The following is a 72,089-nucleotide window of genomic DNA, read 5'->3' on the forward strand; positions in this document are numbered from 1 at the left end:
GGGCCTGGGGGAATCAGGGAATGGAATACTTATCCTTAACATGAATGGGGATGCGGAGCTGACTCAGCAAATTGAATATCCAGTTTTGGATTAGTATTTTCTTGTTGCAAGCTGAACAAGTAACACATTTTTAAATCAAAACATATGCGATTGTGATGTTTAAGCATTCACTAATCATAAAAACAATATGATTCATGTTAACGTGTATTAATTAGGGTTGAACAAACATCCTTCTGAGCTATTAAAATTAAATGATCTGAATCAATCTGTTACAGAATAAACGATTTTAATGATCTCGAAAGATTGACGTAGTTACATTTTTTTGAATTTACCTAAATTCCGATAAATGGCAGATGAGAGTCTATTTGATCCAACTCAATATGTGAGCACCAATGAAAATGATATTATATTTTTATACTTTGTGTGCTAAAAAAAATTCATTTATTTATGAAATTTAAAATTTGAGCCTTTATTTTTATTATAGAAAATGGCAAATTAAAAATTTTAAACTCAAATAAGACTAAAAATAGTAAAGTATTATTGAAAATAGTTTGAAAGATGTTCAAAATAGTAAAGCTCAAACCATCCAATCAAACCGCAGTCACTTATCAACTCGCACAACCCATTAAATTCATATTTACTAACACGTGTATAAATTTATTTTTTCAAGACGTCCAATTTGAGAGAAATAGCAAATGAAAGACCAATCAACCTAACTCAGCGTATCTATATTATATATATTAAGTAAAATGAAATTTTTAACCTTAAGGTCTATGGAAGGTTCAATCTCTTAATTTTAATTTTTTAATTTTTTGATTTAAAAAAGAAAATTTTCAATATTTATTGACTTCTTCCAATCTAACCTCAGCATTTATTGACTTCTCCCAACCCACAATCTCTTTGGACTTTTCTCATAATTATTGCAATACCCTTTTCAATTTCTCTCATATACTATGGTTACACACAAAAATAAAAAATAAAAAGATAAGAATTTAGCTATAGATCTCAAAAAGATATAACATCTAAATTTAAATTATGATTTGATAATATAATTATGTATTTTTTTTATGTATGTCTATCAAAATTTTAAATCACTTAATGGGACAAATTAATCAATTTTCTAAAATTATTGATTTTTAATTTACAAAATAGATTAAAAAAAAGGAAAATTTATCAGAAAATCCTATATGGCGAAATTGTATTCCATTTGGTCCCACGAATATTTTGTTTGATTGGGTGGTCCATAATAGTAGAAATATCTTACTGATAATTCCTTTTTTGAATTACATTGTTATGTGGGGGACAAATATGCCCTCACATCAATTATGAGCTGTTATGTTTTCATTTTTTTATATGTAATCCCACGTTTGGTGGGGGTGGGGGTGGGTGTAGGTGTGATAGTAGAGATATCTCTGCAAATTTTGAATCCACACTCGCACTGAGCCTTCCAAGTACCATCCTGAGCTTTCTCATAACAACCCTTCATTCCACAAACCAATTTTGATTTCACTGCCTTGGGTTCATCCACCGAGTTCTCGATTACATGGGCTCGAGTCACAGAATTGAATCCTCCAGTGTAAATAGTATCCTTAATGTAAGAACCCCTCATTAGGTGCCCTGATTTCTTGCTGTCTTCGAAGGGGCTAGTCTGGGACTCAGACATGTCTCGCCGATCTGGTGTTGCAGAGATGTGAACTGTGTAAGCAACACACTCCTCTGTGTTTTCTTTGGACATTGAAAGAAATTTTCTTTCGCCCGAAGATCGGCGATTTCCTCCGCTTGAACCCTTCAATCCTCTGTTACTGAAAGGTGAATTATGATTGTTTGATGTCGAGAAACGTCGTATGGAACTTGTCAAGCCCATGCTCTGAAACACACCTGAAGAAGAGACTGTGACGGTCATCGGAGACGAAGATAGGGGAAGAAGAAGAGTGGGCACAAGATGATCGTCGTGAACATTAGGCACAAGATCGACGTGAACAGTACTAAATCCGTTTTTCACAGGGCCTCTTCTGAAGCGATCATGACCGGCTTGAGTTCGATCAAGAAACCGCAGATCGACGTGAACAATGGGCACAAGATGATCGTCAAACCGGCAGGTCGGCGTGCCACGTCGCATCGTCAAATTGACCCAAAAACAGAGTACAAGACGTTGATGACGGAATCGGGCAGATCGATTATTGATTGCCTAAATTTAAGAATTTGTGTGTATATATATGTCTTTTATCGATTCTTTTCTAAACTTCTCATTAATTGAATGGTTTGATCACCTGATGGGTTCTATGAATAATGTTTTCATGTATTATATGTGGTATATATATGTATATGTATATAACTGATATAAAAGAAGATTTTGTAGGTTGTTTACATAATCATAATTGGAGAAAGAATTATGTATTGGGATTGACCAAAATTGTTTCTCTCTCAAATCTCTTTCCTGGTTTTCAATGTCAACCAATGCATGCATGCTCTGCACCCTGTGCGGAACTCGCTGAAGAACATGACGTTGCAACATGTTTCGACATTGAATTCGCAATCCTGGGCTTGCTTTGGTAATTCGGATCCATGTTTTTGGGTTATGTCGTGAACCCAACCAATGGTAAGGTTCACGTCGAAACGTCACAAATGGCAATTGGAAAACAAAGGGTCAAACTGTGGGAAAGCCGAAACGTGACACAACCCATGTCACAAAAAAAAAAAAAAAAAAAAAAAAAAAAAAAAAAACTAAAAAAAAATATGTCAAATTACTTGTGTTCACGTCACAACCCACGTCTCATGTTTTGAGTGTTACACACTTACTAAATTAAAAAAAGCATCAATGTACTTTTTCGATCAACGTGACATACAAACACTCATTCACCTTATCCAATACAAACCCACACCAAATGTCAATCAATAATACTAGTAGTGGCAAAACTGTCAACAAACAAATTAAGGGACCACCTAGTCAGTAAGAAAACATTCAGGACCTTATGGATTACAAGTCCACAAAATGGGATTTACTGGTCAATTCCCCTAAAAAAAACTATTGACTAATTTATTTATTTAATAACAAAAATATTTCATAATCTCTCCCTCCTAATCTCTCTCACAAATTTTTAAAAAAAAATATTAAAACTTGCATTTATTTTCTCTTCCCCAAAAAATCAGATAATATTTTCTATTAAAGTTGTAGATATCTACCTATATTTTATATATTATATTATAATATAACCAAAAAAACTTAAAAACTAAAAAAAAAATCTTTAAAGTTTATCTAAATAAACTTTAAATCAATAAAACTCACATATCTATCACATATCTAACTCACATCATAACTTACCTAAATAATAATAATTAAAAACAAATAGAAATCACAGATAAATTAAATTTTAAAAAAAAGATACCCACAACTCCATCTTAAATAAATTAAAGAAAAAAAAAATCGAATAGAAACCACACAAAAATAAAAATAAAAAGAAAAAGATATATCTATTTATCTATCTATATATTAAGCAAAATGAAGTTTTTAACCCCCAAGACCTATGGAGCTTCAATATCCCAATCTGAATTTTTTAATTATTTTATTTAAAAAAAAAATCAACATTTATTAATTTGGTCAAAATCCCCTGATTAGTATTTATTAACTTTTTTCAATCCACATATATTTCCACATGTCTGCAATTATTGATTTGGTGAAAATCTCCTGATCAGTATTTAAAATCCCCTCATACAAATAATTATAGATACAATTCGTGTATAGTTACTGCAATATCCTTTTCAACTCCTCCCATACATTATGGTTAGTGATAAGAAAAAAAATCTTAAAAAATATAATTTATATATTAAAAAAAATTTAAAACAAATATAAATATGTATAATTATTCCGTGCGTAGCACGGGTGATAGGTTAGTTAATAATAAGTGAATTGACACGCCACTTAAATGCTTGACCACTGAATAACAAGCCTCATCTTGTGGGCTCTCTTCTATTAATTCTTGAGACTTATATATTTTCCTTTTTTTCTTTTTAATTTGGAGTCACTACAACTCCTTACATTATAAGATTCTACTGGGCCTCCGTGGGAGAGTAGTTTATAAGCCTGTTTATTAATTTTTTGATTTATTTTAGTCATGTTATCTCTTTATTTTTAACACATTATTTCATAATAGGTAAGGTAGCGTTTGGTAACGTTTACGTTTTCAGTTTATATTTACAAAAATTTTATAAACTGGTTTTTGTTTATTTTTTGAAAAACATAAATAATAAACTCGTTTGGTTTGGACAAAATGTTTAAAAATTTTTGAAAACATAAACTAAAAAACATATTTGTTAAGGCCTAATTTTTTTTTTTTTTAATTTTTTTTTAATTTTTTTAATTTTTAAATTTTTTTTTTAAATTTTTTTTTGACAATAGGATCATACACATTATCCATAATAATCATATTGATACAATACCAACCATAGATAAATTTAATAACCATAATAAACCATAATGTTCATAACAACTTACAAACCATAATAATAACATCTCAATTCTTCCACAAACCATAAAAAAAACATCTTCCACAATCTATTATATGCATAAATAATATTTCAATTGTTTCCGAGAGATTCCCAAATTTGACCAGCAATTTGATTCCTTACATCAGACATGTGACGTAATTGAGGTTGACTAATGTCTAAGTCAATTGGTTGCTGAGAACTACTTCCTGCATGTGTCGAGCTGCTACTATCACCTCCACTAGGCCCATTATCTTCAACGATACGATCTGGATTGGCCCATTCAGCGAACAATGTGTCATTTTGAGAATGTGTCCTTATCCAGTTGTGTATTGTACAGCATGCAATGGGGATGTACTCTGCGTCTTAGTTGAATACGGAGGCATGTCTCTCAAAATTGGAAAACGAGCCTTCAAGACACCGAAGCATCTCTCAATCACATTGCGCAGTGAGGAGTGTCGGTAATTGAACATTTGCTTCTTGTTTCTTGGTTGTCGACGTTGATTACGAAACTCATTTAGATGGTACCTCTCACCACGGTATGGCGATAAAAAGCCAGGCATATTTGTATAACCCGAGTCGACAACATAGTATTTATCTGTTCAACATGTATGTATCTATTATTATGGGTTGACAAAAGAATATTCATTATAAATTAACAAAATGCCATATAATACGTACCTGTTGGTGGCATTGGAAATAAATTTGTTGGATCATGTACGGTTTCAATGAACACTCTTGAATCATTTGCAGTGCCCTCCCAACCGGCCAATACATACGTAAATCGCATATCAAATGAGCAAACACACATTACATTTTGTGTTGTAACTGTATGCTTACCCCGATATGGTATTTGCTCTGATGCTGGCACCCTTGCAGATATGTGGGTACCATCAATTGCTCCAACACAATCCTATTTGACAAATGACTTTAATAATGCAGGATATTTTACTAAAATTTATATTTCAAATATTCTGTTAGTGATTACCTTAAAAAAAGGATAGAAGCGTGGATTATGTCGAATTTCTGCAGGCACCTCATCAAAATCTGGAGGCCTTATAACTTGTTTACCAAGCCTACACACTGCCTTCAAGACTCGGTTGAAGTATTTGGAGATGGTTTGGCCAGAATGTTGGAATCGCTCTTGGACAACACTATTTCGTTCGTTGTGACCAATTGTTAGCAAAAATATACAAACTTGCTCTTGGACAGTCAGATAACGTGAGTGTTCCAGTTTACCATATACCTTAAGTGCCTCGCACAAATTAATAAATACATCTGGTTCCATTCTGAAATTTTCCTTGGACCTTCTTTCATGGCCATTCAATATTTCTAATACGTAGTCATGTCCTTGTAATATGGACGTTCGGCATGGTCTAGGTTGAAGGTAAGTATTACAATACTCATGTAGTGCTACACACACCAGAAATTGTATATTTTCATCGTCACTGTCTGAGTCAAAACTCAAATCAAGAGCATGCATCGGCTCCATATATATCACTGTGATATAGTGCTGACCCCTTAAAAACAAAAGTATTAGTGATAATGAAAATACATGACATAATGGTCACACAATAATTTTTTCTTTCATTGAATTTTTTTCGGTTTGGTAACCATTTTGTTTGGTCCAATTCAAATGTTGGCTCCATATATTTTAATTTCATATCACTTTAAAATAATTAAAATAGCCCACATCTAGTGATGTCCAATTCAAATGTTGGCTCCAATTTATTATTACAACAAGTATTAGTGATAAAAAAATAAATCAAGATCAATTTACATTATAATCAAACATATGATATACACCTTTTAAAAAATGTCTCATAGAATTGGCGATCATGCGTATGGTAAGATTATTTTAAATCATAACAAAACAAATAGTGGAGACTTTTAAAGCCAAAGTTTCTAGTCTCTTTCTTTATTGTATGACTGTACCACATTTTCTTTATTTATGCTGTAGACCGAAATAAAGAGAAACATTAAATTTAGTCATCCCCATGCACACATACTCCATATAGTCATCGTTTTTGCAAATTGTTTTTCAATCTATGAAGTGGGTATCTCATCTCTATGTTAATTGGGTAAGCCATCTAATACTACGCTGTTATTTATAGTATTCTTTGTTTGGCTGTGAAGGCAACATTTATCATGTTCACAAAACTGCTGGGTACTCTATCAAAGACCCTCATGGATTTAGATAAATATTTAAAAAAGAAGAAGGGAAATATGAGAATAATGTAAATGAAATGACAAGCCAAACTTTTTTTTTTTTTTTTTTCCAATTCCTCTGTTCCTTTCCTTTTTAAAATTTCTATTCAAATTCGTAATTTAAACACAATGTTAAAAAAAAATAGTTTTTTTTATTTTTTTTTATTTATATTTTTTGTACGTTCATCAAAAAATAAAAACAAAAATCAGAAAATAAAACATAACTGAAGTACCCTGTAATTATACTTACAATGACATAATGTTCATAAAAATAAAAGGATGTTGCTAGCACGATAATCCTGCGAACCATCTTGAAAGTGAAATAATGTCAAATAATTAAATTTTAAATGCATTTTAAATATAGTTCTATATATCTTAATACATGCTTTTTTAACATATATTGAGGTTATTAAAGACTACTCATTAATCAACTATCATTAGCAAAAAAAACTTTTTATAAAAACATGTGAATGATGTTAATAATCCACATCTAGTGATGTTTCATATGACTTCAAAATTGGACCAGATGTTTCATATGACTTCAAAATAATTCATGCCAGAAACCCACATCTAGTGATGTTTCATATGACTTCAAAATTTAGTGAATAATCTAGACACATTGACACATTTCATCGAACAGGTAATGGAAAAAACAATGTTGACAATACAATGACATAAGAATTTTATATAGAAGAAGATCATACATACCTTGCAATGCAGTGTTGAGAATGCAGTGATACAATGTTGACAATGCTTCCTATGTAATGTTGACAATGCAGTAAAAAGAGCATACTACTAACAAACATTATATAGGAGAAAGAGCATTCAATACTTTAACCAACCATAAACTACCATAATAAAAATAGCCTGCATACTAGTACAATATTGTAGCAATAATGGAAAGCCTGCATACCATTTACTCAATTTGATATCTACTCATCTACCCATCTCTTTGCAGTACAATATTAAAAACACCAATAGAATACACCTAACTCTGTTTCCATAATAAATTATTCTGAAAAAAATAAAATAAAAACTACAATACATCAGTTATCCAACAATACAAGCTTGTTCACAGAATACACTAAGTCTGTTACAGCACAAAAGATTATCCAACAATTCAACAGTTACAGTACCAAATATAAACTTCCATAATAAGTCTGTTTCCATAATAAACTACCAAATAAATTAAACAACACAAACACATACCACACTAAATCTGCATTCTCTCAAAGATTAAGGACCCAATCCCTCATCCTACTAGCAGGCATATCAAAAAATACCTCCCTCATTATGGGATCCGATGCAAGCTTGTTCACAGCTTTGGTGTAAGCAGCAGCAGGAATTTCCTCCATACCATGCAATAGTGCCATGCACTCTTTCAGTAATGAACGTGATGGAGTAGAGCCACCTTCAATTGAACCACTGTCATCGCCAACATTAGTAACTGAAGCACTTGTGAAACGCTTTTCCATTAGGTCCACCTTCCTCTTGCTATTTTCACTCATTTCTTTGAGTGCTTCAGAAATATTAGCTTGAAAAGAGCTCCTCTTCTTACTCTTTTTACCTCCCATTTTGCTCTTGCCTTTGCCCTTGCCCTTGCCCTTGCCCTTGCCTTGGCCATCTCCATTTTCATTATCACTATCAATTTGCAATGCATCTAACTCCTCATTCTTTACCTTAAATTCAGGATCAGAACTGGCACTACTTTCAGAAGGTGATTTGGTGGAAGGAAAAGCTAGTTTACCAGTTGCGGATGTGTCTCCTAAGATACGAGACAACTCATGGTAGTAAACCATCCCTTTCTTCCTAAACCTCTTTGCATGGGTATTAACCTACAAATCAATGAATTTGAAGTTAACATGAAGAATTCTCTAATTACATGTAGTAAAGAAAATGCAAAAAGTTAATTAAACCTTGTAAAGGGCTTCCCAAACGTCATCCGGTGCAGTGATAGTAAGTCGCTGGCTATCCCAACCAACACCAGTATGCTTCAGTAATGATGTAAATTTGTTGAACATAATACGCAGCTGATTGTATTTGTTCCGAAGCTGGTCTGTGTTATACTTGTATTGGGTTTTCGCGTTCATTTGATCTCTCAACCTATTCCAAGCTTGTTTCGTGAATGTTCCAGTTATTTTACTCTTCTTGGTTTTCACCTCCTCATCCATAAGGGTAACGAAAAGAGCCTCATTTGCCTGAGGCCATGGACTACTGTTTTCTCTACCAACTTCAACAACATCATCATCATCAATGGGGAGATCATAATGTATTGTTGATGCCATTACCTAAATATTTATATTTATTCATAGATAAACAAATTTCAAAAAAATATGAGTCAAATAAAATGAAGACACATTGAAGAATAAACAGCAGTTTAAACAAATTTCAAAAAAATATAAGTCAAATAAAATGAAGAGACATTGAAGAATAAATAGCAGTTTAAATATCCTGTGGGTTGGTATATTTACTGAGAAATGAATTATGGATCTGTTTTCTTCAATCACAAAAATTTCTGACAACTTTGTTGGTAAAAAGTTCAAGAAAGTGTCCAGTTTGAGGAAGGTAAGTAAAAATCCAAACATCCATTTTTAGTTTTAACGTAGTTGGTCCCAAGGAAGAAAAGTTTTGAGCATCCCATTTGGAGAAAAAGTTAATTTATGAACTCAATGGAGTCCACTCAACTCAACAAAGCCTCATTCAACTACTACGTGTTGGCTACATACGTCCAGTTTTGCCAACCTGTTCAATTAGTTGTCAACATAATGTTGAAAACAAGAAATATGGAAAAGAAATATATGAAACAGAGAGATGCAAGCTCATGCAATCCCATAAGCATTCTTTTGACACCACATTTATTTTCATCATGCATAAAAGGTTATTTTCATGCATGTATCACAATATAACATATGAGAGGAAAACATTCTTCCAATGGCTATTACCTTTAAAGCCACGATGGACAATTGGAATATCATGACCCGGCCAACAAAAAAAAAAAAAAAAAAAGAAGAAGAATAGACATACGAAAAATATTAACAAATGCCAATGTCAAAACAAGATATATGCAAGCATTTACCAAATTTGCATGCATATGTAGCCTATTTCTGCAGGTCTCTGGAGAGAATTAAACAGAAAACAATAGAAATATTACTACATCCACAAAAGATAAACAAAATGTGAATAGAACAGTATAAAAAAATAATAAATAAATAAATAAATAAAACGTAGTAAGACTGGAACTATAGAGAATATGATTCAACATAGGGCAGATGGAGAAAATGGATTCCTACAAGGCTTTTTGAAGTTTGCAAACAAGCTAATAAATGCACTAGTTTCTGCTTTGAAACCAAGACTAATTATCTCCATTATATTTAGGATTGATTTGCAACCTTCAACCCAAAGAAAAAAGTGATTCAGAAGGCACATGCCAACTAATTGCTACAGCATTCTTAATATCAAATGTTACTTTGGCTAACTCAAATACCAAAGAGTGTTACAGCATTCTGACAATTCTACATTTTACTCTCCATCAATTGAACTAAATATTGTTAATATAATTCTTAATTATTCATAATTTCACAAAAATGCAGGGTTATTAGAAGTCACTAGGTTGCTTGCTGCATAGTTGATGTATATCCTTTTCCGGGAAAAAGAAGTGACTTTTTCGAGCATCAGTTTTCTTATTGGTTCCTTTCATTTTCTTCTATTGGGGTTTGGCTTTGTATATGTGTTCTAATGTATATTATTATTCTCTTTAGATTTAAATAACCGAAATATGTACTATGGGAATCCTTATGGCTTTCCTTTTGAGACACTTTACAGACAGCTGTGAGAATGTAGAGGCAACCTTATTAACTTTGATTTTAATTATAATTAAATTAATCCGGATGTGATCTTGAATCACATATGAATTTCGGATATCATACATGTGGGCATATGATTGTTAAGAAGCATAAAGTTTTGAAAGGCCTAATCCTGATTACAACAACATAAACAAAGTCTAGGATGGGCGATAGGGATGATGCTGTAGGTTGGCTTAACCTAGCGTAGTCTCATTTCAAAGCTCAAGATCTAAACTCTCATTTCAAAGCTCATGATTTCAAAGCTCATCATAGGGATGATGCAAAGCTCAAGATCTAAACTCTCATTTCAAAAAAAAAAAAAAATTAAGATCTAAACTTGGATACTAGATTGTATCAGTGCATGTGTGCATGGGTACACGTACGTCCAGGGAATTGGGCAACCTGTATTGAATGGATCTTTGTGTAATGACATACGCTGCAGTTAAAGAAGAGGAAGAACCAAGATCGATCATTGATGCTACTGTCAACTGATACATGCCACTTCTTGGACCTTGAAGCTGGCAGTAGTGGTAACTCCTTTTATAAAATTTCATATTACATCCTTCTCTGCTTCAACTTCATTCCCTGTTTTCACCATAGTTTACTTGTTTGTGTTCTTATGGCTTGGAACTCTATTCAAAGAGACCGGAGTCCATTTTATCATCAATAATTCCCCCAGGATCACCAATTTTATACTTCATTGAGTTGTCATCTTCATCGTCGTAGTCACCATAATGGTCTTCTTTCTCCTAGGGCAAAGCATCAAGGACATTGATTTGGTATAAATTACCAATGGTTTCATAAATTTGAATTTCTTGCCCACAGAACAAACCACTTTGTGACAAAGCAAAGCAAAATCCATATTTGCCAATAATCCATATCCACATATTATATAAGGAAAATGGGGTTTTTAATTTTGAGAACTCTAGAAATATATTTTCAGTTCTAATGCTCAAGTCTTGACAACAATCTGATTTCATGTCTATGGCACAGGTTAATCAGGGCTCCTTCCAAGGTCCTACAGATTAGGTTTTCCCAAAGCAGAATAGATTTCTAGTTCAGAAAAAAAAAAAAAAAAGATTTGTAGCACAGATCTACAACCAACAAAAAAAAAGAGATTTCTGCAGAACATATTTCTGGTTCGGGAAAAAAATTGCAGAACAAATTATAGTACAGATCTACGAAATGTACCACAGATCTACAACCAACCATGAAAGAGAAACTGACCTGAGAGTGAGATCGATGTGGTTCGGAGATTTTGCAAAAAATCTGCAAAATAAATTTGTCGTTTCAGAAAAAAAAAAAAAAAAAAAACCACCATGGTAGCTCTACAAAAATCTGAGATCATTTTGTTGCCATCGAAGCTGCCATCAAATCGATTTCATGACAGATCTATTAACCTACAAACCATAGCAAGAGAGAGAGAAGAAACATACCTAAGATCAATTTGTTGACAGATCTACAAAGATCTGCATGTTTGCAACATAATGTTTTAGAAAAGAAAACAAAAATCGAAGAGAAGAGAGGGGAGACAGAGAGAGAAGAGAGGAGAGGGGAGACAGACAAAGCTCGGTGAACACAGAGAAGAGAGGGGAGACAGAGAGAGAAGAGAGAGAGAAGAGAGGGGAGAGAGACAAACCTGATCTGTGAAGTTCGTGAACATAAATGAGGTGGATGAAGATGAGATATTACCGTTGGACAAAATAAATGAATGAGGTGGAGGAAGATGATATATTTTAACGTTGGTGCTGCGGAGATTTGAACCGAGATCAAGACGCCCACAATTAAGTTACTGTAGCTCCGCTACAGTAACTTCCGCTACAGTGCCAGTTTATTAAATTAGCCAAAACAGGTTTTTTCTGTTTCCGTTTTTTGGGTAAGATTTATAAACTGGAAGCCGAATTATAAATCAATTTTTTTACCAAACGAGTTTTTATCATAATTTTTTAAATTTTTGTAAATATAAACTGTAAACTGAAAATAAAATGGTTACCAAACATACCCTAAAAAATCAATTTATTTAACAATTTCTAAACAATCCTTAATATTAAAAATGAGCAATACTAGTAACAATCTTAATAAAAACATACATGGCCAAATATCAATGAATATTTAAATATCATTATGCCCCCTTTTGTTTTGAGAGATAGAGGTGAGATTGAGATTGAGATGAATGTGGGATTTACTATATGTTGTGTTTGTTTTGAAAGATGGAGAGAGGATTTGTAATCCCATGAAATTAGGATGGACTTTGGTGTTGGAACTGAGATGAAGGAGGTAGAGATGGTATTAAAAAATTAGTCACATGGGATTAGATTTTTTTATTTTTTATTTTTTTATTTACATGTTGGGCCTTTTTTTTTAACATTAATGTTTAATATTTTTTTATTTTTTGTTAAGTAAAAATCATAATTTTATTTGTTTTAATATTTTATATTTCTTTCATAGGGTAATAATTTAACAATCTCCACATTAACAACTACCATCAAAATAAACACAATTTTACTTAATTACCTCACTATCAATCCCCTCCATTCTACCCATAAAAACAAACGGGGCCTATTTGTTTACTACCAATTAAATTTGTGCTCTTGTATTTTTAATAAATTTTTTGATAAAATTGATAGTATTATAGAATTATACATTAAAAATTATGTTTCCAAACTCAAGTACTCTAAAATTTTGGAGATCATTTTCATATCACAGTGCATTTTATCACGTTAGCATGTTTTGTTTCAATATATTTTTTACTCATCGAAATTTATCAACAAAACTACGGCCCCGTTTAGTAAAGCTGTAGGAAAATAATTATACCTTATACCTTAACAGCTCATAACTTATAACTGTGAATATAAACTGATTTTTGATTTATAAATTAAGCTTCTCCTCCCCCACTCAAAGAATAAGTTGATTTTTGACTTACAAAAAGTTATAAGCTGTATTGTTAAGCTGAACCAAACACATCAAAATAGCTTATATTAAACTAAAAATTAAAATAAGCTGGAAATAAGCCCTACCAAACGGGGCTTACGTATTGAGATGAGCTCAGAATACGCCCACAACTCTCTCAACTAATCCTCCAATCCGATTAATAAACTAAAGAAAAGAATTAGCCTTAGCCCTCGATTGGCATAAATTAAACAGGACTTTTTGGTTAAAATAATCACAAAAGACAAAATAAGTTTTTTAATTTAATAAAATAAAATATCACATTCAAATTATAATTATTCACAAAAGTCAAAAAAGTCAAAAAATCTATCTCAAACGAGATTTTTTAACCCCAGACTAAAATAGTCAAAAAGTCAACACACATTCCAAATGAACCTTACTCTTTTTTTTCTTTTTCTTTTTTCTTTCTTCCAACACAAATCTTGGACTTAGAGCATCCTCATCAGACTCCTTATAATAGTTTTTTTTGCTAAATTAAGGGGTTGATTCTACAAAAATCCTTCCTCACCAGGTCCCTTATACAATCCCTTAAATTTAGGATTGCTACAGCCACTTCCTATTTCTAGGGAGCCATTGTAGCTCTCTCATATATAATAGTAATCGTCCACCCTGATGTCCCAGATGAAGTGATATGGGCAAAACTTGCTTCACTGGTCATCCCATCGGTCGATCGCGCCCCTGCTTTTGTAGCTCTTTCTTCTTCTGCTTTCTTCTGTGTCTGTTTAATTATTTTATTATTAAAAAAAATATTCATATTTAAAAACAATTAAAAAGATTAATTTAATAGAATAAAAAAAAATAGGGAGTTTGTTGGGAGAAGTAGTTGAAAAAATAATTCCTAAAATATAGAATGAATTTTTTAATAACATTTTAAGATAAAATATAAGTAAGCTGTTGAGGATGCTCTTAGGCAAATAGTTATACTACTTATCACCTAATAAACTGAGAGCTTGTTCTTTTTTTCTTTTTTTTTTGGCTTGGACAAACAGAAAGTTTATGACACTAAAAAATTATCATAAATTTTATATCAATGATTTATATTGAAAATTAATAATGTTAACATAAATTTCAGAACATAAACCTTACACTTTGGATCATTTACCATGTGTATTATCAAGAAATCAAGACAAAATGACATACCTGAATCCATTGATGAACGGTTAAACGGAAGCGTGATTATCAATGAACTCTTTGTTATTGATTATGTTATTGCCTTCTAATCCTTTCCCCTTTGGTGCCTTATGTTTCTTCTTGAGAGGATTTAAGAAAAAAATGGCAGTGTTCTTATTTTTCACCTTGGGAAGGAATAGGGACCATAACCTTTTAAAGGTTGTAATTGGTTTTCAAAACTGAAAAGTTGTGGAAGTTCAAAAGGTATGAAAACCAACTTTAACCATTATTGGTTTTAATTTCTATTTATTGGTTTTCAAAACTGAAAGGTTGTGGAAGTTCAAAAGGAATGAAAACCAACTTTAACCAATATGTTTTAATTTCTATTTCTGCCCCTCATAGAAATAGAAATTATACAATTAGTATCTACACATTAGGTCCATAACACATATACCCTTAAGCCTATTAACTAAATTGAATCACTTAAATTGTAGGCTTCTTATAAATGATAACACCACATTTAATTATGTGGTCCCATTGAGACATTATCTAACAATCTCCCACTGGACCATATATGTATCCTGAAAAATGTGCTTAACTTTAATGAGCTCAGAAATTTGTTATCATAACTTGAGGGTATCCAAACAATCTTGTCCATTAACTATATTAATATAGGATCAAAGCGGTCTTCGTTACATCAATTGTAACTCGACCCACCAATGGTCACGTATACTAATACAGCTAAATGACATAGATCAATCATGGATCCGTAGCATGGAAATTACATGTGATGTGATCCATACATGCCTATTTCCAACTGGTCCTACTTAACTTTATTGAGATCAATTCTTCACAATACGTAACAGAGCGTAATAAACTGAATATTTCATTTCTGCAGAAATTAATCTAATTACATAGATAAAACTTAAGGCTAACATAAAGCAGTAATATAAATACAAACTCCCACTAAACCAGAATGTTCTCAAATAGAACAACACCCATCTGAGCAATGTGCTCATGAAAGACCTTGGGTGATAGTCCCTTCGTAAGTGGATCCGCTATCATGGAGTTTGTCCCAATGTGCTCTATGGAAATCTGTCCACTCTCCACTTATGAGAGTTGGAACTTTCCATGGCTTGACGAAAGTTGATTGAATCATCTTTTGACATTCCATTTTCTACCTCATGTTCTTGGAGATATACAATATAATCATCTGAAAATGCAAATCTCCTTTCTCTGGTGGATCGCCTTAATGGCACAGATTCTTGAGGTTGAGGTTGTAGAGTTTGTTCCTCAGGAACAATTACCTCATCTTGAATGGGGGTTTGACCTATATTATCTTGAACAACATTGTCTGGTTGAGGATCCGAAATTACTTCTCGAGCAATGACAGGTATAGGAACCTGTGATTGGTCAAAAGTAGTAGTAGGAAGTGGGATTACTCCTGCTTCCTCCTCAAACACAATGTCTCTAACTGGATTTCTCCCCCCAAACTCAACATCCTCAAAAAATGTTGCAATTCTCGTCTCAAATATTGACCTATTTGTGGGATCATAAAACTTGTAACCCCGTAAATAAAAGGAATAAACAATTATGCTCACATTAAGTTACCAAATAGATAATCTCTAAATAAATTAATTTAATGACAACATCTCAAGATACCTAGCACAACATTAATACCAAGCCTTTGGGTAGTGATATTAACTGTAAGTGGTATTCTTGTTGTAATGATCAAACATTGACAATAAGTTATGTCAAATAACAAATCTATTTTTTGATGGATTTATTATTCACATTAGGTTTTCTTGACAATTGGCACATGTTTATCACCACAAAATGTGTGTGTAATTCTGCCAAGTCTTAATCATGTCTTTGGACCGATAAATACCCGCATGAGATACACAGACATGAACTTCAAAACATTCCATATAAAACAATCTAGACAAGAGAGATCACTTTTGTGACATCTTGTTTGAATTGACTTATATTGAGAGTGTTAGAAAATTAAATTTCTGTAGACGTTGTATGAAATTACATTAAATTTAAAGATTTCTAAATTTGTGACCCCGTATATGTTATATATTCTGCAGCAATTCCAATTATATATATACATATATAAATAGAATTGACGGGTCCAAAAAACAAATAGTTTTTTTTTTTTTTATGATGTTCAAAATTAAACCGATCAAATCGCAAGATATATCTATATATCTATATATATATATATATATATATAAATACATGATGTTCATCCATTTGAGAAAAAAAAACTGCCCACCGAATCATTTTACAATTCCAGAAAACAGATTGCCATTTTCACAGAACAAAACAGGAAAAAAAAAATTTACATCCATAAGAAAATTCAGAATCTGATTCCAGGAAACTAAATAGAATGAATAAAACATATCAATTCTGATAAGAGACATGATATGCATGCTCTGATACCAATTGTTAACATAAATTTCAGAACATAAACCTTACACTTTGGATCATTTATCATGTGTATTATCAAGAAATCAAGACAAAATGACATACCTGAATCCATTGATGAACGGTTAAACGGAAGCGTGATTATCAATGAACTCTTTGTTATTGATTATGTTATTGCCTTCTAATCCTTTCCCCTTTGGTGCCTTATGTTTCTCCTTGAGAGGATTTAAGAAAAAAATGACAGTGTTCTTATTTTTCACCTTGGGAAGGAATAGGGACCATAACCTTTTAAAGGTTGTAATTGGTTTTCAAAACTGAAAGGTTGTGGAAGTTCAAAAGGCATGAAAACCAACTTTAACCATTATTGGTTTTAATTTCTATTTATTGGTTTTCAAAACTGAAAGGTTGTGGAAGTTCAAAAGGAATGAAAACCAACTGTTAGGTTTTTATTCTTGGCAATCCCGTTTGACAAAACTCCTTTCAGATGTATTTATTTTCGCACTTTTATTTTAGTGAGGCTATAGGTTTATTAGATGCGAATCCAAACCCGAATCGAACCATGCAGAGAAGTTTGTGATGTTAATGCTTTCAAGATTGCCAGTTCGCTGATTATTACGGGAGTCGAGCTGCCCGGTCAGCTCGCGGCCGAAGCAAAATGCAAAATTGCATGTCCGTCGTTGCTCGCTCGAGCCAAGGAATACGCGCTCGAGCCAAGGATTGCGTCCATACAAAAACCTGAAAGAGTGTATTCCTCGCTCGAGCCAAGGATCCGTCGCTCGAGCCAAGGCACTAGTAGAAATCATGAAAAATACACTCCTAGCTCGAGCCAGCAAAGCTTCGCTCGAGCAAGCCTCAGAATCTGAATTTCTCAAGGAGTTTGTTTTCTTCCCAATCTAGGATTACTTTTGGTTCTCTATAAATACTTGGTTTTCTCCCAAAACTAAGGGATTGATTGAACTCCTCCAGATCTTCTTTTTGGTTCTTAAGGATTATATCTGGGGATATTTTGTTAGTTTTCTTTGATGTTTTTATTGAGTATTCAACTCATGATTTAAAGAGAGTACATCAAAGGTTTGGTTTGTTATACACAAAAGAGAGAATTGTTCTTCGGTGGAGTCTGAAGAATTCGAGCCTGAAGCTTCGGCGGATCCTGGAGTGGCTCTTTGGAAAGACAATTCCGAGGTGAAGATGGGGTTGGAAGAGGCACATAGAGGTTGGTTCAATTAGGCGTTGTGGATTCGCTAGGTAATTGAGAGTATACCTGTGTAATTCCTTTAAATCTTCTTAGTGGATTGTTCTTGTGGCTGTTGCCCGTGGTTTTTTTATCACAGTTGGAGGTGTCCAATTGTGATTTTTTCCACGTTAAATAGTTGTGTCTTTTTGTCTTGATTGTTTGATTGGGATTGTTATATTCTGCTTAAAATTGATACATAATCACAAATCAACATCTAGGGGATTTCTAGATTTTTTCACCAACTTTAACCAATATGTTTTAATTTCTATTTCTGCCCCTCATAGAAATAGAAATTATACAACTAGTATCTACACATTAGGTCCATAACACATATACCCTTAAGCCTATTAACTAAATTGAATCACTTAAATTGTAGGCTTCTTATAAATGATAACACCACATTTAATTATGTAGTCCCATTGAGACATTATCTAACAAATAAATTTATATGTGACACTTTAAAAAAATCTCAACAGTTGATGTGAAGTTCTAAAATTTCTCTAATTTTCTGTTTTGAAAATGTAACATTGCTTACAAACAAATGGCTCATCAAACTTATCCTATTCCCTAAAAATTCATTTACCCACTGATTGGGACGTTAAAAATCAAGGAAGTATCAACTCCTATACAAGTTGTCACACCCTCTTTTTAGGGAGAAAAAGAGAGGAATTAAACCAATGAAATGGGAAAAGGACCGAACTAGGGAAGTAACCATCACCACTTGTTCTTCCCATCTTCATCTCAAAGTCATAAAAATAAAATAATATCATAAAAATATGGCGTGACAAGAGGCAAGTTGATAGATAACCCACCAAAAAAAAAAACAAAACAAAACAAAACAAAACAAAAGAAAACAAAAAAAAAAAGACAAGTTGGGCACGTATCTCTTTGACAATATAGTTATAACAGTCTTCTTTTTTTTCACTTCTTTTTTTTTTCTTTATTAAAAATTTAAAAATTTGTGGAAATGAAAAAATGAACATCGAAAAAATGAAATGAAAAATATCTGTTTGGTTGAATTTTTAGAATCTATTTTCTGAAAATTCTCAAAAGTTATTTGGTAAAAAAAATAAAAACATCAAAAACATTCATTATTGTCATATGTTTTCTATTTTTTTGGGGTGAAAATATTTTTTGAAAAAAAGAAAAATTAGTATTTATTTTTGTTAAACTAGTTTCTAAGTTTTCAAAAAATAAAAATAAAAATAAAAATACACTACAAAAAATTAAGGTTTTAAAGACCAAAATATTTTTGTTGCGAAAAGTGTCGTCATTATATTTTTAGCAATGAAAATTGGACATTAGTAATGAATTATTATTTTTTCGGGACCAAATTTTTTGTCTCAAAAAATAAACTATTTTAAGACCAAATTATTTTGTCCCTAAAAGTGTATTTATTACTGACATTTTTAAAATTTTGTAGCTAAAAGCCTTATTTTTGACTTTTCGGGACGACCTTTTAGCGACTATCCTCACAACGAAAGAAATTGGTCCCTAAATGCCTTTTGCAACAAAATCTTCACTTTTAGAGACTAAAAAATTTGATTTCTAAAACTCTTATATATTGTGGTGATAAATTAAAAAACAAGTTTTGAAAACTCAAGCAAAAATAAATTCTTCAAATCAATCACATCATTTATTATTATTATTATTATTATTATTATTATTATTATTATTATTTATTTATTTTAAATTTAGTTTATTTTAGACAGTGAGAGGGAGATTTATGAGCTGAATTGGGCCGTGGTAATGGCCGGACAAATTGTGGGCCGAACACAATTGGGCCGTGGTAGTTTGGGCCTATCCGCAAGGGTTTTGCTTGGTTAAGGCACAGGGCATGTGGGACCAAACTACTTGGCTTGTTGGTGCGGAAACCGGTCTATTGGGAGTTCGGCCGAGATGTCTGCCTGTCTCCATGGGTTCCACGGTTCATGCGTTAGCTCGGCAGGAAGACCGACGGCTAACCAGCTCGACCTACCTCGAGCTCGGCTTGCCGGAATGCAGCCGAGTTCGATTGTACAGGAGCTCGGCGAATGGTTCATTAAGGTATGCCGCGCAGCACGGTCAGGAGAAACCGAGGAGGTTCCGCCGGTCTGCCGAGCTCCGCCGAGGTATCCTAACAGTTTGGTTAGGTGGTGATTGTTGGATTTGTGCTGACAGATAGGATAGCAGCACCAAGTGTCGAGAGACTGATGGGAGTAAATTTGGGACGCAGAAGGTATATAAGCGAGTCTGCGCTCCCATGCCTGGACAAATGAACATTTGGTGAGACATACACTAAACACTCAACACAGTCCTCTCTCTCTCTCTCTCTCTCTCTATCCCTGTGTGTGTGTCTAACTTGATCGTCGGAGGGGTTTTCCGGCCACACACCGCCAGGTAGCTCACCGCCGTTGTGCTCGCAGGTCGATCGGACAGACAGGAGCTTGGAAAAAAGGAATGCGGGTTTGCCTGAATATTTACTCCCCGCACAGACAGCATAGCATTACAATTGAGAATATTAAACCCTAATTACGTCAATCATTTACTTGGAAAGTGGCCTTGGCTAGTTTTCTTTCACTTGATAACAAAATGAAGTGATTTTTTCATGGTGTAGAATCGTTTTCAGATCGTTTTCGGACCAATATTTTTTCCATTTGCATGCCACAAAAGAAAGAGCGTACATAACTCACAACGGATGTGATTTTAGTAATTATGGTCCCATTTTGTAACTGGACAAACAATAATTAGCTTCAAATGGCTCTAATTGGTGCAACACACAATGCTACATTCATCCATCCACATCTTGTTTGACCATATAAAAAAAATAAAAAAATAACAAATTAACGAAATAACCACTTTGATCTTGTCGCATAATGTCCAGTAAGAGTAATCCATAATTCTTGCCTCGTGCTTCCTTTTTCAAAATCCAATAAAATAGGTCCTGTTTGGCAAAGTTTTTTTTCAGTTTATTTTAGCTTTCAGCTTAATTTAAGCTATTTTGATGTGTTTGGTTTAGCTTAACAATACAGTTTATAACTTTTTGTAAGTCAGAAATCAACTTATTCTTTGAGTGGGGCAAGAGAAGCTTATTTTATAAGTCAGAATCAGCTTATGTTTATAGTTATAAGTTATAAGCTGTTAAGGCATAAGCTATAAGCACTTTTCCACAGCTCTACCAAACAGGGCCATAATCATTAATTAGCAGTTGGTCCTTACAATGCACGTGTTTTTTTTAATAAATTATATAAAATTTATTTAAAAAATTAAATATAAATATATTATAATTAGATTATCATATAATAATTTTATATGATATATATATATATATAAAATTATAAAAATATTCTTAATTAAATTAAAATATCAACTATATAAAAAAATTCAACGACGACTAATCAAGAAATAATAACATAACAATATTAAACCCAAAAAGAAAAAATAATAAAAACATTTAAATGATAGATACATCTCAGTGTATGAAGTGATTAATCATCTGTAATATGATTTTAAAACATAAAAGAACTTATTGTTTAATAATTAAAAAAGTAATTCAAGCAGTAAATCTAAACTTTAGAAGTTCGTCAAGAGTATCATTGTTGTGCAAGTTTTTCCTCCTGTGAATTGTGATTATATAAAATAATGTAGAAAAAGAAGTATAATTTCATATTTAGAATCACTATTAAATTTAAACAATAAATCCATAATATAGAATTTGTATTGGATATAGAATAATGCACGAGAAAATAAGAAGAAAAAAAAAAAGACAATTTAGTATTAAAAAAAAATCTTAATACCCTTAAAAGAATTAAGAAGAAAAACGTGAAACGTAAAATTGATATTGAGTTTGTAGATTATCTCATAATAAAATATATGAAAAAAAAATATTTGTCAAATAGAATCTATATAAAATAGGTAAAGTTAGTATAATTTAAATTAGATTTCAGTTTGTGTAAAACTCTATATGTAATTAAAAAAATACATGTTAAGGTAACTTTTAGAAAAAAATAAGCTCATATAATCTGCCACTTAAATATGAAAAAAAATAATACTTTTAATAATATATATATATATATATATGATTTGATGTTTAGTGTGAGGCCTCAAAAAACCAAAAATACAACCAACAAGAGTTTATTTTTATTACATTTTATTTTTTGTTTCATCCTTTAAGGTTCATGAAGCTGTAATTTCTCCATTGGCAGACCATGAATGTCATTTTGCGTGGGGGGGGGGGGGCATAAAAGAAGAAAAATAAATAAATTTAAATAATAATAATAAAAATGTTGTGGAAGATAAAAACATGCTATGACACTTAATGAAATAAATTAAAATCAAATCCAAGAGGCTGATGCACGTAATGATAAAAAGGGCTTAACTGGAGGTCTTAATAGGTAAATTTATTATTTAATAGATCTTGTGAGAATTAATGATAATTTTTTTATCAAAACTATTAAAAAAACGTCACTAATAATTAATTTTCAACGATAGTTAAAAAATTGTTACAAAAAATATCATTAATTATAAATTTAGCAACTGTTTAAAAAAAATCATCACAAAGAAAGACTAATTTTTAACTTTATCGACAGTTTAAAAAATTCGTCATAGAAAAATATCATTAATTGTAAATTTTAGTGACAATTTATAAAAATCGTAATAAAAAAGAGTCCCTAATTGTCAATTTTTAGTGACATGTAAAAAATCGTCAAAAAAATATTTTTAGTGACGATTTTATTAAGATTTATTTTTAATAAGGCTTTATAGAAATTAAATAGATTTATTAGTAATTTACCCTAATAAATAACTGAATATAACCGGTAATGCTGTCCCATCGTGACATGAAATTTGTTTCACTTGTATGATCCATGTTTGAGAAGTGGTTAATATAGGAAAAAAATAAACTATGCCTCCGTTTGGGAAGTGGGTTGGCTTTTTGACTTTTTGGCTTTTTTGGCTATTTTAGCCTGGGCTAAAAAGCTTGGTTTGTGAAGGGCTTTTTGGCTTTTTGGCTTTTTTGACTTTTTTTGTGAGAGAAGAATGTAATGATTATAGGTTGGATGTGATGTTTTGTTTGTTATGGCTAAAATAGCCTATTTTGTTTTTTGTGGCTAAAATAGCCAAAAAAGCCTGAAAAAGCCCTTGCCAAACAGAGGCTATATTTTTCAAATATAGTTAAAAAGTTAAAAAATTAATTAATTATGCCAAAAGTCTGAAGCTAATTATATTTTTTTCAAATCTCAAGAAATATAAGTGTAATTTATCCAAAATGCAAATAGAGTAATTTGAACGAAACAATCTACTTAACAAAAAATTCCACCATTTAACATATGTAATCAAAATTATTTTTGAAGTTAGGTCTGTGTCCGTAATATTAGGATGATTGTTCAGTAGCTCCAAGACATGTGAAATCAAGAATATCTAATAATTTCTCTTAAAACTTACTAAAATTTAGTATGCATATATATCCTCAAAATGAAGATAAGGAGCCTTTCCACTAGATTCCAGAGCTAAGAAGGCACTTGATTTTTTTGGGAGTGGAAGAGAAACTCTTATTTATGTGGTAAATATTGCAACCTATATAATAAATACTAGTGGTCAGAAAAATTTAAGGAGAAAATGTATATGTAGCCAATGTATGGAGTCATTTGGTTTAAAAGTTAAAAGTCAATTTTTAATTTATTTTTGGTCATATAATTTTTCACATAAAAAAAGTTTTAAAAAAATTAATTTTTAATCATCTTCTTAAAATACCTCACAATTCACCATTCACAGGTTCAAACTCCAAATCTTGCCCATAAAAAAAAAAATTATCAAACCCTAAATCTATTCAAATAAAGTTATGCTTAAATTCTTACTTGACCTGCATATAACCAGAATGGCATTGTTATATTTTATTAATTTTGAGCTGTCATTTCATCACCAATACTTGTGATTAATTGTTTCAACAATGATTCATCCCACTAAAAATATCACCACTAATAGCACTAATGCATTAAAAAAGTAAAAAAATAAAATAAAAAATACAACTCCAAGACCAAAACATCACATCATTAATGGCGGGACCCACTGCCACCTAATTAGTGGGAGCACTAATTAGTGCTCCCAAGCATTTTTCTTAATTGTTTGTGTCAGGATTTCAAAAAAAAAAAAAAAAAAAAAAAAAGAGCTGATTGAGAGCTCTAAACACTAGACCACTAATCAGCTCTGATGAGCTGGAAATTTAACATTAAAAAAAAAAAAAAATACAGACTCAACCATCACATTATCGGAGGAGGCCAGTTCATTAGAACTCCCCTAGAGCTCTCAATTTAGTATTCCCAAGCATTTTTGCAAAATATATATATATCTAAAGAAGAATACTAGTATCTTATCTAAAGTAAAATTTTAAAACCAATGACGCAACAGAAAATGCTCTGTTATTATTACTGTGGAGATATAATTTTGAGTTGTTCACGTGGTTTAGGTGATTAGTCGAGATGCCACATGGGTGATTCTGATTGGCAAAGGTGTGGTCAAACCACATATAAATTAAGATGTTCGGATGAAGGACTAGAGTCCTAGTTGATGACAGCCTCTCTGTTTGGATAGGTTAGAACTCTTGAGAGAGTTAATCATATTCCAAATTGGAGGAGTCCTTGATAAGTGATATCCCCGTAAGGGATAAAATCATATGAAACTTTTAGGAGACGAGGGCACTGTTCATTATAAAAAAAAAAAAAGGCACCCAGTGGGTCTAAGGTATGTTCTGAACTAATATTATTTTGTGTTGATATCTTTGAGAGAGTGCTTTAGGGTGGACGAGCCACCGGTCTTGTTGTCTTCTTGTATGCAGATGTTGAGCTTATTTTTCTTACACGTGTTTTACGGCTTAGTTATCAGGATTTCAACGAAGAGATACGATTTGGTTGTGAAGTCAAAATTCAACACCCACAATTTGGCACCGTTTATGGAAACTTAGTCAAAATAAATGGCTAACATCGTGCAAGATCAACGTGTCGGTGACAACGAGTCATGATCTCGGTTGGAGGCGTACCCTCCAGTATGTTGTGCATCGACATGTTAGAGATCGGATACTGTAAGTCTCATCATCTCAGTATGACCGAGATAGTAGGACCTAGGGGTAGTTGTGGAGACATAATTTTAAGTTGTCCACGTGGCCTAGATAGTTAGTCGATGTGCCATATGGGTGATTTTAATTGGCTAAGGTGTGGTCAAACGACATCTAAATCCAAGATGTTCGAATAAGGGACTAGAGTCCTAAATGATGACAGACTCTCTGTTTGGATATATCAGAACTTGTCACGACCCAAACCTGCCCCTATGGGTTTAGCACCGTAACCGGCCAGTAATCCGAGATTACCGAAGGCCTGCTTAACAGTCGAACAGTAATACAGAGTACAGGGGCAGGCGGAAGCCAATACAGTAAGTAAACAATGTCCAATAAGCTGTGAGTCTGTATGCAAAAAGATTTTTCATACACATATACATGAACAGTACAGAACAGTATGTATAACATCTACAGTCGATCAGGACAGGGACTTAATCCCTGTTATACAGTACAGTACAGCAACATTCAGTCAATATAGTTATACAAAACAGATACAGAGACAGACGGGGAAATTAAAACACCCCTAAGCCATAACTTGACAGGCTCAGAATCTCGCAGTGAGGCATAGTGGTTGGCTTGACAAAACTGGAGTTACTCCAACGCTTCTAGCCACGGTCTGGTGCCTGTACACCTACATGTATATATGAGCAGTGAGCTAAAGCCCAGTGAATAACGTAATGCGTAAAGAGGTTGAGAATGAATGTCCTTACAATAATGAAAACAGTTCGTTAATTCTGTATATCAGTCATTCAGTCATATGTGATACATCTATTAGCATAACAGTACAGTAAACAGTAGGTCTTAAAAGACCGAACAGTAAATAATGGCCATCAATCAGTAAACAGTAGTGGTTCCAACAAGGGAACCGACAGAGATCTCTGTAACAGTAACAGTAAACAGTAGTTGCTAAGGATGCCATAATACAGTTCAGAATATAGGACATACATTCATTCAATTAACAGTATCAGTTCAGAAAGCAGTACAGTTCAATTGTTCAGAAGATAATCATTTTGAACATATCTTTACACAGTTGTTACTCACAGAGTTCTGGGCTACAGTAAAGCTAGAGCGCGTCCCCTCAGAAGCCAACCCTACACAGTTTACAGATTGAACACACACTAAGTTATATAGTTGGGAAAGATAATAACTTAATCCCTAATTTGCCTCGGTGTGTTCTACATCTATATCCCCATTAAAATTTCTTAAACTAGGCCTAAGAATGCCTAGGATGGGATGAGGATGCAAAGATGCACCTAGAAAACATTTTCAGAATTTCAGAAAACAGGGGTCACGCTCGAGCGTAGGTTACTCCGCTCGAGCAGACATGTAGACAAAGGTTTCCGCTCGAGCGTAGACTTACCCGCTCGAGCGTTCTGCAAAACAGTCAAAAGTGCTGGATAGGTGAAAATCACGCTCGATTGGGCGCTCGACACCCGCTCGAGCATGAGACACAATGTCCCGCTCGAGCGTCAATTATTCCGTTCGAGCGGACATCAAAACAATGCAAAGTACTAGGAGTACGAATTTCACGCTCGAGCGCCAGTCACCCCGCTCGAGCGCGAGTTCAAAATCTGGAAATTTCCAGATTCGAACCTCAAGCACAAAATCAAGTTCAAATGTACAAATTTCGATCCTCTTGGGCCAATTTTCCAGAAAACATTCCAAAACTCATAATTTAACATGATTCCAAAGCTCAATTGTAAAATCAAAGCCCAAGGGTGTTCAATTCAAACCAATTTCAAATCAATTTTCATGACAACAATTCAAATGAACATGCATGAGTTTTAAATCAATTCAAAGCTTCAGTACATGCTCTAATGAGCCAAATCTTTCAAAAACATGATGGTTTCATGAACCTTAGCTAGAACTTGTGCAAGCATGCAACAATTATCCATGAAATCAACTTAAAACTCAACAATACCAACATGCATGCATGGAATGAGCTCCAATTCAACATTATTAGACTAGGACATGACTTAGCTCTCTAGAGGCTCAAAAACCATGCAAGAACAATCTTAAACACATCAATGAAAAGGTGAAATCCTTACCTAAGTCTTGAATTATAAGGTGTAGGAGCTCAAATTCACAATTATCTTCTAAAATCTCCAAGTCTACAAGCAACTATCAAGGAGGAACTCACTTTCTCTCACTCTAACTCTCTTGGTCGGCAAGAACAAGGGAAATGAGCTGAGCAAATGTTTGATCTAGGTGTAATGAGGCTCAAAGGTGGTCTTAGATAGTGGCCACTCACAATGGCAAAATAGTAATTAAGTCAACAATGCAATTTAACCCACTTTAATCTAATTAAAACATACCAAATCAATTTTCAAATAAATATGCCATAATTTCACATTAATTCTAACGATCATAGAACATCAATCGATTTCGGATTCGGCCGTCGATAAGGCCTTCAATTAACAGTTTAAACATAAAAACTGAACAGATATTTAAACAGTCAACAGATAGAAATGCAATTCAAACAGATATATTCAATCAATCAGTTTCAGATTTTAGTCAGTCAGTCCAGTATTTCAATCAGTTCAATTACCAATCATAATCAGTCTCAGTTTAGCAGTAATCGGTAGTTTATCGGTAAACAGTAGCGAGGGTTATTACAGAACTCTTGAGAGAATTAATCCTATTTCAAATTGGAGTAATCTTTGATAGGTGATATCCCGTAAGGGATAGAGTCCTATGAAGTAAAACTTCTAGGAGACGAGGACACTGTTTATTATAAAAATAAGACACCCCATGGGTCTAAGGTATATTTTACCTTGTAAGTATTGTGATTAAGTTGTTATCTTTGAGAGATAAATTGATTGACTTGATCGTTGGAGTGTCCTCAGGTAGACAAGTCACCGGTCTTGTTATCTTCTTATGTACAGGTATTGAGTTTCTCTATTTCTGCACGTATTTTGCAGCTTAATTCTTAGGATTTCAACGAAAACATCCGATTTGATTGTGAGGTCAAAATTCAATATCCATAATTATTATTTTTTACATTATTTGTGATACTGCCTACATAAATGTTTATAATTTGCTATTTATTTATAAAGTGATTATTGAAAAATAAATCAAGATGAAGATCAATAAAATGATTCAAAAACTAAAAACATAGTTCTATATACAGATGATATAGGGCATATTTCTCTTTTTTTTTGGGTACATCGGAAAATAAAGCAGACAATCGGGACTAGGCCCGTTCCCTAGATAGACCAATCATATCTGCAACAAGCAGACTTCGAATTTCAGCTGGTGGTTCATTCACTACCTACATGTCTTCGGGTTGTTGAGCTCCAAATTTTGCCAAGGGTTCAGAACAAAGATTTCTTTCCTTCCATACATGTTGGACGGTGCATTGACAGCCTCGAAGCAGAATTCTAGCATCCTCAAAAATGGGCAGTTGTCACCTATTTCCTCGTTCATCAGTTGAACCACTTGCATCGCATCTGTTTCAATGATGACATTGTTCATGCCTTTTTGGAGAATGATTGTGAGCCCCTTATACAGATCCCAAAGCTCAGCTTCTAGGCTTGTCCCTGGTTGCAAGCAGCCATAGTAGCCACACACCCAAGCTTCATGTTCATCTCTAATCAGCCCACCAAAGCCTCCATCTCCACTGAGTTTCCTGCTGCCATCAGTGTTGAGTTTCAATCTTCTTGCAGGAGGTAAGCACCAGTTAATGAGTCTATATGGAGGTTTGGATTGTGTAACATGCTAGAGAAATGCTTGATGGATTGCTCTAGAGTAGTCAAAGATGAATTTAGCACTCTCTTGGGGACTAACAGATTTTCCTTCAAAAACAAAACAATTTCTGTTTTTCCAAATCTTCCATAGAGATACCACAAAAATAGAATACAAAGAGAGTTGGTCAGAAAAGTGTGTTTTGCTCTGAGCATTCCTCTTAAGCCAATCCATCCAAGTCCTCTACAGCATGTCTAAGTACCACTTTTTATCAAAAATAGTGAGCCACACTTCTTTTGCCACATAACAATCTCTAAATAGGTTGTTGATATCCTCAACCCCATTACACCTGGGTCATTAAGGGTTATTGGTTAATCCCATTTTCAGTCGCATGTGATTAGTGAGATGCTTCCCGTGGAGAACAGTCCACAGGAAACCTTTCAGTTTCTGAGATAATCTCAATTTCCACACCCATGTCCAGTCCTCCTCCATGTTCTCACAACCCAACAGCAAGTTATACACAGATGAAACAGAGAACTCTCTACCAGGGGGTCCTTTCCATAAGGATACGTCCTGCCCAGTGTCAACAGGGGGTGGAGTCCCCAGAATAAGGGCAGCTAGGGGTGGGGGAAAGTTACATCTCACAATGTCAACATCCCAATTCCCATTATCCCCTAACAGCTCTCTCAAATTGATAAAATAATTATCAATAACATGATTAGTTTGAATGGTACGAGAGACAAATTTCTCAAATGAACTGTTTACACACCACCAATCTTTTCAAACATTAACACTGTTACCGTCACTAACCTTTCACTTCACACATTTCCTTAAAATATGTCTAGTTTTCATAATACCTCTCCAAACGTGAGAAGCCATATGGGGCATATTTCAGTACACCCTTCCAACGTTTCTAGAAGAAAGTGGGCCATTGTTCACGACAAGATTTTTGTATTTTTTGTTTTCCTTTTTGTTTTCAGTTGTCATATCACGACAAAGGACATTTACCACACTTGTGTGTCGGGAATGAGTTGTCTGGTTATGCTTTGCACGTGGACTCCAACTATGCATGCGTAACCACCGTGCTGATGATCCAGTGGTCACCAGATAGATCTCGCGCGATATTCTGATTGAATTTTAATTTCGTTAGGCATGGTTGATAAATTTTACAGTGTTTCTGGATATAATACCTCAAGCATCTTTTTTTTCTTATTTAAAAATAAATAAAAAAACCTATCAATACGGGGGACAATCGCTATGTTTACATTTGGATACTCTGAATTTTAATTTTGTTGGAGGTGGTTGATAAATTTCACTAATATTTCTAGGTCCACAAATGTCATGATCACATCCCAAAGCCTTCTGTTTTCTTACTCAAAAAATAAATAAATAAATAAATAAATAAATAAATAAATAAAATAAAATAAAAACCTATCAATATTTGGGACAATCGCTATGTTTGGATTTGGAATTTAAATAATACTAGCGGTTCACCTATATAATGCATATGTTATTTTTTTTCTCAAAAAATATTAGATGGTACATTGTGTATTATAAAAGAAAAGTATATTTTAATTATTTATTTTAATAATATTGACGCTATTATTCTATAAAATTGTTAGTTAAATAATTAAATATATTAATTTTAGTTAAATTATGTGTATATTTTGATACTATCGTATTATAAATGACGAATTACACTAACAGTTCTTATAGTTTGGGACTCGTGTCACTTTGGTCCCTAACTTTTTAATTGTGACACATTTGACCTTGAATTTTAAATCTTGTTTCAAATAAGGATAATTGAATACACTATTGCTCAATTTCAAGGGCAAAATCATCAATTTGATAAATATAAACTAATTTGATAAAAATAAATGTTAAAAAAAATATTTTTAAATTTTTAAAAATTATTTTTACCCATCAAAGATAAAATTATGTAAAATTGACACATTTATTTTTTTTACCAAATTAATTTTTATTATGTGTTTGGATAATAATTATGTAATGACTAGTTGTTAGACTTTTAATTTGTAACCGATATATTTAATATATAAAATATTTTTAGTTTTAAATTTTTTAATTTAATTGATTGGTTTAATAATGATATCAAAATTATCGCCATATTTGACTTTTGAAAAAATAAACTAATTTAATGAAAATAAAAACAACTACTTATTACATAATCATCATCCAAACACATAATAAAAATTAATTTGATGAAAAAATAAATAAATAAATTTTTAAAAGATTTATCAATTTTACATAATTTTATCTTTAGAGGGTAAAAATAATTTTTGAAAATTTAAAAATATTTTTTTGACATTTATTTTTGTCAAATTAATTTATATTTTATCAAATTGACAACTTTACCCTTGAAATTGAGCAGTGATATCTTCAATTATCCTTATTTGGAACAAGATTCAAAATTCAGGATTATGATCAAATTTGTCACAATTAAAAAGTTAAGAACCAAATAATATATGTATGATAAGAAAAAGTGAAGGACAAAATGGGAACAGATTATTTGACTTAGGAATACAGAAATTCTATTTAGAAAAAAAAATATTCAAAAAATGCATTGAGGTTGAAATTTATTTTAAATGCAAGTCCCATTATGCAGAATTAAATCTAGGTCACACATTCATATTCATGGTAAAATTTTAAACACTTTTTCTAATTTGGATATAATAATTATTTTTTAGTAATTTTTTTTAGAAAAAGTGCCAGAGAAAGGATTCAGAAAATTCAAAATCTTCTTTAGTTAAAAATGAGATTAACAAAGTGTCAAAAGCCTAGTACAAAATTGCTGCCCATAAAGATTGAGAAGCTAATGGATGGCATTTATAATGTGTTTATTGAGATCTCTCCAAAAAAAGCTTTTTCCACTGGAAAAATGCCATAGTTGGAGATTCTAATTCAATTATGTGAGAACTTGCGCAGACAAGTTTTAGGAAAATTCTCTGTCTCTATTTTTAATGGTTTCTTCATTTTTAAAATAAAAAGTAAAGAAGATATGGACAAATTTTCAGAGATGATCCTAATTATGTTGAGGTTAGATTAATTGTTGTTAAAAAAAATAAATAAATAACAACCTGAGCTAAAACTAGCAAAATGTGACTTCTTAGTTGTTCCATTGTGGGTGAAGTTGTACAATGATCCATGTGACTTCTTAGTTGTTCCACTGTTGGTGAAGTTGTACAATGATCCTTCGGACCGAAGATGGTTTCGGTATGCTGCTAGTATCATTGAAACTCCTCTCTACTTGAATCAACCTACTTTTAATAGAAGCAAACTTACTTTTGTTATAGTACGTATTCAAATGCCAACAAATAGAAAAAATCTTGAGTCTTGCAAAATATATCTAGAGATTATAGTGATCCGTATGATATTAGAGTTAAGGTAAACTCCCGAGTCTTCAAAAATAAATCTAGATTATGGTAATCCATATGAGATTAGAGTTGAAGTTCCATGGAAATCACAAAAGTGTGATGTTTGCAAGGGCCTGGTCTCATAAACAAAAGACATTTAATCCTCCCTCTTATACAAACAATAGTGGAGAGTCAAGAAAACTAAAACACAAAATCTAACAAAGTAAAAGTGGTGAAGAAGAAGAGGAAAGATGGTATGCAAGTTTCTTTAACAAATATAAATGAAGAGGGGGGACAAGGTCCTCCGCCACTTGGTGAAGAGGTGAAGAGACAAAATCCGACAAAGTGGGAAGTGGTGAAGGAAAAAAAAGGAGATAATGTGCAAGTTTCGGTACCTGATATAAAGTAAGAGAGGGGGACAAGATCCTCCATCTCTTCTTGTTAGGACTATGGGACACCAGAAATCAATTCCACACAATAACATAAGAATATTTACATGGTTCGGCAATTGCCTACGTCCACGGAGAGGTATCCACTATAGAATTATTCCGGAAGGAGATTACAGAACTCACACCTCACAACTCTCTATAGAACTCTCACTCACAGATTATACTCTCCTCTGTGTATTCTCAGCTCAGTGTGTCACTCCCATATATCTCTCTACAACCCCTCCTCACTCATGTCAATTTATAACCGAGTGAAAAGGAGTAGGTGAAGTGACAACCATGAGTGGACTTGGTTGTGCCACCCTCACCATCTACCTTTGGTGAGTTGGTATTGCCCCACCAGCTTCCTTTACTACATGGTGCCACCTATACCATGTGGATGGTGGGCTCCTTACCATGTGGGTAGTGGATGGAGCCAACAATTCTCCCCCTCCACGCCCACATGGATAACCATCCCGGTCAGATGCTTGCAAACTTCCAGTTTGTCTCTGGTGACACCCTTGGTCATCATGTCAGAAGGATTCTTGTCTGTGTGAATCTTCACTAGCTTCATCAGCTGCTTTTCCATCACTTCTCGTATCCAATGATACCGGACATCAATATGTTTTGTACGTGAATGGTACGTGAAATTCTTGCTCAAATCAATTGCATTTTGACTATCACAATGTACCTTGTATTCTTCTTGCTGTAGACCCAATTCTTGGAGAAACCGCTTTACCCACAACATTTTCTTTCCAGCATCTGTGGCAGCAATGAACTCTACCTCTGTTGTAGATAAAGCAACAAACTTTTGTAGTTTGGACTGCCATGAAATAGCTCCCCCTGCAAAGGTGAACAGAAATCCTAATGTAGACTTTCTACCATCAAGATCACCAGCCATATCGACATCTGTAAAACCCTCCAAAATTGGTTCAGCTCTCCCGAAACATAAACACATCTTTGAAGTTTCCTTCAAGTACCGAAGAATCCATTTAACGACCTCCCAATGCTCCTTTCCTGGATTGGCGAGAAATCTGCTCACAACACCAACTGCGTGAGCTAATCTGGCCGGGTACACACCATTGCATACATCAAACTTCCTACTGCGGAAGAATAAGGGATTGCCTCCATTTCTTTCCTTTCAGAGCTGGTCGTGGGACACGAACGCTTTGTCATATTGAAATGGTTGGCCAATGGTGTGCTGACTGGCTTGGCATCTTTCATGTTGAACCTTTCAATTACCCGTTCAACATATTTCTCCTGTGGCAGCCATATCTTCTTGGCTTTCCTATCACGAACAATCTTCATGCCCAAAATTTGTTGTACTGGGCCTAAATTCTCCATGTCAAAGTACTGCGACAAATCCTTTTTCAACTTGTTGATCATAGTAGTATCATGTCCAATGATCAGCATATCATCGACATACAACAGTAAGATAATGAAGTTTCCATCCGAAAACCTTCGGAAATATACACACTGGTCTGCCACCGTTCTTGTGTACTCGTGATCCACCATAAATGAATCAAACTTCTTGTACCATTGTCTCGGCGCCTGTTTCAGGCCGTAGAGACTCTTCTTCAGTTTGCAGACTAGTTTCTGTTTTCCTTTAACTTCAAATCTTTCTGGTTGCTCCATGTAGATCTCTTCCTCCAACTCACCATAGAGAAAGGCAGTCTTGACATCCATTTGTTCTACTTCCAGATTCAAGCGAGCTGCTAATCCCAAAGCTACTCGAATAGAAGTCATCTTCACAACTGGGGAGAAGATCTCATCAAAATCAATTCCTTTCTTCTGCCCAAAGCCTTTGACCACCAAACGAGCTTTATGCTGCAATAGTTTACCGTTTCCATCTTTCTTCAACTTATACACCCATTTGTTCTTCAAGGCTCTCCTGTCTCTTGGAAGTGGAACAAGCTCATAAGTGTGGTTCTTCTGCAAAGAACACGTCTCCTCCTTCATGGCTTGCATCCAATAGTCTTTCTCTGTATGACTCTTGGCTTCCGAAAAACTCTCGAGCTCCCCCTCATCAGTAATCAGAATATACTGAGAAGCAGGATATTTGGTTGATGACACAGCAGCTCTTCCAGATCTCCGCAACTAAGGCCCAATTGCCTCTGTTTGAGGGTTTGCTCCCCTGCTCAACACCGTCTTTATCCGGGTCTTCATCTCTTTCTTCTTGATCCTCAATTTCTGGCATAAGATCCTGCAATTCTGGCATTTCTTGTTGCACATCATCACATCTAGCACTTTGTGATGGCTCGGGAGATGGAAACAAGTCTGGAGTGATGACATCTCTAGACTTTACAGATTTCTCAAAATCTGCTACTGTCTGGTCTTCCTGGAACACAACATCTCTACTCCTGAACATCTTCTTGTTCACTGGGTCCTATACCTTGTACCCAAATGCTGCATCTGAATACCCCACAAATATGCATGGAGTGGACTTATCATCAAGCTTCTTTCTGTTTTCCTTGGAGATGTGTGCAAAGGCCTTACACCCGAAGACTCTCAAGTGAGAATATGATACCTTTCTTCTGGACCAGACTTCCTCAGGAATCGCAAAATTCAACGGGACTGAAGGCGACCTGTTGATGAGATAACAGGCTGTACAGGCGGCTTCAGCCTAGAATGACTTTGGCAACTTTGCCATTTTGAGCATACATCTGACTCTTTCCATAATAGTGCGGTTCATCCTTTCTGCCACACCATTGTGTTGTGGGGTGCCAGGAACTGTTGTCTAGTGCCGGATACCTCTGCTGGCACAGTATGCTGCAAAAACATTGGAAGTGTACTCCCCTCCATTGTCTGTGCGAAAACACTTCAACTTCTTCCCAGTCTCTCTTTCTACCATTGCATGGAACTCCTGAAAGTGCTGAAATACCTCATCCTTTGTCTTCAGGAAATACACCCACAACTTCCTTGATGCATCATCAATGAAAGTCAGAAAATACTTGCGGCCGCCATGTGACTCCACTTTTATTGGACCACAAACATCCGAGTATACCATATTCAGCACTTCTGTTTTCCTCTTGCTCATTGAACTGAATGATACTCTTTGTTGCTTGTCATAAAGGCAATGATCACACGGCTTCAAACCACTCCCTTTGGATAAGGGTATTCTGGATTGCTTTGCCAATAGATGCAATCCATTCTCACTCATGTGAGCCAGTCTTCTGTGCCATAAGTCCGGTGACTCCTTGTCTTCTGCTGCATTAAGACTTTCCAGATAGATCTTCGTTTGAGTCTTATACAGTGTTGAAGACATCTCTCCTCTGGCGATTGTCAAAGCTCCTCCTGTCAGCTTCCAACGGCCATTTCCAAATGTACTTGTATAGCCCTATCGGTCCAGGGCGCTTCCGGAGATAAGATTGAGGCACAAATCTGGAACATGCCTCACATCTTTGAGAACCAACTTGTTCCCGACATTTGTCTGAATGCTAATGTCGCCAATACCCACAATCTTCGAATAGCTAGAATTCCCCATTCGAACAGTGCCAAAATCTCCAGCGTTGTACGAGCTGAAGAGTTCTCTGTGGGAAGTGGCGTGATAGGATGCAGTTGTGTCTATCACCCATTCTGTGTAGCTGTGGTCAACCACGTGAAAACAATCTTCCTCTTCACCAACTGCAAGAAGTATTTCATCAGTTGTTATGGCTGTTATGTTCTCATCTCCTTTTGACTTACTGCTTTGGCATTTCTCTTTCCGGTTTGGGCAGTTTCTCTTTATGTGACCCTCCTAGCCACAGTGAAAGCAAGTGAAGCTGGAGTTACCTCGACCTTTGTTATCTCTGGATTTACTCCTGTTGTTCCGGCTGCCTCTACTCTTGCTTCTTCCTCTACCTCTTCCTTTACCTCTATCTCTGTCTCTATCTTCTGTGACAAGAGCATGGGACTGATTATAGGACTGATTACCTCCCATGTCTTTCCTTCTTGTTTCTTCATTGTACATGGCGTATGTGACCATACTCATGGTCAGTTTCCCTTCTGGTGTAGAGGTGCTGAGAGAAACCACTAATGTCTCCTAGTTGTCCGGTAAAGAACTGAACAGTAGTACAGCTTGCATTTCATCGTCCAAGCGCATCTTGACGGTTGCAAGCTGATTCATCAGATTTTTAAATTCACTGGTGTGCTCGGCGATAGACACACCATTCTTCAACTTCAGATTTACTAACCTTCTCATCACCAAGGCTTTGTTTCGGGCGATTTTTGACTGGTACATGTCGTTTAACATTGTTCAAAGAGCATAGGCATCTGTCTCTTCGGCATGATGGAACACACTGTGGTCTATCCATTGTCTGATACAAGCGATAGTCTTGCGGTTCATCTTTATCCAGTCATCATCTTTCACTTCTTCAGGTTTAACCCCCTTTATAAAAATGGGATCAAACAAGTCTTTTAAAAACATGATGTCTTCCATCCGTGACTTCCAAATTGCATAATTGGAAAGAGTTAACTTGAACATAGATTCTGAAGTTGATGTGGAATCCTCCATCGTATACTGTCTTAACAGCGAAGCACTGGATCTCTCCTTCGGAAGGTTGACTGGTCAACGGCAGGATGACGTGGCTAACACGTGGCTGACACGTGTCTGTTGTCAGACACGTGTGACCGACGTGGCAGATGACGTGTCGATGATATGGCGCTAACTGGTCGCTGACGTGGCGATGACGCGTCACTGACGTGTCTCGTCTCCTTCCTGCAGACGCGCGTGTAGCGCGTGGATGCGCGTGGTATGACATCCCGACTGTCAACCGACGCGTGGAGGCGCGTGGTAAGAGTGGATTTCACGCGCAGTTTTTGGGAAGCGCGTGAGAGGTCTTTTGGGGCTGTTCTTTATAGTTCTAGACTCCTCTCTTGGAGTCCTTGCTTCTGGTATGCTCAAAATCGGATTTCGAGCAACTTGATTTCTGGGCAATTTCGAAAAACATTCTGTTTTGTTCCGAAACGCAACCGATTCGGCTCTGATACCACTTGTTAAGACTATGGGACACCAGAAATCAATTCCACACAATAATACAAGAATATTTACGTGGTTCGACAATTGCCTACATCCACGGAGAGGTATCCACTATAGAATTATTCCGGAGGGAGATTACAGAACTCACACCTCACAACTCTCTATAGAACTCTTACTCACAGATTATACTCTCCTCTGTGTATTCTCAGCTCAGTGTGTCACTCCCATATGTCTCTCTACAACCCCTCCTCACTCATGTCAATTTATAACCGAGTGAAGAGGAGTAGGTGAAGTGACAACCATGAGTGGGCTTGGTTGTGCCACCCTCACCATCTACCTTTGGTGAGTTGGTATTGCCCCACCAGCTTCCTTTACCACATGGTGCCACCCATACCATGTGGATGGTGGGCTCCTTACCATGTGGGTAGTGGATGGAGCCAACACTTCCATATCTATTGTCTTTGAAATCCTCAAATCTTGTGAAATGGGAGATTTTGATAATAGCAAATGAACTTCTAATCAAGAGTGGAAAAGAATGTTCTAAATTATTCTCAAAAAATAATAGAGAGAGCCTATCTGTGCAAGTGAGATGGTGAAGAAGGTTGATACCACTAATAATAGAGAGGCTACTAAGGAGGAAAATAGAAGAAATCTAAAAGAGAAATTTCAAAACCTGAAAAAAGCTAAAGGAAAACTTGTTTGAATCCTTATTTTATCACCCAGAAATGCGCGAGACCCCCAGTAAAAGCCACCCCCAGTGACCCCCCAGTGCCACGTGGCACTGCGGGATTGGAAGGAAAGAAAAAAAAAAAAAAAACTGGCCAATGGGGGAAGCCCACGTCACTGGGGGTCGACCCCCAGTGGGGGTGCGTAGCAAGGTTGTTTTATCACCTTACCTGTCAAGTTGTGAAAGATTTTTATTTCTTCTCTAGGTTCGGTTTTTGGTTAGTAGGTCTTTGACTGTGTTTGTGCTCCCTTCGGGATGTGTCTGGTGATCCGCCACCAAAAAAAGGTGCCAAAGAAAGAGTATAAGAAAATTAAATAAATAAAAAAGCATTTACCGAAACCCATAGTCAATAAATTATTCTCCAAATTACACTCCTATGTCAAATTTCATTCTACATCACCAAAACCAAATCTAGAAAAGAAACTTACAAAATAGCATTCCCAATGCTTTATCATTCGAATTTTTTTAGTAGTCAACCAAGCAAAATTAAGTGTGATTGTTAAGAGTGTAATATGAGGTTTGGTTGTGGAGGTGATGGACTGCGAATTTGTTGCAAGTTTATCAAAGAAAACCTAAGATTGAGAATGATTGACACGATTATTCTCTTTTTTTATTATCTTAGGCCTCGTTTGGGAACAGGCTAATTTAGTAACTTTTTGGCTATTTGGCTAAAAAAGTAGGTAAAAAAAACTTGTATGTTTGGGATGACTTTTTGGCTAATTACGAAAAGATGTGCAAAAAGTAGAGAGAAAAGAGAATCTTTGACTTTTTGGTATGGGTTGTTGACTTTTTGGCTAATTTAGTAACTTTTTGGCTAATTGGCTAAAATAGCCTCTTGCCAAACGAGGCCTAAATAGTAAAAGCAATAAAAAGACACCCCTAAAAATGCAAGTAAAGGAAAACAAAAATCAATAGAAATAAAACCCAGAGTAGATGCAATAAAGTTGCCCACAATAGATGCAATATTGTCTTCATGATAAAAGAACACAAAAACCCAGATAAAAACTAATAGTTAGTTTTAAAATATAAAAAAAAAAAAATGAACAATGAGAGAAGGCATTAAGAATGCATAATAAAATTACTCAAGGAAGAAGATTAAGATTAAGACAAGCCCTTAATACAAAATAAATAAAAAAATAACCTGCTATGTAGCAATCAAATTAACATAAGGCAGAATTGGAAACATGACATTGAGAAGAAAATCTACAATTCAAGGCTAGGAATTTCTATAATTTGAATAGTATTCATAGAAACGAAGCTATATCACATCTTTTGTTTGTATAGTTCTGAAAATAAGAATCCACTGATGTCATAATTCAAGGAAATGTTACAAAGTTTGTAATTATTCTAAAGATCAAGCCGAATTAATATTATACAATTTTATGCAACAGAGCAACAGCAAGCATTTTTTATCCAATGATCACACTGGGGGTAGCATCACATAAGTTAACAGTTATTTGCCATCGCAAAACCCATAAAAAGCATAAAGAGAGAATAAATAATATTTTAAAAAAAATACCCACTACATAAAAAATTTCAAGATACAAATCCGGTACCTTATGTAGCGAAGATTGAATGATCCAGCTGCTTTTGAGTGACAATAATTCTAGCGATTGATTCACCTACAATACATGTACAAAGCATTATATATATATACACACACATACATATATTAAACATCATCTTTTAAATTTTTAATAAATTACAGCCACATACATTGGCCTAATTTTCCATTTGGCCATGACCCAAGCATTTGTAATACTGCAGATCATAAAGAAGAATAAGTAATAACCAACAGCCTTTCATTAGTAAAGAATATCATACATGTTAATTTCCATACACTACTACTGATTTCTATAGCAATCTCGTACATTTAATTTGTCCATACGAACTTCGGCAAATGTAGCCACCAAAACATAAAACTTTACTTGTACTCTGACAAAGTTTAAAGTGTCAGAATCAGACCAATTTCATTCTTATAAATCCTCAAAATAATATAGAAACTAAACCCACGTAGGTTGTGTGGAAAAAATGTCAAAAATGTCAAAAATTCTAAACCCACATAACAAATCTAAGCTTCTTTATTTTCACCAAGTACAATATTGAAACAGGAAAAATAAATATACATAAATAGTTACTGAGTAGTGCATCCCAAGAGAAAACATCTCTAAATCTAGAGAAAGTAAAACCGCACATAGGCAAACAAGACCAAACTGTGGTGTGGAAAAAATGTTAAAAACTCTAAACCCACATAACAAATCTAAGCGTCTTTATTTTCACCAAGTAAAATATTGAAACAGGAAAAATAAATATACATAAATAGTTACTGAGTAGTGCATCCAAAGAGAAAACATCTCTACATCTAGAGAAAGTAAAACCGCACATAGGCAAACAAGACCAAACTGTGGTTTATGTGGTTCACCCACAAAGAAACACGAGATTTACATGGTTCACCCAAATTCAAGGCTATGTCCACCGAGTCACTTAACTAAAATCTGAATAAAAGAATTACAAGTCTCTTCACACTCAATCTCGCAAACACTCTATTGATCTTTCACTAATGTATATATCTCTCAACAAGATCACAAAACTTATAACTAATGGAGTTGTAAAGGTCTATTTAAAGTGCTAGATCAAATCTGGACAGAACAAAGATTTTTTGTGCACACAAAATCAATCAGGTCAACAACCTCCGGTTGTGCTGCCCAGAGGCTCCACTCACACAGATTAGTCCAGTATCAAAACAATCGTCCCAGTCAGATTCTGCTTGTGCGGCCAAGAACCTCCGCTCAATTGAGTGGATTAGGTCAGTAGCCAAAATCCTTTTTCTAATTACTCCCAGTCTTGTTTCAGGCTCAACCAACAACATATTCTAGTGTGTTTTACACTGTCGAAGGGAGAGGGGGCAAAGAAGGGTCGTGGGGCTGAACATTGAAAGTTCGAGAAACAAATCTAACTGTAGGATTAAGGAAGTATCAATCTCAGTCACCCAACTAATTGTACACATTTTCAAAAACTGACCTGTTCTATTACATTGAGATCAAAAGCAAAAATTTCACTCAAAATTTCTTAGAAACAATCAAATACAAAACTGGTGAAAGCAGCAAATATAAAATTGAAGAATCCAAGACACGAAAAAATTATTGAGAACAATAATTAACTAAAAGCAAAAATATCCATTTGAGAGATATACAATCATCAATCAGAATAATAAGATGTAAAGTATGTAGAGGAAAAATATAAGCTCCAAAATAGGAGCAAAGTAACAACTTATATAATTATACTAACAGTAAAAAAGGAAATAGTCAATAGTAAAACCATGTCCAACTTCCATTCAATCCCATCCCATGTAATATTTTGCTACAAGCTATTGTGAAGGGAAACAAAAAAAATATTAGAACTCAGTGTTGGGATCTGGGATCCCGCCCAAGACCTTATAGAAATTATTTAATGCAGAAAAACACACCCACACTCAAGGAGACACAATATTTAACGTGGTTCGGCCTCAATGCCTACATCCACGGGAGAGTAGCCGGTTATTACTATAACAATGGAGATATTACAGAAAGATTACAATAGAGGAGGAGCTCACACTCTCCTCACTCACCCACTCACCCGTCTCCCTCGCTCACACTGAGGGAGACGGTCTCTCCACCTCACATATCTCACTCTCTGTGGCTTGCTCTGCTCTCTCACAAACCCTCCCCTTAGCCTCCATTTATACTCAATCAGAATGGAGATGGAGAGGCTGGCCTTGCATATGGCCAGCTATCTTGTGTGCTGGCATCACATGGCCAGCTCATGCAGCACATGGAGGATCACCCCTCACATGGGGTGATGATATTCCACAAATCACCCCCTCAACCCATGTGAGGTGATCTACAACACACATTGCTGCTAATCTTGTCACGCCCAAATTCAACATAGTTTGCATCTCCTCACTGAGATGCTGCATCCCTTGAAAGCTAGAGATAATACACCAGAGATACAGGAGGAGGAGGGAATCCTACATCCTCAACTCAACTCACACCACTCTCTGATTTGGAGAGAACCGCTGCTCCTATCTCCCACAGATCTCTTCCACGCTTCCTGTCTCGGATGTCTTCAGCATAGTCTGCATCTCCTCACTGAGATGCTTGCACCCCCTGAAGCTAGAGATAATACACCAGAGATATAAGAGGAGGAGGGAATCCTACATCCTCAACTCAACTCACACCACTCTCTGATTTGGAGAGAGCCTCTGCTCCTATCTCCCACAGATCTCTTCCACGCTTCTGTCTCGGATGTCTATACCTGCTATGCTTGAACTTGCGCAACCAAGATATCCGACACCCCCTGATTGGATGTCCTGCTACCCCCTGCTACCCCCTGCTGGGATGCCCTTGACTGTCATGCATTACTGTGCAACTCCTTGCATGATGAACACGGGAGCAACTAGAAAACTTCAGAGTTTGACACATCAACATCCTCAATTTTCCTTGCTCGGAGCTTATTTCTGAACAACCAGCCTTTGCTTTCTGCACTTCAGAACAACCTCCTGGCGTTTCCACATACGCTTGTTGTCTGTGCTGCAATCCCTGATGTTCGGTTCTGTCTCACTTGTACGTCCGTACTGATGTTTGACAGTTAGCCCTTCTGCCAAGACAACTTCCACCGGTCTGTACAAGTTACCACTATGCAACTCCGTGCATAGTGCTCGCACCCATGGCTTCTGGTCTCCCTGCGTCAAGCTTGCTTGAGAGATCTGCATCAACTCTATCATCTGCTGCCATGGAACTAAAGAAACCACCATAGAGAAATAAGACTTGCCACTCCTTGGCACGCACTCTTGCGTTTTACCTGTCTCAATTTCTCTGTCTGGAAGTTCCTGTGAACTGTCACCAACCTGCTGCTGCACACTCTTCTCGCACCTCTGTACAACACTCTAGCGTACCCTTGCACTGTTGCATGTCTGCAATTGTACTTCTGCGCTTAGGATGCTCCTCTGCAACTATTGTTCTACATGTCCACATACCATTAGTACCTACTCGTATACAGTAGCTCCAACAGCCACAGTATTTCCCTGAGCCTGTACTGGTTACCAAATCATCTATCCGTCGATGAATGGTCTTCTCTTTTGATTGAACCAGATCCTCCGATCACCTCAACAACCAGGAAAGTTCCCAGGAAAGACTAGTGGGGTCACAACCGGTCCCACTTAAGAACCAGTCTCCTTAGACAGTGTCTTTTTTTTTTCTTTTTTTTTTTTATGACAGAACTTTCCTAGACCTTTGAGATAATCATGTCTGCAATCCTCTGATCGCCCCTGACCAATCCTGATCTCCCTCGATCTGCCATTTGATCAAGCCTGATCTCCTCTGGTCTTCAATGATCTATCTCAATCTGTATCTGGTTGTCCAATCTGGTCAGAATCTGCCCATTCTAACCTCTTCAGTGAATCTGCAACATTCCATAATATCCGGCAACCTTCCTTCAAGTATTGAAGATGACAAACTCCCATGTTTTTGACAATCTTTCCAAACCGTTCAGAATTCCACTATTCTGACCTTACGGTTGCGTCCGGAGCGGTCCGTTTAGCTAGGACCAACCTTCGCTGCATTTCCGGGGACCTCACTGAAAACTATCCTCGAAAGCTGGGCCACACCACAATTTTCTAAAAATTCTGGGCCAAATTGCAATTTTCAGAAGTTCAGGGAATATTCCGTACACTGCCCCTGACGCCGTCTGCCACTTTAATCTGCCTTCTTTTTACAGAAACTCCGTCTCCAAAATCTGACCGTACGGATGTGTCCGGAATACTCCAAATAGTTGAAAACCACTATTGGATCGCCAAAAACGGACTCCAAATGGCTTAGATCTAGCCAAAACATTTTGTACGCCTCAGATCTGCGGCTGTACCTTCGCCGCAAAGCACTGGATCCTTCCTCCTGCGGCTGCACCATTGTCGCGTCGCACTGGATCCCTCCTCTGGATGCTGACGTGGCAGCTGACTGTGCTGCCACATGGCGACCACTTGCTGACGTGGCGATGACAGACTGTCACGTGGCGCTGACGTGGACTGCCACGTGTCGATGACCTGTCTGCCACGTGGCAGTACGGCTGGCATGCTTATGCTGACGTGTCTGATGACGCGGCTGCTGACGGGGCGCCCGTGGCCTACGCGTGCCTTACACGCGCCTTTCCCCACTTACCTTCTTCCTTCAGCCGCGCGTGGGGCGCGTGCGTGAGACTGGGCCGACGCGCCGACTGGCTTCACGGCGCGTGCCGCGACTGGGATTTACGCGCCAAATTCCAGAGGCGCGTGAGGGCGCGTCCGGTCTCCGTTGGGTGTCTGCTTTATATTTCTGGACTCCTCTCGTCGAGCCCTTGCTCCTGGTATGCTCAAAATCTGATTTCGAGCAATACGATTTCTGAGCAGTTTCAAACATCGCACTGTTTTTGTTTCGAAACGCCGCCGACGAGGCTCTGATACCAATTGTTGGGATTTGGGATCCCGCCCAAGACCTTATAGAAATTATTTAATGCAGAAAAACACACCCACACTCAAGGAGACACAATATTTAACGTGGTTCGGCCTCAATGCCTACGTCCACGGGAGAGTAGCCGGTTATCACTATAACAATGGAGATATTACAGAAAGATTACAATAGAGGAGGAGCTCACACTCTCCTCACTCACCCACTCACCCGTCTCCCTCGCTCACACTGAGGGAGACGGTCTCTCCGCCTCACATATCTCACTCTCTGTGGCTTGCTCTGCTCCCTCACAAACCCTCCCCTTAGCCTCCATTTATACTCAATCAGAATGGAGATGGAGAGGCTGGCCTTGCATATGGCCAGCTATCTTGTGTGCTGGCATCACATGGCCAGCTCATGCAGCACATGGAGGATCACCCCTCACATGGGGTGATGATATTCCACACTCAGGATCCTCAAACCTGTTGTTTTCATTAAGCTCTTGTTTTCATAGTTTTACAGCAAAAACAATAGAAAATTCATGATTCTATCATTGAGAAGTAATTGGACCAAATGAATGAATCATGTAAACATGTTATAGTGAGAAATTTTTTAAACCAAATTCAAATGAAGCTAAAAAATGTGCAAAAACAAGATTATATTTACCAGGAAAGAGAAGCCATCCTTTGCAACCCAAGTGACTGGCCCTGTGGGAAATACACCACACCATTGAAGATTATCACCACCAATGATCAGTGGGAAGAACACCACCACTCTCTAGAAGATTATCACCAACCAACGATTGAGAGCAAATATAACAAAAACCAAAGAAAATAAATCAAACAACCAACATCTTGACACAACAAAGCTACAACAAACCAAGCAAAATTTGGGTTCAGAAGAAAAAAAACTAACAAAATAACAACATTAGATATAAAGAAAACAATCTTGACTTTGTGAAAATTACACAGCTTAAGACCATCAGCTCAAGATCTACTCAGCAAACATGGTTTCATCCCATGTTACATGATTACAGATTAGTCTAAACATCCTCCTTTTTAATAAACAAATAAACCATACTTTTATTTTTTTTTCCCTCCTCAGTCCTCGTAGCAAATCCTATACCTATTATGCACAGCAAATATGGCATCAAGGAGTGTACCAAATCCTATAGTTATCCTTTTTCATAAATGGGACCCTCCAAAAAAAATTACAGTCCCACTATAGTGATCAAATTTTGAATATAAATATATAGTTTAAAAGACCCCACCACCTTTCATATTTTTAACTCACACATTGATGACACATCAAATTATATCCAAATATCTAAACAATTAATCTACTACGAAAATGATACCCCAATAGGAACCATATTACATGTATTAATTAAAGGGTAATACTCAATCAGGCATAAGGATATCTCAAATTAAAAAATTGTCTACCAAATATCAATTTTCACTTATCAGCCACCATGTTGGTTTTTAATAGGTGAACCCACTGCAAACAAGCCAAAAAGGCAGTTTTTAGTGTTATTACAATTTATAATCTTTTAAGCATCAATTTTGCTTACAAAAAAATAAATACAAGAAAAAAGGAAAAACAGCTACAAAAGAAACAAAGAATTTCAACAGTAAGCTAGGTCAAAGCAAACTGAAGCTTCAAATATAATGGTAACACAAACTCAATTGACCAAACATAGATAAAGCAAGAAATAAGATATTTATCAAATAATAGATAAAATATTAAACAAAGAATTGTAAGGCAAGGCTAAAAACTACAAAAATCAAGTACTATATATGGAATTACCAAATTAGACAAGTATCACAGATAAATGTGCAACAATTCATATGTCATATAATTAAAAAAAAAAATGGGAAAAAGACATAAATTTCAAAACTATCAACTAAAACAAAAAAATATGAAAAACTAAACAAAAAACAAAAAGGCAAATTAGAAACTAAGATTATAAATTTCATTGCAAAGATATCTACGAAAGGAACTTAGTCTCAATGGTGCAGATTGCAAGCAAGAGAAGTCCATTTTTCATAACCTCTAGCATTGAGGTCCAAACGTACTGAATTCTTTGCTCAGGATTTCTTGGCCAAAAAACAAACCGAAAGACAAAGGAAACTCAAGCAACAAAAAAAATATTTTTCAAAAGACAAAGTAGTATATATAGAATTACCAAGTAACAAATCACCAGTATATATCAACTTGCAACAACTCATAACCAAACCAAACCAAACCAAACCAATCCTTAAGTCCCATCAAATGGGATTGTCTAAATGAATCCTTCTTCTCCACTCGACTTTATTAACGGCCATTTGATTAGTCAAATTAAGGAACAATTCATATATCATATAATTAAAGAAAAATGCAAAATCAGCACAAAGACACTTATATAAATTTCAAAACAATCAATTAAAACACAAAAATATGACAAAAGAAACAAAAAACCGAAAAGTTAGTTAGAAACTACGATTATAATTTGGATTGCGAAGAAATCTAAACGAGAAACTTAGTCTCAATAAAGATTGTGAGAAAGAGAAGTCCATTTTTCCTAACCTCTTGCATGAGGTCCAAAAACAATGAATTCTATTCTCAGGACTTCTTGGCAAACAAACAAACCAAAGGACAAAGGAAAAGCAAACAACAAACAAGATATATTTATTAGAAGAAAAAGAAAAGTAAATAATTCGAGAAAACTTATTAAATAATATAGAAAGTATTAAATAAAAAATCATAAGACAATTAAAAACTACAAAAATCAAGTAGTATATATAAAATTACCAAGTAACAAACTACAAGTATATAAATTTGCAACAATTCTATATCATATAATTGAAGAAAAACACAACTAGCAAAAAGACACCTACATAAATTTCAAAACTATCAATTAAAATGCAAAAATATGAAAAACGAAACAAAATACCAAAAAGTAAATTAGAAACTAAGATTATAATTTTGATTGTAAAGAAATCTACAAGAGAACTTAGTCTCAATGGAGACTCCGAGCAAGAGAAGTCCATTTTTTCTAACCTCAAGAAAGAAAAAAAAAAAAAGGATATATTTATTATAAAAAGAAAACTAAACAATTTGAGAAAATTTATTAAATAATATAGTAAATATTAAACAAAAAATTGCAAGACAAATTAAAAACTACAAAAATCAAGTAATATATACTAAGAAGCACGGACACTTCTAAGAAGGTGACGTATCCGTGTCCTGTCCGTGTCGGACACCGACACTCTTTGGACACTCTTAGGACACGTGTCCGATACTCTTCAAAACGTGTCCTATTTTTTAAATATTTTTAAAGACCCGGACGCTCTTTGGACACTTGGAGGACACACGTGTCAATTGTTTAAACACCTGCGTCTATTGATTATACATATGTGAAACTAATTATAAGTTTGAACAAAACAACTTAACATACAATAATAAAACAAAAATCATATAAATTTATAGGAAATAGTGCTATATTGTATTTTTTATTATCTTTGAATGATATATTCATATATATAATATATAATAAATATATAAAATTATATATTTCATGCGTGTCCTCCACGTGTCGTGTCCTGCATTTTTTTAAAATTAACGTGTCGACGTGTCCGTGTCGTATTCGTGTCGTGTCACGTGTCCGTATCCATGCTTCTTAGAATATATATAAACTTACCAAGTAACAAACTACCAATATATATATGCAACAATTCATATATCATATAATTAAGGGAAAATTAATGAGACATAACTTTGGATAGTAGGAGAGGTGCAATATGTTTTTTTTTATCAACTAAGGTCTCTCGATAAAATTTTTCTATGATCATACCAGAGAAATTCAAAATTTTTCTATCAAAATTGAAATTTCTGTGTCAATGCAAAATTTCTCTATGAAAATATTGAGATATCCCAACTACTACATGACAATATTGTACATCATTTATCTTATAAAGTCTTAATATCAAAGACCTTAAAAAAAAAAAAAAATTCCCCTATGATTAAAGAAAAACGCAAAATTAGCAACAAAAAAAAAAGTATCATATAAATTTCAAAATTATCAATTAAAACGAAAAAATATGGAAAATGAAACAATATACCAAAAAGTTAATTAGAAACTATAATTATAATTTGGATTGTAAAGAAATCCAAGAGAGACTTCGTCTCAATGGAGAACATGTTCGTTTTTTCTATAGCCTCAAGCATTGAGGTCCAAAAGTAATGAATTCTTTTCTCAGATTTCTTAGCAAAAAAACAAACCAAAAGACAAAGGAAAATCAAATAGCAAATCAGATATTTATTAAAACAAAAAGAAAACTAAATCATTTGTGAAAACTTAAAAAATAATAGAAAAAATATTAAACAAAAAATTGTGACATTGCATTAAAAACTACAAAAATCTAGTATATATAGAATTACCAAGTAACAAATTACCAGTATATATATTTGCAAAAATTCATAAATCATATAATTAAGGAAAATGCAAAATTAGCATAAATACACTTAAATTTTTTTTAAAACTATCAATTCAAACGAAAAAATACGGAAAACGAAACAAAATACCGAAAAGTTAACTAGAAACTATGATTATAATTTTGATCGCGAAAAAATCTAAGAGAGAAACTTGGTCTCAATAGAGACTGCGAGAAAGAGAAGTCCATTTTTTCTAACCTCAAGCATTGAGGTGCAAAAGCAATGAATTCTATTCTCAAGATTTCTTGGCCAACAAACAAACCAAAGGACAAAGGAAAATCAAGCCGCAAATAAGATATTTATCAAAACAAAAAGCAAACTAAATAATTTTAGAAAATTTATTAAATAATATAGAAAATATTAAACAAAAAATTGTAAGGCACAATTAAAAACAATAAACATCAAGTAGTACATAAAGAATTACCAAGTAACAAACTACCAGTATATCAACTTGCAACAATTCATATATCATATAATTAAAGAAAAACATAAAATTAGCAAAAAGACACTTAAATTTAAACTATCAATTAAAACGAAAAAATATGGAAAACGAAACAAAATACCAAGAAGTTAATTAGAAACTATGATTATGATTTAGATTGTAAAGAAATCTAAGAGAGAAACTTAATCTCAATGGAGACTACTACAAAACATGTTCGTTTTTTCTATAGGTCTAAAAGTAATGAATTCTTTTCTCAAGATTTCTTGGCAAACAAACAAACCAAAAGACAAAGGAAAATCAAATAGCAAATAAGATATTTATTAAAACAAAAAGAAAACTAAATCATTTGTGAAAATTTAAAAATAATAGAAAAAAATATTAAACAAAAAATTGTGACATGGGATTAAAAACTACAAAAAAAAAAAAAAAAACACTATTATATATAGAATTACCAAGTAACAAACTACCAGTATATATATTTGCAACAATTCATATATCATATAATTAAGGAAAACGCAAAATTAGCAAAAAGACACTTAAATTTTTTTTAAAAAAATTAACAATTAAAACAAAAGAATACAAAACACAAAACAAAACAGTGAAAAGTTAATTAGAAACTATACTAATAATTTTGATTGCGAAGAAATCAGAGAGGGAAACTTGGTCTCAATAGAGACTACAAGAAAGAGAAGTCCGTTTTTGCTAACCTCAAGCATTGAGGTCCAAAAGCAACTAATTCTATTGTCAAAATTTCTTGGCAAACAAACCAACAAAAGGACAAAGGAAAACAAAGCAGCAAATAAAATATATATTAAAACAAAAAGAAAACTAAATAATTTGAGAAAATTTATTAAATAATATAGAAAATATTAAAAAAAAATTGTAAGACAAAATTAAAAATGACAAAAATCAAGTAGTATTTATAGAATTACCAAGTAACAAACTACCAGTATATCAACTTGCAACAATTCATATATCATATAATTAAGGAAAAACGTCAAATTAGCAAAAAGACACTAACAAAAAATTTAGAACTATCAATTAAAACGAAAAAATATGGAAAACGAAACAAAATAACAAAAAGTTAATTAGAAACTATGATTATAATTTGGATTGTAAAGAAATCTGAGAGAGAAACTTAGTCTCAATGGAGACTGCTAGAAAAAAGACGTTCTTTTTTCTAACCTCAAGCATTAAGGTCCAAAAGTAATAAATTCTTTTCTCAAGATTTCTTGGCAAACAAACAAACCAAAAGACAAAAGGAAAATCATATAACAAATAAGATAATTATCAAAAGAAAACTAAATAATTTGTGAAATTCATTACATAATTGAGAAAAATATTAAACAACAAATTGTGAGATGAGATTAAAAATTACAAAAATCAAGTAGTATATATAAAATTACCAAGTAAGAAACTACTAGTATATCAACTTGCAACAATTCATATATCATATAATTAAAGAAAAAGGCAAAATTAGCCAAAAGGACACTTGTATAAATTTCAAAACTGTCGATTAAAACGAAAAAATATGGAAAACAAAACAAAATACCAGAAAGTAAATTAAAAACTACGATTATAATTTTGATTGCGAAGAAATCTAAGACAGAAACTTAGTCTCAGGCCTCATTTGTCAACTACTGTGTTACATGGACTCGCCACTTTGGGGCGAAGTACCCGTGTCGACACGACACGACACGACACGGGTGCGGGTGTGGGATCTGTGTCGGATTCGTCTATTCTCTATCGGACACGGCACACAGCAAAAGAAATGAAAGAGGTGAGAGCAAGAGATTACCTGGTCGAATGATCTAGTCGAAGCTCCACCAGTCGAAGCTCCACCAGTCGAAGCTCCATCCAGCGATCCAGGTGAAGATCGAAGCGCTGTCAGTCGATCGAACAGCCGAACACCCCCAAACGACTCTCTCTCTGTCTCGCTTTCTCTCTCTCCCTCGCAATCGCAATCGCAATCGCGATCGATCGCTTCCTTTGTTGCGCTTCTCTCCCTCTCTCTCTCTCTCTCTCTCTCTCTCTCTCTCTCTCTCGTCCCTGTCTCTTGATTCATATCTATATTCGTATATATCTATTCTAATCTATATTCGTATATATCTATATAAAATAATAATAGGTATATATCTATATAAAATAATAATAGTTAATAACTATTATTATAATAACTATAATAATAACAATTATTATTATATATTATATAATAATTATTGTATAATATATAATATATTTATAAGATAATATATACTTATATATATTAATAAAAATAAATAAACGCATATATGTAAAATAATTATTTGTTATTTGTATAACGTAACTCATCTTAATAACTATATTTAAAAAATATATATATATATTTAACGTATCCCCGTACCCGTATCCAAATTTGGATACATATCCACGTATCCTTAATTTTTAATTTTGAAATATCCGACCCCTAGATACGCACCCGCACCCGATCCTCGTACCCGCGTCCGTGTAACTTAGGTCAACTATACATTTTAGCCAAAAAGCTAAAAAGTCACTACAAGTTATCACATCACCCTCTCTACAATAGAGTGCGAGAAAAAGAAGTTTGTTTTTTCTAACCTCAAGCATTGAGGTCCAAAAGCAATGAATACTGTTCTTAAGATTTCTTGACAAACAAACAAACCAAAGGACAAAGAAAAACCACATAACAAATAAGACATTTATTAAAAGAAAAAGAAAACTAAATAATTTGAGCAAATTTGTTAAACAATATAGAAAATATTAAACAAAAAATTGTAACACAAAACTAAAATGTACAAAAATCAAGTAGTATATAAAAAATTACCAAGTAACACAAACTACCAGCATACTTGCAACAATTCATATATCATATAATTAAAGAAAAAAATGCAAAATTAGCAAAAAGAGACACTTATATAAATTTCAAAACTATTAATTAAAACGAAAAAATATGGAAAATGAAACAAATACCAAAAAGTAAGTTAGAAACTGAGATTATAATTTGGAGAAATCTGAGAAAAACTTCGTCTTAATGAAGACTGCGAGAAAGAGAAGTCTGTTTTTTCTATCCTCGAGCATTGAGGCCCAAAAGCAATAAATTTTGTTCACAAAATTTCTATGCATATGAACAAACCAAAGGACAAAGGAAAATCAAGTAACAAATAAGATATTTATCAAAAGAAAACGGAAATTACATAATTTGAGAAAATTTATTAAATAATATAGAAAATATTAAACAAAAAATTATAAGACAATTTTAAACTACAAAAATGTAGTACATATAAGAAAAACCAAAAATCAAGTAACAAATAAGATATTTATTAAAAGAAAAAGAAAACTAAATAATTTGAGAAAATTTATTAAATAATATAGAAAACATTAATCAAAAAATTATAAAACAAAATTAAAAATTACAAAAATCAAGTAGTATATATAAAAGTACTAAGTAACAAACTACCAATATATAAATTTGCAAATATTCATATATCATATAATTAAAGAAACACACAAAATTAGCAAAAGACGCCTATACAAATTTTAAAACTATCAATTAAAACGAAAAAAATGAAAAACGAAACAAAATAACAAAAAGTTAATTAGAAACTATGATTATAATTTGGATTGCAAAGAAATCTGAGAGAGAAACTTAGCCTGAATGGAGACTACAGTAAAAAAGAAGTCAGTTTTTTTCTAACCTCAAGCATTGAGGTCCAAAAGTAATGAATTCTTTTCTCAAGATATCGTGGCAAACAAACAAACCAAAAGACAAAGGAAAATCAACTAACAAATAAGATAATTATCAAAAGAAAACTAAATAATTTGTGAAATTTACTAAATAATTGAAAAAAATATTAAACACAAAAATTGTGACACGGGATTAAAAACTACAAAAATCAAGTAGTACATATAAATAGAATTACCAAGTAACAAGTAGCCAATATATCAACTTGCAACAATTCATAAGATCATATAATCAAAGAACAATGCAAAATTAGCAAAAAGAAACATATATTTCAAAATTGTTAATTAAAACGGAAAAATATGGAAAATGAAACAAAATATTGAAAAGTTAATTAAAAACTATGATTATAATTTTGATTGCGAAGAAATCTGAGACAAAGAAGTCCGTTTTTCTAATTTCAAGCATTGAGGTCCAAAAGCAATGAATTCTATTCTCAAGATTTCTTGGCAAACAAACAAACCAAATGACAAAGAAAAATCATATAAGAAATAAGACATTTATTAAATGAAAAAGAAAACTAAATAATTTGGGTAAATTTATTAAATAATATAGAAAATAATACATAAAAAATTTTAAGACAAATTAAAAAGTAAAAAAATCAAGTAATATATATAAAATTACAAAGTAACAAACTAGCAATATATATTTGCAACAATTCAAATATCATAAAATTTAAGACAACAACGCAAAATTTGCAAAAAGACGCCTATATAAATTTCAAAACTATTAATTAAAACGATAAAATATGAAAAACGAAACAAAATACCAAAAAGTAAATTAGAAACTAAGATTACAATTTGGATTGCAAAGAAATATGAGAGAGAAAACTTCATCTCAATGAAGACTGGGAGAAAGAGAAGTCCGTTTTTTCTGACCTCAAGCATTGAGGCCCAAAAGCAATGAATTCTATTATCAGGATTTCTATGCAAACAAACAAACCAAACGACCAAGGAAAATCAAGTACCAAATAAGATATCTATTAAATTAAAAAGAAAACTAAATAATTTGAGAAAAATTATTAAATAATCTAAAAAATTATCAGACAAAATTAAAAATTACAAAAATCAAGTAGTATATATAAAATTACCAAGTAAGAAACTACTAGTATATCAACCTGCAACAATTCATATATCATATAATTAAAGAAAAAAGCAAAATTAGCAAAAAGACACCTGTATAAATTTCAAAATTGTCTATTAAAACGAAAAAATATGGAAAACGAAACAAAATAACAAAAATTTAATTAGAAACTATGATTATAATTTGATTGCAAAGAAATTTGAGAGACAAACTTAGTCTCAATGGAGACTATGAGAAAAGATGTCCATTTTTTCTAACCTCAAGCATTGAGGCGCAAAAGTAATGAATTCTTTTCTCAAGATTTCTTGGCACACAAACCAAAAGACAAAGGAAAATCAAATAACAAATAAGATATTTATCAAAAGAAAACTAAATAATTTGTTAAATGTTATTAAATAATAGAAAAAATATTAAACAAAAAATTGTGACACGGGATTAAAAACTACAAAAATCAAGTAGTATATGTAGAATTACCAAGTAACAAATTACCAAGTATATCAGCTTGCAACAATTGATATATCAGTTAAAGAAAAACACAAAATTGGCGAAAAGACACCTATATAAATTTCAAAACTATCAATTAAAACGATAAAATATGGAAAAAGAAACAAAATACCTAAAAGTTAATTAGAAACTATGATTATAATTTGGATTGAAATGAAATCTGAGAGATAAACTTAGTCTCAATGGAGACTGCAAGAAAAAGATGTCCATTTTTTCTAACCTCAAGCATTAAGGTCCAAAAGTGATGAATTCTTTTCTCAAGATTTCTTGACAAACAAACAAACAAACCAAAAAACAAAGGAAAACCAAATAACAAATAAGATATTTATCAAAAGAAAACTAAATAACTTGTGAAAATTTATTACATAATAGAAACAATATTAAACAAAAAATGTGACACAGGATTAAAAACTTCAAAAACCATGTAGTATATATAGAATTACCAGGTAACAAATTACTTTGTATATCAACTTGCAACAATTCATATATCATATAATTAAAGAAAAATTCAAAATTAGCAAAAAGACACAAAAATTTCAAAACTATCAATTAAAACGAAAAAATATGAACAACGAAACAAAATGCCGAAAAGTTAATGAGAAACTATGAGTATAATTTTGATTGCGAAGAAATCTAAGAGAAAAACTTAGTCTCGATGGGGATTTGCTAGAAAGAGAAGTCCATTTTTTCAAATCTCAAGCATTGAGGTCCAAAAGCAATGAATTCTATTCTCAGGATTTCTTGGCAAACAAACAAACCAAAGGACAAAGGAAAATCAAGTAGCAAATAAGATATATTTATTAAAAGAAAAAGGAAACTAAATAATTTGAGAAAATTTATTAAATAATATAGAAAATATTAAACAAAAAATTGTAAGACAAAATTAAAAACTACAAAAATCAAGTAGTATATATAAAATTACCAAATAACAAATTACCACTATATAAATTTGCAACAATTCATATATCATATAATTAAAGAAAAATGCAAAATTAGCAAAAAGACACCTATATAAATTTCAAAACTATCTATTAAAATGAAAAAATATAGAAAACGAAACAAAATTCCAAAAATATAATTAGAGAAACTATGATTATAATTTGGATTGCAAAGAAATTTGAGAGAAAAACTTAGTCTCAATGGAGACTACGAGAAAAAGATGTCCATTTTTTTCTAGCCTCAAGCATTGAAGTCAAAAAGCAATGAATTCTTTCCTCACGATTTCTTGGAAAACAAGCAAACCAAAAGACAAAGGAAAATCAAGCAACAAATAAGATATTTATCAAAAGAAAACTAAATATTTTGTGAAAATATATTAAATAATAGAAAAAATATTAAACAAAAAAATGTGACATGAGATTAAAAACTACAAAAATCAAGTAGTTTATATAAAATTACCAAGTAACAAAATTAAAAAACCATCACTGATTCCTATGTCATTTATTAAGGAAAAACAAAAATTGGGAGAAAGGCACACGCAATGTGTGTGCAATTATATTCTATTCAACTAATTAATATACAATTTGCATTAGCTAGTTAAATTATAAATTATAATTAATGGTGATATAATTAATTGTTCCAATGAGTAATAGATAAAAAGATTATGAATAATGAATGATAGAATGCTTCCAAGCTTACAAATTAATATATTTACAGATTCACCACAAAAACATATCAAACCACACAAATCATATATTTACAATGAGTAAACATTAATATTTTTCTTCTACAAACCAAACTTCTTGCCATTGAAGGGTGAAAAACATAAAAACAAAGGCAATTAAAAGAGAAAGAAAAACAAACAAATCCAAATTTTCTAGTGGAGTATTTCCTTGTTTGTAAATCCAATGCATCCATGACTTTCAAATCATTAGTGGGTTTCAGAACCACGATACTAAGGTAGTATTTGGTTCATTGGAATGAAACGGAATGGAATAATCATTCTATCAAAATGTTTATTTTCATGTTTGGTTGACTAACAAAATAGTGACAAAATGCATTACAAATGAAATCATCATTCACTATTTCAAGGGAATGGTCATTCCATTCCATTCCCACTCATTCCAGTGAACCAAATGAAGCCTAATGGTTTTAGAGAAAAGGTTTGGAGTCATGCTGGGTAGTCACTTCAGTTTGTTTCCGAACAGAGCGTAGTTGTTGTCGCAAAAAGCAAAGCATAGAAGAAGAACACAGAGTGTGCATAGAAACTGAACATCGCAATGTTGAGATCATGGAAGTGCAGATAGAAACAAGCAGTTATAGAGTGCTTAGAAGGGAGTGGTCATCTAATGTGCACTTTTACTTTATTGGCCTGACAGTTAATTGGAAACCTACAAGTTTTGGAATGAAAAAAGCCCAATACACAACTTTCTAATTTCGTCCATACTAAATTAAGGGCTGACATTATTATATGGTATAGAAGCACAGAAGTATAGATCGTATAGATGAAAAGAAAACCAAACAATTTCACAAAATTTATTAAAGAAAACATTAAATAAAGAATCACGAGACACCAATAATAACTAAGAAAATCAAAAACTACAAATCAAATAATGGAAAATATAAATTTGAAGATATTTAGGAAAGAACTACTGGCATACACCACAGAGAGATTGATATATCAACGTTAACAGAGAATTACCAGACTTTGTTTTCTCTCGAGATCAACGTCGATTCTGGTATCGAATTGCACTGCGACGAACTTTTTCTTACCCTAATCGGCTTCCCAAAGTCAGGTTGTCCATAGAAATCGCTGTTTCATAAGAAAAAATCGCCGAGAAGAGTGAGGATTTGGAGAGTGAAAGTGATAGAAGGAAAACGAAACTAACATTCTCTGCGCGAACTCGAAGAACAGAAAAACAAAAATTGTAATTAATCAAACGAGAGTGAAAGATGGGAAATCAATAACTTACATCCTGGGCGAGAGAGAGAAAGATGAGAAATCGACTCGCATCGCTTTCTCTGATAGTACTAAGGTTAGGGTTGGGGAAACTGAACGGCACGAAGACACCCAAAAAAATAAAAACGGACAAGTAAGCTTCAACATATAGTTGATGAAAAGGGCAGTTTGAGGCGCGGGCCACTATAATACATTTATTTTTGTATATACATTTTTTTTTTTTTTGGGTAAAATTTTATATAATTACACACAGACGCAACTAGTTATAGACATAAATAACTGCTTGTCGTTTTTTTATATGAATTTTGTTGATCGTTGAAGAGAGGCTTATCTTTTATAGGTTTTGTCTTTTTCTTCTAAGTATCTTGATGCCAATAGTTGATGTGGACATATGGATACTTGGATGATAGAGTCAATCTTCAAGGCTACTCTTCCGTGGATACAAAAAAGATACAAAAATTTAAAGAGTCAAAAAGTCTAAATCTTATGAAACTAAAAGTCCAAAATAGCAAATGAAATATGAATTTTGTGACTATAATACTTCCAAGATCTCTAAAAAGTCTAATTATGGAGTGCATGGTTTTTTTTGACTTTTTGACTTTTCTTACTTACGGATTGCACGATTCAAAGAGCAGTGTTCAATTTCATAACAGTTCAAGTTAGTCTATACATTTTGCTTACGGAAATAGAGTAGTTTTTATTATTTGACAATTTAGTTATAAATTTCATATTATAGTAGCTTTTAATAATTTTAAAGTAGGATTTAATTTCATGCATGAAAATAGTAGAATATTTAGATTTAGAACTCAGTAATTATAATCATCGCCTTAATATAAATAAAAATAAATTTCGTTGTAATTTTGAAGGTACTTTTACACGTCAGCTCCATAACGAACATAATTCTCAGCTAAATAGTATTATAGATCATCAAATTAATTTTGCAGAAAATATTAAAAATGACGTAGATAAAATTAGTAATCTTTTTACTTCATCTATAGACCATCTTCTTAATACTCGTTATATAATTAAAGATCAAGATAAAAAATTAGATTATATCCAAGATTAGTGTAGTTCAATCTTACAAAAACAAACAGATTTAAATTTAGAAAAATTTTCCACCAAGCTAGAAATATAAACTCTAATTTCAGCTCTAAATATTAGTAGTTTGAAGCAAATAGAGTTAGAATTTAAGCAATTAATTAAAAAAATTCATAATCAGATAAATCAAATAGCTAGACAAATAGAACAGATCAACCAAATTCAAGATAATTTAAAATATAAATTAGAAATTTTAGAACAACTAATAAGATCTTAATTTATGAGTAGCAAGAAAAAAGCTAATAGAGACTACCACATTATTTTAAAACAAGCAGAAGACTTTCATAATAACCCAGAGGGAATTAGTAGCTATCAAGGAATAAATCAGTCAGATAAAATATCAGAAAGACAAAATAATATAGAAATTTTATTTCTTATCCGATTATGTGAAAAATTTGAAGAATTATCATAACAACTACATAGTTTAGAAAATCGTTTAGTTTCGTTGGAAAGATTAATACTTCAAAAATGAAAAAGAATAGAAGGCCAAGCAAGTAAAACCCAATCTCGAACAAACGAAGAAGATATAGCTAAATATTTTGAAAAGTTTAAATTACCAAAGAAACCTATTTGTAGAACTTATAGAAAATAAAAATGTTTAAACAGTTAGTAAAATGAAGTAGCAATAAAAAGCGTAATGAGGATGAAGATGTTAAAGTAGAAGAATTTATAGATGTAGAACAGCAAATGTAAAAATTAAAAAAGGAAAAACTAGAATTAATTCCAGCTAAATATGTATATAAGTTAGGAAAAATTCATAAAAAATAATATTTATTTAAACACTATGGTGAACAAATGATTAGTGTAACTCAAGAAGATGAAAAAATAAAGTTAAATTTAATAAATAGAGAAAGTTATAAATATGTTGTAATTGAACACCTCAAAATGACTCACTTAGGATTAGTTGTGATAGGAGTTAAGGCTTTAACTAGAGAAAATTAAGGAGCTAAAGTTTTTGTATGTCTTTATGATGATAGATTTAATGATGTGTAACAAAATATTTTAGGTAGCTATGAATTAGATATGAATTCAAAAGGAGGAATAATTTATTTTATACCAGATTTCCTTTTACTAACCTCGACCTTTCATAAAAAGATAAAAATAGGAATAAAAAGTAGAGGATATAAAATGAAAAAAAGAGAAAAGAATTCATTAGTTTACACAGGGTTTTTAGGCTTAACGGTCTCATAAAGCAATACCCATTATAGACTTACAAATGATCAAATAGTTAAGATATTAGGCACAACAGGAATAAAGGCACTACCAGCTAAAAAATACAATTCTGAAGATAATGCAACACTAGATTGGAATTTATAAAATTTCCTAGGACAAAAGAGGTTAGCCCCTCAAGATAATTTATTATATCAAAAAGCAGATGGAAGTTATGCAGTAAGATTTATTCAATACACATATGTAGCACCAGAAAAATTCGAAGATGATGAATTTAGTAATGTAGATAGAAAAGAAAGTCAAGATAATCATAGTGACATAAATCAGCTTTATGTAATGACAGAGGAAAAAACAATATCACAAAATAAGATGTATAATATTGATTAGATAGATTTGAAAATTTTCACCCTAAGTGATATGAATAAAATACTAAATACTAAATACTAGATACTATGAACATATAGTTAGGGGAGATACCCATGATGAGGCAGTATCATTTTTAGACCAAGAATTTCATACCGAATATATAGATGATATTTTAGAAGATAAAATACATCCAAGTAAAATATTTAAAATACCTGAACAGTTTAACTTAGAAGACATTTTTTATATGAACACTCAAACAACAGAAAACACGGGAACTAGCAACCCACAACATACGGTAGAAAATCTAGTAGAACCAATCCACTATGAAGTAGGATGAAGAAGACCATTAACCAATACAAAACGTAGTAAAGCAGATCTGAATAAAAAGTATAAATTTCATGAAAAGCGAAAACAACCAGATATGAGTATATAATTACAGCCAGCAATCAACCAAAGAACCTTTTTAGATTTAGCTAGATTCGATCCTCAGATATGGCAAGAAGTAATAGAAAAATGAGAAAATGATGCGGTAAAGGCATGGATGAACAATCCCTTTGAATCAACTGATATGTGGGAATATATGGAAACACTTTTAGAATATTCAGCTTTTAATAAATATTTAACTTTTAAATGAACAAATATGAGGAGACAATTAGACAGCTTAAAGGACTAGGAGATAACGCATGAAATTTTACTTGTTTTATAAAAGAAATGCTTATAGGATACGATCCTTCTAAAAGAAATGATTATACTCAGAGTATAGCATTAACTGAGCTAGGTCAGATAACACTAGGAAGTTAGAAATATGTTGTACCCTTTAGCAAAGAATATTTAGCCATAGCAGTCAGAACTAGAAAAAGTTTTGATGAAGAAATAGGAAATGAATATTTTAGGAAATTACCAGGAGAATTAGGGAGAGAGATAGAAAATAAATAGTCAATTTATTATGCCAACTTACCAACAAGAATAACATCAAGAAAAGTAAACATAAGAGGAGCTTTAGGAATAGGACCTAGAATAGTTTTTACATTTCAAAGACTTAGAGAAAAATGTATAGAAATCAAAATACAGAAAGATTTGAAAAAACAAAACTATGATTTTTGTAGCAGCATAATATATACTCCTCAGCAATATGAAGACAAATATAATAAGAAGAAATATAAAAAATATGGAAATTATAGAAAGGAAAAATATTGGAAGAGAAAATATAGAAAACCATGGAGAAAACAAAAATTCATTAGAAAGAGTAGAACTTTTAATAGGATAAATTATAAACGACTACCTAAAGAAGAGAAAGATAAAAGAAAACAGAGATATGTTAGAAAACCTAGTCGTAAAAAATGCAATTGTATTATATGTGGAGAACCCAATCATTTTGCAAAAAACTGTCCAAAAAGACAGAGGCCTAATACTAATAAACATATAGAAAGACTACATATTATAGAAGATTTAGAAGAAGATACAGTAAGCATAAACAGTGACGATTCAGAAGTCTATAGCATAGCCAGTGATTATGGATACCAATTAGAAGCCATAAGTTCAAATAATGATTCAGAGAGTGATACAGACATAGACAATTTTTTAGGACAACTTAACCAAGAAATAGGAATACCTCCTTCCCATGATAATTTATTTATGATGGAATGCAATACAGATATTGAATGTCAGCATAATTTTTGAATAGGAGTAGGATTTGATACCACTAGATGTAGTTATTGTAATTGGTTTCCTGCAAAAAGTAAGAGAGCTCAATGTTTATTATGTAGTATAACCTATTGTATAGTTTGTCTAGAAAAATTAAATATAACACGCAAGATAACATTAGAAAATAACGATGAAATGCGAGAAGATCATAGTATAGAAAACAAAGAATTACATCTAACAATTAGAAAATTAGAAATACAAGTAAAAGAACTTAAACTACAAATACGTGAGATAGAAACTAAGGCTAATTTTGACATAAAATGTTTAGAAGTAGAAAATAAACAGCTTAAACAGCAGTTAGAACAATTTCATACTAAATACCCCTTAAAAGATAAACTTGTTAAAGAACATCTGAACTCTTTAGAATTAGTCAACCTACTTGATTCTCCACCTTTTAGTCAATATTCTCAAGCACAATTCGACAATACATATTTACCATTTAATTATCCTGTCATACCCAAGCCAAATTTAGTTGAGATCTCTTGTGTAATCAAATTTGCAGAAAAAACTCCTAGTATAGATACTATGATAAATACAGGAGCCAGTAAATCATATATTGAACAACACATAGTTCCACCAGGATGGAGTACAACTTTAACAACCCCAACTTTAGTCAGAATAGCCGATGGCACTAAACAGACATATATACATTGCATCAATGGAGCACAAATTAGTTTTCATCACATAGGCTCTCAAACTCAACATATAGAGTGGTTCCCTTTACCCCAAGTTTGGATTGGTAATACTCGACAAACCCATCCCTTTATATTAAGCCTTAATTTCATACTTAATCTACAAGGTGACATGTTTATTAGCCATAACAGTATTAGTTTCTTCAAATGAACAGTACATACACCCACAGCATATGCCCTTAGCACCATTGCCCATTCATTAAAGTGGCGTACGAAGTGTGGTGGTGCCATAGGAGTAGATTCTGTAATGCCCTCAAAAAAAAAAAAAAAAAAAAAAAAAAAAACAACAACAACAACAATAAACCCATTAATATAGACATGCATTGATATACAAAGCTTCACATTCTTCTATTCATCAGAGTACTTCATTACAAAAGTATTACATGTTAACAACAAAAGCAAATGCCCTACGGGCTTACAGCTTTCCAAGTTAACACTTGGTTACAAAAGAGAGTACTAACTCAATTACATATTAAGCCCCTGGAATTTACATGTAATACATCAAAGAAATAAAATAACAAAAGCCCGCCTGCCTCTAGCCTCCCAAGCTACGTCCTTGGAGGTGGCATGCTACCTGTACCTGAAAATGATATTCCCATATAGGGTGAGCCACAGCCCAGTAGAAATATACTAAACCAAATATGAACAATGACTAAAAGATTAGCAGTTGATATATGGCCAACACTGATACTTTCCCTTATCATACTTTACATTTTCATGACATACAAGTCCATATTACCATTCATTTTCCAATTTCTTTCAAATTCTCAATTTATAACCATGGCTCAAAACCTGGCTAAACAACTCATATGAGACAGTAACTCATATTAAGCACTTTCCCATTTCATAATAGATAAGCATACTAGCTATATCACACACCAACAGATAAGCATACAAGCTATATCATCACTTCCACAGATATGCATATGAGCACTATCACACTTCCAATGACAAGCATATGAGCTCTGTTAACACATTAATAGATAAGCATATGAGCTCTATCTATGGAGTCCATCCCCTATCTCCTCCCAACAACATCCAGTTTAGAGATCCATCCCCTATCTTCCCCTAAACCGTGGAGTACATCCCCTATCTCCTCCAACACACACACAATGCATATAAACAATAATTATACACATTACCACACAATACATAAATTTAATGTATTCTTTCAACCGTCATACTCAATGACATATTCCAGTGATTAGTTTCAGTTTGCCTAATCATCATGCGTTGTCTACAACAATCAAGACTATCCTCTACCGATAGCCCAAAGCAGTTATTTCTATACAGAAAATAAATGCAACAATGGATATATAATCAACATTTCAACTAGGTGAGCGATAAATAATCTAACTACACCCTTTCATCCCATACCTTTCCAAGTCAATTCCTCATTTCTCATAATTAATTGTGCAAATTAATTAACCAATGTAATTAGGGCATTTTCCATAGTTAACATTTACAACCCTTAGGTTCCATTTTCATTAATGTCTTAACATTAATTTCACTTTTCCATGCCAAACATACATCTAGGTTTTATATAGCCAAAACCCCAACTTCTGTAAAAATTACACCAAGGCCCCCAAACTTTCACAAAATCACCAAACCAACCCCAACATCTCAAAATACTAAAATTTAAAGACAAAGCTCATAAAGAGGAGTAGGATATCCCTGTTCTCGTTAGTTTTTTTATTTCCTAGTAGAAACATTTTTCCTAAAGTGGCCCAAAAATATATACCAAATGAAGAGATAGCAAATATTTCTTTAGAAAATTTAGACATAAAAGATTTTGAATCAGAAAACTCAGAAAATGTTGAATTAGAAGAAAAATATGACTCTTAGAGCATAGAAGATTTCCAACAAATTGTTAACCTAGAATTAATTTTCGCAAAAATAGGAAAACTAAAGAAAAAAAACCAGTATGCAGAAGAGCAGAAAATGATTTAGATGAAATAATAAGATTAGCTGAAACAACAGAAATTTTAGGAGAGCAGCCTATGAAATACTGGAAAAGAAACAAAGTTTCAACTAGTTTAGGTATCAAAAATAAAGATTATAGGATTACATTAGTACAAATAAATCATACACCAGCAAATATAGGAGAATTTAGAACACAGATTAAAGAGTTATTAGATTTAGGAGTAATTTGACCTAGTAATAGCCCACATAGGAGCGCCGCATTGGTTAGAAATCATGTAGAGAAAAAAAAAAACTATAATGGTTATAAATTATAAAAGATTAAATGACAATACAGAAGATGATAAATATAATATACCAGATAAAGATCAACTCATAAACAAAATACAGACAACAAGAATATTTAGCAAATTTGATTGCAAGTTAGAATTTTGGCAAATAAAAATGGAACATGAAAGCATACATTGGATAACCTTTTGTTGCCCACAAGGACATTATGAATGGCTAGTTATGCCTTTTGGACTAAAAAATACACATTCCATATTTCAGCATAAGATGGATAGTATATTTTATAAACATAGTTTTATATTGGTATATATAGATGACATATTAGTATTTAGCCCAGATAAAAATAGTCACATAGATCATTTATATATAGTATTAGAAGAATTTATAAACAATGGAATAATAATTAGTAACAGAAAAATGGTATTAAATAAATCTCATATAGAATTTTTAGGAATGGAGTTAGGAGATGGACAAATCAGGCTACAACCCCATATAGTTAAGAAAATTTTAGATTACCCAGATAAATTAGAAGTTACAAAACAACTTCAATCGTTTTTAGGAATTCTAAATTATGCACGAATATACATTCCTAACCTTAACAAGATAATAGAACCTCTATATAGCAAGACCACGCCAGCAGGACAAAAATATTTTAACCAACAAGATATAGCCTTAGTAAGAAAAATTAAAGACATTTGTAGAAATTTACCCGACGTACAACTTCCCTTAGAATCAGAATATATAGTCGTAGAAACAGATGCAAGCCAATTAGGATGTGGAACAGTATTATTAGCTAAACCTAGCAAGTATGATAGTAAAAATAAAGAGCGCATTTGTAGATATAGTTTTGAAAAATTGAAAGAAAAAGATACAACCATGACCAACTTAGATTTTGAAATATTAAGAATAGTATATGCAATAAACAAATTTAGTTTATTTTTACACATGCCCTTTACAATTAGAACAGACTGCAAAGCTATAGTTAGCTTTCATAAAAAATTTAATGAGCGTAAACTTAGTAGTAGAAGATGGGCAAAATTTTTAGATTGTATAGTAGGATAAGGATATAAAGTAGAATTTGAACATATTAAAGGAAGTGATAATAAATTAACAGATTGGCTAAGTAGGAAAATTTATTTAGAAAAAGAAAATAACCAGTTTAATTTTTGTGCAGATAATGGAGAACAGCAAAACAATGAACTTTGGAAGATTTGCTCTTCCTATTTATGAAGGAAGAAACAAATTCAAATTATTAACAGGAATCGAGCTAGACCCAGTTCAACAATGTCTTTTAGATAACTTTTGGACCAATCTCAATCACCCAACCAAACATTTGTCAGCCTTAAACTTTCTCAGTATATATTTTTCAAAAATCCAGAATAAACCTTTGTCTAAAAACTTTTCTTTCTATGTAGTAGCTAAAGAAACCAAGCCTGGTATTTATCATGACTGGGTAAAAGTTGAATCTTTAGTTAAAAATTTTCTCGTACCTCAGTTTAAAGGTTTTTATGATTTCGAGTCAACCAGTACATATGCCCGCATACAAATAGGAACCAGTTACTTTATTAGCCAAATAGCTAAAGATTATCTGGACACATTGAGCAAGATGCAGTCAACTATTCTTGCTACTAGTGGAGTTCTAGTTAGCTAGATAATAGGAAGCAGTAGTACTAACCCTCAACCAGATTCTCAAAATCCTTTCCAAATGAGCAGACATTGTAAAGGCCTTACTAGAAATTTCAAGAAAATTATGGATAAAGGCAAAAAGGACAATGAAGAGCTAGACCAGCTCTAAGATGAGGAAAAACAATTGAGAGCAACCATTCGAACCTTAACCAACCAACTTAAAAAACTAACTCTAGAAAAAGCACCTACTCCATTTCCTGACCTAGAAATCAGACAACTTACCAGTGAGGAATTTGAACAATTGAGTGCTAGAATGTATTTCTTCAGGCATTCTATCATTCAATCTTTTTGTGAGAAAAACCAAGAAATAGAAGACCTTACACCCTATATATACACCTTACCTACAGATAGCAGAAATAGTGAGTTAGTCACTATACAACAGTTTCTTTAAGACCTCTCCATAACAGGAGTTCAGTGCCTTGGTATGGCATATCAATAGACTTATCTTTACGGGGATGAAGAACAACCCTCTTTACAAGAAGAAATATGTATAGATAGGCCATAATATTTTGGAAAATGTCAGTGTAATCTAGATTTCAGTATCTGCCTTTGCTAGAAAAATCTAGCAACTTTTGAGCCACTAGAGATAGAGATTAGAGGCAAAACACATCATCTAACAGCCTCACAATTGTTAGATTACGGCTTTGTTTCTAGAATAATTTTTTCAGATCCAGATCAGACAGATAATTTTGGAAATAAACTTGCTCATTTAGTACTTTGTGTAATGGAAGAGCATCACCCATTTGTAGAAGTATTAATTGATAGCAAGCTATCTTAATGGAAAGGAATAAGGTGCATTCCAGTTAAGCATAAAATGTACCTCAGAGGAACTTCAACATTTCCAAAATACCCAGGACTTCTCAATTAGAGACCCTGGCCATGCAGAAAATTTTCACTCAGAGATCAGCTTAATAAATGGAGGAAATTTGCTATTAATCCTCTATTAGCATATAATGGAAGTTACGATAATCTCGTCTGCGAAGATAGAAATCAAAAGATATACTGTAACTTAGCCATTCCAGGTTTTCCCTTCAGCAAAGAAACATTTGTCGATGAAAGCCGGTATCCCAACTATCAGCATAGTGTCTCTCATGATTCACCAGTAATGGAAGAAGAAGATAACCAATGGGACAATGAACCAGATAATGAGACGATTTTTACGATCAACTCTCAGTAGCAGATCTTGAAGATTTTTTAGATGGAATGTATGGGTGAAAAAAAAAAAAAAAAAATCGTGCACTCCATAATTAGACTCTTTAGAGATCTTAGAAGTATTATAGTCACGAAGTCCATATTTCATTTACTATTTTGAACTTTTAGTTTCATAGGATTTAGACTTTTTGACTCTTTGAATTTTTGTATCTTTTTTGTATCCACGAAAGAGTAGCCTTGAAGATTCAAAGAGTCAAAAAGTCTATATCCTATGAAACTAAAAGTCCAAAATAGTAAATGAAATATGAACTTTGTGACTATAATACTTCCAAGATCTCTTAAGAGTCTAATTATGAAGTGTAGGCTTTTTTTTGTTTTTTTTTGTTTTTTTTGTGGAAAAAAAAGAATAAAAAAGTATAATACTTTTTGACTTTTTTTAACTTTTTAATTTTACTATCAAATATTTTTGACTTTTTTCCATATGGATATTATGGAGTGCACGGCTTTTTTTTTTTTTTTTTTGATAATATTACGTTTCACAAAAATAATGAACTAAATTATTATTAAAACATATGATAGTTGATCTATGCAATATACTTGCTAACTTTTTTTAAAAAAAAAATAATTTTAATTTTAATTTTAAAATAAGACTAAACGACATGCTTATCGTGATAAATATGATTCTAATCAACAATCTCGAATAACTCGAAAATGGTATGATATTATGATTGAATATAGTCTCGAAATCCCTTTCTTTGAATATTTTAAAAATTATTACAAAAAAGTCAATACAATCACAAAACATAAATGGAAAACTTCTCCTAATACAACTGTTAGCTCTAGTCATCCTCCTTTGTCTAATATAATTATTGAACATCAAGGATCTGAAGTCCTAACTTCTCCTTTTAAGTTACCTGGTACTGACCCTGAAATTAAAAAAGTAATTGAACAAAATAATTATACTAATCAATGTCTAAAAACAATTGGTAAGCAATTAGATAAAATTGAAACTGCTTTCGATGATAACACATCTAATAAACAACCCTTAGATACACCTTTGCTTAATCTACCTAGTCATCGCTCCAAAAGAACTAGTTTAGTTACTGTGTGGGTGATTTTCCGACCACACTGCCCGCTTAGTAACCAGCTAGAGAGCACCGGCAGAATAGATGGCACCTAACTGACCTGCAACAGAAATATAAGAATCCCGCGGTGGTTTCGACCACCCGGGGGCACTCCGACGATCAAGTCAGTATATCTCTCAAAGATAAATCAAATACTAAACTCACAAGCTTGAGTATCAAAAGCATACCTTAGACCCATGGGGGTGCCTCTCTTTTATAGCCAATACAATCCTAGTCCCAATAGGAGCCTGGCCCTAATGGACTTAGGATTATTGCTAATCTGGGACTCCCGGTGGGATTAGGATAAACTCTCTAAGAGTCATATCTTTACCCAAACTGAAGTCTTCTCTCATTCTAGGACTCTTGTCCCTTATCCACTTATCTCGGATTCCGATATCTTCGGAGATAACCTCGGCCTTGCTGAGATCACCTCGGCATCACGACCAGGACACGTGGCACCTCGGCTGACACGCCGGTGTCACCTTGCCACGTGTTGGTACTCAGAAAATATATCCCCACAACTGCCCCCTAGGTTCTATTACCTCGGCATTCTGAGGTGATGGAACCTACACTGTTCGTTCATCTGTGCCCCTCTGTCCGAGATCAAACTTGCCGACCTTAAAGTTCCCTGGACTTTACTGTCCACTTCTGTCAAGTATCAAGATTCATGCCTTCTAAGCTGCTTCAAATCGCATCTCCTAGCTGAGGTTCTGGTTCCATTAATTCGTAAACTCCAAGAGCTTTTGCAACTGTTCCACTCACACTCTCTGGTGAGTTCCCGATTTCCAGTCATCTATTTGACTCCGGCGATTTTCATATCGGCGTTCATTTGGTAGGTTCATAAATTCTTTACTTGCTATTATGCTCAATTCTTTCATAATTCTTCTGAATCTGTTTACTTGCCATATCCGCTTTCTGTTGCTAGCATTGTGTCTGGGTCATTACTTTCTTGTTCTTCACATACTTACTTAGTGCCTGTGTACTTGGCTTTATTCTTTGAATTTTGTCATCTTCTTGACTTCTGTTTTTTCATTCAATCCTCTGGCTTTTTCTCTTTCTAGCTCTTTTGCTTAAATCCGTCATTTGTTCCAAGCTTTCAAGCTTCTACAATTGTCTTCGTTCCTCTCCTCCGGTGAAGCTTACGTCATTCTGTCATTGTCTTTAGACTTCGACAATTCTCATTCCAGCTTCCCTCTTTCTGGTAAGCCATTGTTCCTCCTGGTTTTATTTCTTGTTGCTTTCCAAGAAGCTCTGTTTCATTGTTAATCACCATTGCTGTTTTACCCGTTGTTTCCATATCATCTTCTTGAATACACACTGTTCACACATCTGTTGATTTCTGCCACTGTTCTTGGCTTGACATACTTGTGCAATCTTTTTGTCTTGATTTCCTGATAGCTTCATCACCATTCTTGATTACGGATTACATTCTTGTTTCTGTTTTTTGTGTCTTTTTCCAGATTCTTACTTTCAATCTTTGCCTTCAAACTCCGAGGTGCCAATCGCCGAGAAGAGCCTTGATCAAACTCTTCAGGAGATTGAGGCTGAGCTCGAGGCCGAGAAGGCTGCTGAGAAGTCTTCCCAACTGTCTTCTATATCCTGCCATTGATGCCGAGTAGTTTTGTTTTCAATTCTCTTTCTTCTTCTTCGGCTAAGCCTGAGCCAAGAAGAAAGAAGCGCTCTTCGTCGCCCTCCTGGACGAGGATTTTCTTCAGTGTCTCTTCACTCTTTTCGGCTGGCTCCTTGGCGACATCATCTAGGACCTCCATGGAACTGCCCCCATTGTATGCAGCCATGGCCTTCCCAAGATGATATTGTATGGTGAGGGCGTGTCAATCACCATGAATTCTGTCTTGATCTTCTTCTATCTGCTCTTGCATGATTCTATACTTAGAATATTTTGCATGCCTTTCATACTTTGCCTCATTTGTGCAATCTTCTCGGGGTTACATACCTCGGGTATAATAGCTACAAAACTTTTACTTCAGCAAGATACTGACCTGTAAACTTTTCATAAATTCTAACAAGTGTGAAACATATACTACTCAATGTTAACTTTGCAAACTTTTTCTCAAGTTTCAACAAATGTTTAAACGGTGATCTCGGTTTAGCCTACTTGTAAATTGCTACAAATTTCAACAAGGATTAACATATACTGTAACAGGGATCAACAAGGATTAACATAACAAGTGTTAAACAATAATCTATTTGTAAATTGTTACGAATTTCAACAAGTGTTTAAATATACTTAGCTCTTTCCTCAACCTGTAAATTACTGCAAACTTCAACAGATGATCATATGTCGGCTTAACGTTATCTTGTAAATTGCTACAAATTTCAACAAGTGTTAAGCATCTTCTTTGGTTTAACCAACCTGTAGATTGCTACAAGTGTTTAGCAATAACCTCGGCTTTGCTTCAACTCGTAAATTGCTATGAATTTAAACAAGCGAAGAGAAACAGTAATCTTGGCTTAACTTCAACTTGTAAATTGCTACAAATTTCAACAAGTGAAGATAAGGAATAATCTCAGCTTAACTTCAACTTGTAAATCGCTACAAATTTCAACAAGTGAAGATAAGGAACCATCTCAGCTTAACTTCAACTTGTAAATCGCTACAAATTTCAACAAGTGAAGATAATGAACCATCTCAGCTTAACTTTAACTTGTAAATCGCTACAAATTTCAACAAGTGAAGATAAGGAACCATCTCAGCTTAACTTCAACTTGTAAATTGCTACAAATTTCAACAAGTGAAGGTAAGGAACCATCTTAGCTTAACTTCAAC

At 33.4% G+C, this 72,089-nt stretch overlaps 2 protein-coding genes across 20 annotated transcripts; both read right to left on the reverse strand.

The window, feature by feature from the left end:
- Positions 1-4,396: 4,396 nt before the first annotated feature.
- LOC114300013 (protein ALP1-like) lies at positions 4,397-12,437 on the reverse strand. 3 transcript variants are annotated; one of them, XM_082892053.1, is made up of 8 exons: positions 12,172-12,437; positions 11,969-12,001; positions 11,760-11,801; positions 8,607-8,978; positions 7,399-8,525; positions 5,471-6,002; positions 5,164-5,395; positions 4,397-5,080 (listed from the first exon to the last, which is right to left on the reverse strand). In XM_082892053.1, exons 5-8 carry the CDS (start codon positions 7,494-7,496, stop codon positions 4,800-4,802), a joined length of 1,143 nt encoding a protein of 380 aa, XP_082748179.1. In that variant the 5' UTR covers positions 7,497-8,525; positions 8,607-8,978; positions 11,760-11,801; positions 11,969-12,001; positions 12,172-12,437; the 3' UTR covers positions 4,397-4,799. The 3 variants fall into 3 exon arrangements, with proteins under 3 accessions (XP_082748179.1, XP_082748188.1, XP_082748186.1); XM_082892062.1 differs by having other exon boundaries at positions 12,172-12,421; XM_082892060.1 differs by lacking the exon at positions 12,172-12,437 and having other exon boundaries at positions 11,969-12,163.
- Positions 12,438-25,690: 13,253 nt separating this feature from the next.
- On the reverse strand, positions 25,691-58,273 carry LOC114305456 (uncharacterized). Of its 17 annotated transcripts, XR_014342477.1 has the most exons (7): positions 58,115-58,270; positions 57,844-57,954; positions 45,628-45,668; positions 40,223-40,267; positions 40,063-40,128; positions 26,384-26,433; positions 25,691-25,973 (listed from the first exon to the last, which is right to left on the reverse strand). XR_014342477.1 is itself a non-coding variant. In XM_082892070.1 (6 exons), the coding sequence occupies exons 1-5, from the start codon at positions 58,246-58,248 to the stop codon at positions 40,064-40,066; spliced, it is 396 nt and encodes a 131-aa protein (XP_082748196.1). In that variant the 5' UTR covers positions 58,249-58,270; the 3' UTR covers positions 25,837-25,973; position 40,063. The 17 variants fall into 17 exon arrangements, 3 of the variants coding, with proteins under 3 accessions (XP_082748196.1, XP_082748208.1, XP_082748194.1); XR_014342483.1 differs by lacking the exon at positions 45,628-45,668 and having other exon boundaries at positions 58,115-58,251; XR_014342488.1 differs by lacking the exon at positions 40,223-40,267 and having other exon boundaries at positions 58,115-58,251.
- Between the last annotated feature and the right edge of the window lie 13,816 nt (positions 58,274-72,089).

Source organism: Camellia sinensis, chromosome 1 (assembly GCF_055761805.1).
Source record: "Camellia sinensis isolate YWXY chromosome 1, ASM5576180v1, whole genome shotgun sequence".
NCBI classification, from domain to species: Eukaryota; Viridiplantae; Streptophyta; class Magnoliopsida; order Ericales; family Theaceae; genus Camellia; species Camellia sinensis.

Bases quoted from the DNA above. Each gene is read 5' to 3' on its own strand.
- LOC114300013 (XM_082892053.1), bottom strand. From the start codon at position 7,496: ATGTTTGTTAGTAGTATGCTCTTTTTACTGCATTGTCAACATTACATA. The intron at 6,003-7,398 runs GTATGTATGATC...TTTGTTTTTAAG, and splicing joins TCTCAACACTGCATTGCAAG to GGGTCAGCACTATATCACAG. The intron at 5,081-5,163 runs GTACGTATTATA...CATGTTGAACAG, and splicing joins ATTTCCAATGCCACCAACAG to ATAAATACTATGTTGTCGAC.
- LOC114305456 (XM_082892070.1), bottom strand. From the start codon at position 58,248: ATGTTGAAGCTTACTTGTCCGTTTTTATTTTTTTGGGTGTCTTCGTGC. The intron at 45,669-57,843 runs GTAATTCTCTGT...TATTTCCCACAG, and splicing joins TCGAGAGAAAACAAAGTCTG to GGCCAGTCACTTGGGTTGCA. The intron at 40,129-40,222 runs GTATGTGGCTGT...CATGTATTGTAG, and splicing joins AAATGGAAAATTAGGCCAAT to GTGAATCAATCGCTAGAATT.